Below are 72,089 nucleotides of genomic sequence, written 5' to 3'. Positions count from 1 at the left end.
TATCTCGCATATGCCCGCTCCGTGTCAGCCGGGCATTACAGTCTTTGTATAGATTGAAGCTGGGCAGTATAGCACCCTTGTTTGGTGCTATGAGTTTGTTTCTTTGTCTAGGGGGTGGCTGCTAGTTGGCCGCCAGCCTTAATATGCTTTGTGATTTGGTTTACAGTGTGGAGCATGGGCTCACTTGCTTTTCACTTGCAGTGATATTGTTGTCTTGGGAGATATTGCTTCTTATTATTTGTTTCCTTGTTGCGGGATCTCAACTTGTAATTGTTGTTGTGGTTCCAGGTCTGGTGATCGCTCAGGGTATGGTCTGTTGCGTTCCCTTCTCCTTCCCCTCGGTGCCCCAATCGCCATCTATGTGATTCTCAGCCCAATTCCACGCTTCCTTGGGGTCTGTGAAGTGCACCGTTGTGCCATTATGAAATATTTTGAGTTGGGCAGGGAAGATTAGCCCATATTTGACTCCCATTGATTGCAGACGTTTTTTGAGTGGGTCAAAGGATTGGCACGCTTTCTGCACCTCTTTGGTGAAGTCAGGGAAGAAAGCGATTTTTGATCCGTTGTACATGACTGTCCCTTTCGATCTTGCCAGCTGTAGCACAGTGTCTCTATCCCTGTAGTTTAGGAATCTTGTGATAACTGTGCGCGGCGGTGCACCTGGTGTGACTTTACCGGTTGGTATGCGGTGAGCCCACTCAATGGAGAAAAACCTGGAAAAGGACTCTGCATCATATGTGCTCATAAGAGATTCTTCAAGAAATAGTTACATGCAAGCCCCTTCTGCTTTCTCAGGGAGGCCTAGTATGCAAATGTTGTTTCGCCGGGATCTGCCCTCGCTGTCATCCACTCTTGATTCCAGGGTTTTGATCCATGCTAGGATGCTGGACATATGGCGGTTTACACCTCGTAGGTTGTCTTCAGTTTCCGAGATTTGTGCCTCTGCCTCTCCCGTACGTGAGGTTAGCTTCTGTAGGTCGTGTCTTATTAGGGACACGTCCACACCAATACTGTCCATCTTCTTCACCATCAATGTTCTGGAGCTGGCAATGGCACTCATTATGTCCCTGAGGGAGATATCATCTTCCGTGCAGTCTGCTTCCGTTGGTGGCAGCCGCTCAGGGGAGCGAGACATTGATGTGGTTGCATATTGCTCAATTCTGCTTTGCGTAGAGGTTTTCCTGGCCTTGTCCTTCCCCAATTTGCTTATTTGGTAAGGTGGCACTGGAAGTGAATGCCTTGTTTGGAGGGGGGAGGTGGTGACAGCTTGGATAAGCAGATGTTTCCGGGGTGATGGGGGTAATTACCACTGGGTCTTGATGCACTGTGGCTAGTGATCTTGTGGATCTATGTTAAGTATGTCTCCGATACTCCACTTCTGTCTTGTGAGAGGGGTGACCACAGGCCGCAGGGTTCCGTCTGAGGTTGAGTTGGTTGCGGACGTGCACTTTCGTGTGTTGTGATTGTTGTGGTCACCTTGCTTTGTTCGGGGGTACAGTGCAGTTCCTACTCTGGCTGCAGGGCACACTTGTTGGTTGGTCTCTTGTGGTGGTGGGATTTGGTGGAAGGAGCCGTGTTGGTGAGCCTTCAATGTGCATTGAGTTCCTTCGTGCACCCCACAACCGGGGAGAAGGCAGCTTCTGCTGCTGTAACGTGTTTTCACTGTGAGTTGCAACAGTCTATTTGGGGCAGTTCCGTGCGGTTGTATGTGCAGTCACTTTCCGTGGCGCACTTGCCTGGCATAGGCTATTTGGTGAGGCTTGACTGGCTTTCTATGGATGACACCAGTGGGCCCTTTTAGTATGTGTGCCCTAAGTATTGCAGCGCTTTGGTTGGGCTGGGGTTGGTGCCAGGGTTTCGGGCGCTCTCACCCACCATTAACACCAGTATATGGCTTGGGGAAGATCCATTTCTTGCCACCCGACACCAATGACATGCTTTGTTTGGCTGACTCCTGGGTCAGTAGTACAGTGTCCGCCTTCAGCTGCAGGAGGGTACGGTGGAATTATCAAATCCACCTTAATGTGTGGGTGCGGCAGGGGGGACAAGCAGCATCTCTCGTCTGTGGCACCAGTTCCCAGCCACCCCCCACTCCTTACCACCGTGTTTTCCATCAGATGCAGTGAGGCAGCATCAGTGTCTATGGGTCGCGGGGAACTCAGCAGGCGTCTACGCTGTGTGGAGTGCCCGCGATCTTGCTGAGGGTCTTGGTGGTCTTTGTTGGCCCCCACTGCGTGCCATAGCAGTGCCTCAGAAAGCAGGTCGTGGCAGTTCTTTCACTGTGCTCGGTACCATTGGAAGAGTGCCGGCGGGAGCTGGCTGTATCTCTCCAGCCCCAGGGACCAGTCTCTACGGCGCTCGTCTTCGGGAACCTCCCGCTCCCCTGTGGCGATTATCAGCAGCGGGTGAAACAAGGCGCTCGCGGTCGCCCCTGGGGGTGGGAGCGCCTACGCTGCACTGTGCGTCTGGGCTGGTACGAGGTGGGGGAGTGGGTGATGAGTGTCTCCAGCGGCCTCACAGTCTCTCCGTCAGCATCAGGTTGGGGGTCCTGTGATTTCTGGGCAATCTGCGGTCTTGCAGGTGGTGTCTCTCTTTCTTCTCTCCTCGCTTGGCACCCGCGATTATATGCCGCGGTCTCCACCTACAGCAAATCCACGGCGGCCATCTGGGGAGCTGTACATGGCTTAAAGTCTGCACCTTTCGATCGCCATAAACTCGGAGTCACGCTGCGATTCTGATCCGCTTCTACACGAATCGATGCAGCAAATATTCATGCGTCAGTGAAGTGTTTTTGGGCATTTCACGGTTGCAATTTAAGCAGGATGTGTGCAGGACCTGCCCGGCGGCACGGGAGCGGTGAACGTTTACGTCTCCATCGTTCGGCTGTTGGCCATGCCTCGTGTTTTTCTCATTTAAGGAGCACTGGTAAGTGGTATGTGAGATGGAATCAAGCATACCATGTGCACAGTCACTGGTGATATGTGTCAGACAAGGCTCCCATTCAAATGTGCTCATGGCCTTGTAGTTGGATTCACCCAGCAGCCAGGTACACTATGCTGTTTCATGTCCCCCCCACTTCAAATGTGCTCATGGCCTTGTATTTGGACTCACCCAGCAGCTAGATACACTATGATGTTTCATATCCCCCCACTTCAAATGTGCTCATGACCTTGTAGTTAGACTCACCCAGCAGCCAGGTACACTGTCCACCGTGACATGCCATGTACTGAGGCAGCGTGGAGTTGCACAGCACCATGGAATCATGGGTGGACCAGGAAATCAGGCACAGCAATGGGTGATGAGGAGGCAGGCTTCACACACCATCTGCAGGTACAGTGAATCATATAGTTTTCTGTGGCGCTACACAGCATGCATGGCCACCAGCTCCACATGTGTGCAGTCCAAGGCACCAATGATGTTTGGCATGCCTGCAAAGGCATGGAAGGCTATTTTCATGAGACTGACCTGGTCTGCAGTTTTGGGTAGACTGATGTAGTCTTGGAGGTGGCACAGGAGTGCATCAATGACCTGGAACAGGACACGTGAAAAACAGGGGTACGATGATATCCCATGCAGCTCTCCGACTGTGTGCTGGTATGTGCCTGTAGCAAGGAAGTGTAGCACGGACACTACCTTCAGCAAGGGTGGGTATGGCTGTTCGTATATTCATGAGGCTGATCAGGTCATCATGGTTCAGGTTCACTATATTGATGATGGTGTGCCGGTTTATACGGTACAGGGTGTGGTTCTGCATTTCACTCAGGTTTAATGGAGTGGCCCTTAAATGAGGGATTGGTGGATGTCAGTATGGTGCAACATGCTGGGCAATGGGGTTTTGCTGGGTCATGATTACCCCCCTTCTCCTTGAGTGCCTCTGCTGCATCCTCTGCCTCCCTGCCTCTTCAAGTAATAGTCATGCAGGCATGGCCTCCAGCACCAGTACTGCTACTGCTAGCATTGTGGTGTTGTCAGGGGTGTGGGTTGTGGGAGTGGTCCTTTTGTGCAGTAGCACTGCAAATTTGTACCACCTGTGCTGGTTATTAGCACCTGTGGCATTTTTCTACACACATGAATCTACTTAACGCCTGGTCCACGATGCCGGTATTTCTGGCATCGATTTCATATTCATACCGGCATGTACATGCTGCTAATTGCGTGTCTGTGCTGATAATAATGTACACTTAGTTACACCATGCCGGTATAGCAGGCACGGCTGCAGCGGCTCTCAGCAGATACCGGCAATGGTGTTGCCGGAAGTGTTGGGTCACTTACGGTACTGGTGATACCGGCATCCTGACTCATACTGTGCCTGTTCGGAAAAAGGTGCCATACGGAACTGCCGGCACCGTTGTTTCCGGACCGGCACACTTGTAATGAGGCCCATAGTCTTTCTCATTACGTTGAAATGGTGCAGAGAGTGCTGAGAAAAGAGGTGTGTCCCAGGCCTGGGGAGACCAGCTCCAGCCAATCAGGCAACAGAAATCCAGTAATGATTTGCAGAGGGCAAGGGCCAATGGTAATCCTGCGACCCTGCCAAAATGTAATAGATAGTTGCTTGGGGAAGGAGCAAGCCAGCCACTTGACATGTGAGGATCAATCAAATAATATCTAGAGGTGCCGTTCTTAGGTGATACCACCCCAATCACCGAACCAGGTGGACTCTTAGGTTCTTTGGGGAAGGGTCCCTGTTTGACATCAAAATGAAACAAAATGGGATTGGTGATTCTGGGAATTTTCAAATGTCCTGCATGATCCCTGTCTGTGTAATAAACAACAGCCTTACTTTCCCTTGGCTCAGTCCTTGTTCGTGTACTGGGGGAGTGTTGTTGCACCCTGGGAGCTGAACCTGCAAGCTTGTAGTAACCCCTAGTCCCTCTAGCATACCTTAGCCAACAAGTTGGTAGCAGAGATATGGTTGGCTACCATTCAGCATAAGCTGCCTCTTCCGCCGCAGGACCTGGTGGGCTGCGGGGCACCTCACAGAAAGTGAGCTCTACGGAAGGTGCACCCCCATGCAAAGGCCATCATGAGCCAGCTTGGAAATATCCTCCTGAGGTCTGTGAGGAGCTCAGCAGACCAGATGTTTTACGTGGTTAAGGGTAGCTGGTAGCCGAATAGTATCAGTAGATCACAGAGTGTAAATATTGACTCAGCCACACAGGAACTGAGTGGGGTGGAAAAGTAATGTTGGGTGTGGGGTGGTAACATGTATTGATGAGTATCTTTTGAAGAATTGTCAAGTATTATTTAGTAGTGTTGAGTATTGTAAAGTATAGTAAAGAAAGGAGTGGCGGTAGATGTCATTTTTGTGGTTAGGGAACATTCGGTCTTGAGATCATGGATTATGGCATCCCTGTGTAAAGGCTTAGCAAAGGGAGCTAGCTCAGATTGCCGAAGGTGTTCTTTTGGTTAAGTCTCGCAGAGACATTTTATCTACAAGGCGACGCTGTAGGTACAGATTGATTGGACTGAATGCAACAAATATTGGTATCCCCTGTTAGGAGGCAGGAAGACCACTATGGGTTCATGTTGGGGTTGTGAAAATGTTTGTGTAATTGGACATTAGTACTGTGAGCGTTGTAAGTGATCTCAAGCACTCCCTTATTTACTGAAGTGGTGAAGTCACCCATAGGGCCTTTGCATAGGAGAAGAACAGCACGAGGAGGTACAGAATTTGGTGGTCGCAATTTGGAATCGACAGAGTCAGCTGTTGAGTGGTGGTGAACGGATGGCGCATGCGCAATATTGGTGGGTGTGCCTAAGGTGACAGAGAGTTGTAGAAGGAGAGTGCACGGAGCACACCTTGATAAGAACTAGTATTTATGAAATTAAGAAAACTGAATTGAAAGTATTTTTTGTGCTTGTACGATAACGGAAGTATTGAAAGCCATGGTTTGAGGTCAAGTAAGTATAAATCATTGTATCAGGGGAAGTGCGGGGGGGATGCACCCCTACAGCACCTATGTAAGGCCCTTCCATGATATAAGGACATAATTTGTAAATATTTCACGGAATGGACGACAAGCACAGAAGGTAAATTGACTAAGCCATGGCCATAGTGTGGAAGATTCTCCAAAAATGTGCAACAACCATTACAGGCACACAAACAAGACACGTTTAAGGGGAAGAAGTTGACTAAGCTCATGGCAGTATTTGAACTCTGGAAGATGTTTCAGCAGGACGAGGGGGAAGTAGTGAGGTGTCAATGGATGCTGAGGCAGCAGGAGACACCGGTGCAGCTCCCCCAGTCCCTGCTCCCCCACCTCCTCCTGAACATGAGAAAGAAGGGGCTGCAGCAGGAGCACATCAGTTATGACCTATACAGGAGGGTGCTAAAGGAACCGGAGGGTTGCACAAATCCAATATTTCAACCTCCACCATATAACAAGGAGGAGGAGCAGAAAGGTGTCAGAGAGACAGGCGTTGGGAAAGGAGCACACAGTGAGACCCAGGCGAGCACCAAGGAGGGGCTAGAGGGCATAGCACCAAACTAATGTGTAGGAGGGAAGATACTTCTGAAGTTGGATGGGAAGACAATGGGAGAACCAGCAGGGGCAAGTAAGGAAGTAGTGGGTCATAAGGAGAGCAGTGAAGTGCAAGAATGGGCAGAGATGATGGCAGAAGTAGAAAGGCAAGAGAGGGAAGAAAAGGAATAGCGCAAAAGAGTGCAAAGAGGCATGCAAAGGGAAGGAGAGAAAGAGCAGGAACAGTGAGAGATAAGGAGAAGGAGGGAGCTCAAAGAGTTGCAGAGAGGAAGATGAGGAGAAGCAAGTTTTAGTAATGGAAAGGAGAATGTGGGAAATAGAGTGACTCGCAAGAGAGTGCAAACGCAAGGAGAAAGAGAAGCACGCAATAAGAAACATAAGACTAAAGTGGTGTATGGGCACGGTAGATGACAAGGTGGGAGGAGATAGGCAAATGGATCAAAACCGCTGCACCACACATGACAGGACTGCTACACCCTCGGACAGGACAGACACAGGGTACTCCGGGAGGGGGGACAGCAAGAACTTTATTGACTTTGAGGAGAAGGAAAGCAAAGACACAACCTCAAGGAGTCAAAGCTTTGTGGACTATATTGGCAGTGACGTTGGGTGCCCCGAATCAGACAAGGACATAGGTGGAAATGAGGATGAGTGAAAGTGGTGACATAGGCATCAATAGATGGGGAGAAGTGAAGATATAAGTGTGACATGGGAAATGGGAAATAGAAAGAGACACAGGGAGATCTAGGGTTGACAATGAGAGAGATCATGACAGTCCAGGGATGCATCACGCAGTATGGATGACCTAACCCCATAAGTGCATAGGGTTGGAGACCTTCCCAGACAGAGTAATGGAGAACAAGAAGGAAAGCAAAGACACAACATCAAGGAGTCAAAGCTTTGTGGACTATATTGGCAGTGACGTTGGGTGCCCAGAATCGGACAAGGACATAGGTGGAAATGAGGATGAGGGAAAGTGGTGACACAGGCATCAATAGATGGGGAGAAGTGAAGATATAAGTGTGACATGGGAAATAGAAAGAGACACAGGGAGATCTAGGGGTGACAATGAGAGAGATCATGACAGTCCAGGGATGCATCACGCAGTATGGATGACCTAACCCCATAAGTGCATAGGGTTGGAGACCTTCCCAGACAGAGTAATGGAGAACTGTGAAGGGCATTTACTGACACAAAAGACACAAAGAGATCAGATAGGCAGATCAGGATGACACGAGGAGCGAATGGGGATATTGGTTTACACAGTTGCCCTTACTGGAAAAGGGAGGGGGGGCGACTTCAATACGTACCATCGAAGCATATAGATAAGGAAAACTTGAGGTGTAGGCCACCCTTGTTAACTACTGGTGTGGGGAAATGGATATACGAAAAGGAAAGGATGACTGCGGGACAGAAACTAGCAGTGGGAGACGTAAAGGGGTCACTGGTGGTGTTCCTAGACGTATGGAAAATGGCGGTGTACCCAGGAATAACCACCCAGTACACGGTGCACAATGGTACACCATTTGCCATTTGCAGAGAGGCTGTATGGCAAGCTCTAAGGACACAGTACCCAGACACGTCAGACATTAGTGCCATTAAGGCATGCAGAATGGGAAAAGATGAAGAACCCTTACGTTATATTCAGACTATTCAATGTGGGATAAAACAGTGGCATTATTCTATCATATACTATGCCAAGGGTTGCCAGAACAGGCAACTGAAGAAGCTGATGGGGATGGAATCAAAACCGTGGTTAGAAATACAATTTACAATAGTACACTACTGTGGGTTAATGCAAGAGAACGCAAAGAAAAAGCATGAGGAAAGAAAGCAGGAGGAGCAGGAGGAGGCAAAGTTAGTACAGAAGAAGCTATCTAAATACGCCATAGAGGGGCAGTATTAACAAGCATGGGAGAACAAGGGGCACCACAGACACAGTATGCACCACCGCCAGCTAGAGGTGGGTTCATGGGGTGTGGGGATACGCAACATGGGTTCCGAGGAAGAAGCAGGCCACCAAGGGGATGTGGGTACGAGCGTCAGATGCACCAGAACCAAGGGGAATTTCCATGGGGGGGGTTGTGGATATGGCAGCAAATGCAGCAGGGCTCAGACAGGTTTTATGTGGGGTATCAGAGGCAAATGAGAGAAACACCACAGTGTTGGGTGTGTGGACAGATAGGGCATATCTCAAGGGTATGCAGAAACAGGGGGGACGTACCAAAATTGGGGAAATCAATACCAGCCAGCATATCAAGCAGAACAGAAAGAGTTCTATGCCCAGGACCCGACAGAACAACAAGGACAGGCACTGAATGCATACCTAAGACACAGAAGCCCATAACAAAGGCACCACAAATGCAAGCGCCTATGCAGCTGTATTCGCAGGCTCCAAAGATAACACAGATATAAGGTAACACGCAACATGCATAAATGGCACAGCAAATACCACAGATGCATAACAGCACACAACCAAACAACGGGACAGTGGCACGCACCGACTCCATGACAACGACTCTTATAAGGAAACTAGGGGGTCACTGTAACCATTCTTGGGAAACGGAATATCATGACACCCTCAACAGGACAGGCCACAGACAGGCTTGATGTGTTCCACCCTATTGATTAAACCCATGGAGGAACCACATATAGGGGTGAAGATAGGTGACAAAACCTCTTACTTTCTTGTAGTCCATGGGTGACTAAATCCTGCAGCCAGGAAGGGAAATATAGTATGTCAGGCGTTCTCTGGAGTGACGTAAGTGGTTTATTTCACAGAAGATATTGCACTTTCCATAGGGCAACACGGTTTAGCTTTGCCCCTACTATATTCTCGACAGACACCTGTAAACATACATGGGAGAGATATCATGAGCAGACTTAACATGACCATCTCATTCACTGACAAGGGGATAGTGTGTTCCACACCAGGGATCCACCTTCTAAAGGTGAGAGAGATCATTCAAGCATATTGTGGACGGAAGGTACAGAGTGGGGGTGCGAGTAGATGAGGAGCTGTTTCACTATGGTACTGAAATAATAATAGCATGGCTCCGGGGGATTCAGGGGTAAATGTGGCGCATTCCAAATGAGTACTTATTCAGGCCAGAAGTACCATTAGATGAGAAGGAAGAGACATTAGTGCCACTAGAGGCAGTAATAGTGGGGAATGATTCAATAGTAGTCCATCTGAGAGATGGCACAGGCCGACCCTGGCAAGCAGTGATCGCTGTGGCAGAAGGGTACAGGTTGACTATAGTTACAGACAAAGAACTATTCAAATACAACAGATCAGACCACGAGATGATGTTCAGAATGAGCATCACATATTGGATGAGGACACCTTACAGAGAAGTACCACAGAGAATGGCGATGGTGTTGAAAGCACTGCTGACCTTTCTTGAAGAGGATTTGGCAAAGGTCCCCAGCATCTTATGGCCCACAAGTCCCTATGATGTGGGGCATCGGAAAGGGGTAGGAGAAGTGAAGATAAACTGAAACCAGGAGCCATTTTACCATGAGTTAGGCAGTACTCACTTTCAAGAGAGGCAGACAAAGGCATCTATGAGAATATTGCAGCACTAGTGAAGCAGGGCATCCTAGTGTCATCAGAATCACCATGAAACACGGCTGTGTATCCTTTCATAAAGACGACAGGGGGTCATGGCATTTTTATACAGGACTTGCACCCTCTTAACCACATTGTAGAAGCAGAATTCCCTTTCGTTCAAAAAATCCAACAACAATGTTGTGTAGCATCCCCATGGAAGCTGCCTACTTCACGGTCATAGTTTTGAAGAATGCATTCTTCTCTATACCACTACATCCAGACTCACAGGACTTTACTTCATTTCAATATAGAAATAAGAAGTGGAAACATACAAGACTTATACAAGGGTACTTCGAATCACCTTCCATATTCGATAGGGTACTCCAAATGGACCTAGGCAATGTACAGATGGAAAGCACAAGTTTACAGGATGTAGATGACAAACTGGTTTACAGGAAGACAGAAGAACAGTGTAATAGAAATAACTCAGTAAACATGTTGCCAGTACTAGCAGAAAAAAGTGTACAATGTAGACAAAGCCAAGCTACAAAATTGCCAGACAGACGTGTTGTACATTGGACAGATGATATCACAAAATGGCAGAAGAATAACACCAGAAAGGACAGAAGCAATACGCAGGACAACAAAACCCACAACTGTAAGAATAACGCAGCAGTTCCTAGGACTCTGCAATTACTGCAGGGCATGGGTATTCGACTACAGCACTAACACTAGGCTCTCATTTAGCACACTGAAAAAAGCACAAAGCGGGGAGAAAACATTACAATGGACCACAGAAATGACTGAGGCATTTGACAAGCTAAAGGAAGCAATAAGAACAGCTCCATTGTTAGGGATCCCAGATTATCAAAAGGAAATGTTCCTATTTTCACACTCGGATGGAGTGGTTATGACCGCAATACTGACACAGAAGACAAGCATGGGACACAAGCCCCTAGCCTACTACACTGGGAAATTAGACCCATTCATCTGAACACGGATTGGGTGCAGGCGTATTCGCAGTGGACAAGTCAGTGAGCATTACCATGGGATGCAGCACCTCTCTTTATGTGGAGCATGCTCTCTTTGCAAAAATGGAAAGACCAAAGTGCACATTTACAACACAGAGAGATTCAGGGTACGAGGTGTACAATGAAACTCGGCTCTCAAGATAGTGAGATACAGTCTTGTGAAACCCAACAACCTTTATCGCCAAAGTCTTACAGAAGGGTGACTATGCACACGAATGCACAGCAAACATAGAAGAATGCAGTGACACTCGCAAGGTACAAGAGGACACATTTGAGGGGGGAGACGTACTTTACATTGATTAGTCATCAACCATTGATTCAACGTCTGGGGAAAGGCATACTGGGACAGCAGTTGTGAAGGTGAGAGAGGACAGGACAAGCAAAGTAGTGACAAGCTCATGGTTACCATCACATTATTCAGCACAAGCAGCAGAGGCATAATTGGCATTGGAGCACAGCAGGGATAAGGAAGTTATGATTTATTCGGATTAAGCTTACTTGACATCCACAGTGCATTCTGGGCTCTCACGTTGGATGAGGAGGGGCTTCAGGTGTGCTGATGGGTAGAGCATGCACTCCTATTGGGCAGATTGATTGAAGCAATAGACCTCCCAGAGCAAATATCAGTAGCAATTGCCAAGCAGAAATGAAGGAGGATGCCCCCCTCACCACGGGTAACAAAGCTGCAGATCTAGAAGCAAAACATGCTGCCTATTTTGGGGATATTTTAGAAATGGGGGCATTGTCCCACGTGCACGATTATGCAAGAACTATTATATTAAAGTAAGGGTACATCACATTACAGTGACACAGATTATGGAGCTGCAGGGAGCTGCACCCAGGGAAGAAAAAGAGCTGTGGATAAGGAGGGGATGTACAGTGTCTCTGACAGACACCCTATGGCAGCAAAACAGTTAAGGGAAGGTGTTAATGCCATTCTCAATATTGAACACTGAATTAACACTACTACAATATCCGACCCATACAGGGAAGGAGGTGCTTGCAGCTCATATTGGAGAAACATGGTTCTGTCCTAACTTGGCAGAACCAGTCGCTGAATTCATGACTAATTGTTTTGTGTGTAAAAACTATACTGCAGGTCATACATTGAGGATAGTGAGATGAGCCGTACCTTGCCCAGTGGGTCCATTCCAACACCTGTACATCGACTATGTCGACATGATCTAAGTTTGCCAAGGTAACCGCTACATGATAGTGGTTGTATGTCCATTTTCCCATTGGATCGAGGTCGGTCCTTGTTCCCAGCTTGTCCCCCTTAGCGTGGTGAAATTCCTGGTCCGGGGAGATACTCCCATGATGGAGCATGTGTGAGGTCATGTGGTCTAATAATGGCCCTCACCAATGAGATGCCCAAGCACATCACAGCCTTGTTAGGAATCCAACACAAATTCTATTGTGCCTATCACCCACAAGCAAAAGGAAGGTGTGAGCGCCTCAATGGCTTGCTCTAGGAAGCTATAGATAAAACCAAAAAGACACTGAACAAAAATGTTCTCTATTGCCTTTCATTAGTCTTGTTGGCACTGCACAATAAGCTCAGGTCTGACCACCATTTAACCCCACATAAGGTGGTGACAGGACGGTGCATGCAACTTCCCCTTGTTCTTCCCACTAGGGCAATCAAAGATGCTGAGACTGTGTCTTATGTATTGAGTCAAAAATAAATGTACAAGTGTACAACTTCCTTAATTGCTAGTGCCTCTTTTATTTCTCGCCAGCTGCAAAGACAACAGGAGAGGCCTGAAGCTGGAGAAGAGAGCGACAGCACCAAGACCAACAAGGACTTTCTTAAACAGCCACCTTTGTATTCAGGGGACCAAGTACTTTTACGTAATTTCTTCAGAAAATGGGATGCCCAGCGGTTCACAGGACCACACATTGTTGAACTGATAACTGAATGAGCTGTCAAACTTGTCGGGAAGAACTCTTGGAACCACCTCAGTGACATCAAGCCCTACAAAGTGGTGGCCTCTCCTAGCACCAACATTGACAGGGCCAACAGGGCCAACAATTATCAAACAAACAAAAGAGCAAAACAATAACCTGGAATCAGAACAACCCATCAGAGAACACCCAATGGGTACTCACTCACGGGTACACTGTCTGTTTGTTTTTTTCCTTTCTGCACACATTCATCATGAAAGTGCAACTGTTTTTATTACATTCGTTCCATGATTCCTTGTGATCCTCATCTCAAAACATTCCAATGCCAATTTGTCCAATTTGTTAGAAGATCCAACACTATACTGAGACATCATCCTAATGTGTATTTCTGTGTCTTCATAGCTCTCATAGCATATCTGGCCCAAGTCTATCCACACCTTGAAAGGGGAAATCCCTCAGTCGTTGAAGAACTTTTGAGACCCTATAATAAAAGCTGTGTGGGAATAGCTATTCCTTCTTGCTATGGCCGATTACTTAATTTGTGGGCAACTTATATCTTCAAGCTGCACCAGGATGCAAGCAGCGTAAATCATGGAAATGCTTATTAAAAAGTGCAAATTTTGTCTTGTCTCTTATTTCCAAGTGATGTTTTTGCTTTCATTTTCTAGCAAATATCCCTTGCCTCTAGTGATCTGCTGTATCCCCAACTTCAGCAGGTGGAATGACCATGTCAGCTGGCCAGGGAACCACTGCTAGCCGAGTAAGGCGAGGTAAGCGCAGTGCTAATACAGACATGGGAGGGGTGAACTTATATGTCACTGATACTGCTCGAGTATCTAACAACATGTGGTACAAGCAGATGACCAAAGTAGGTAAAGGAACCACTGGGGAGAGCTGCTATGTATGCTCATGAATCCCCTATACCATGAGTGCCTCCAGAATGTTTATAGCAAGTGAAATACCAGCAGCAAGACCCCAATGCCTTATTTACCTAGCCATGGTTATAAACCCAAGGAAGAGTCCAAGGGAAAACAGCAACATTGATGGATTGGATGTCCAAGGCAACATTTCCCTATGAAGACAGTTATATGAAGACTCTTGACAAGATGAACAATTACTGGCAACTAGACCAGGCCATATAATTCATAACTGACTGCCCACAGAAAGAAGAGACAACAACAATAATAGTGAAGGAATTACCATGCCCGAAGAGGGGGGTCAAAGAAATAGTAGGAGAACCTGGACATTGGGAAAGACCACAGATGCTTGTGTATCACCAATTATACACAGCTGAAGGATGGAAGCAGGGAGTAGTAGGTAGCAAGGCACACACCCTAATACAAGCACCAGTAAATGCAGTACGAGGAGAAAACGACAAGTGCCTGATGGAATGGAATGCAAGCACCAAGTTACTCACCTGGGTGGACAACAAAGCTGGACCAATGCCCATAATACCACTGAAGAAACCAGCATTGTGTTTCCAGAACGATGGAGCAGTGAAGTTTAGAGAAAACATAGAATGCAGGTACACAGAAAAGCATCCAGCAATGAATATTGGGACAGCAGTGTTAATGGATCCAAGGCAAATGAAAGGCTCCTGCCTAACTGGGGAGGAGTGTGCTCGTTGGTATACATCAATATGCTAGCACTGGTGGTGCCACAAAAGGACATCAAGATTGATGACTTCCCTAAATGGAGAACAACAAAAGAGAGAAGAGGTCAGTCGAAGTAGAAGAAAAGGGAAGAAAGTAGTGGTCGGTAGAAGTGAGTAGAGTGAAAAGAGACTATTTATCATCAGCATCAGAAGCATCACTGAACGATGTGCTACCTGGAATGCCCCTCCTCACCCCAGAAACATGACAGCCTGAAGAGTTAAGAATGCACAAAGCATCTCACTATTTGGACTGCCCCCAAGGGGGCTAGTGTCATTTTCAGGCACTAATTGCGCCCGAAAATGGGAATTCATCTGGTGCGTTTACCCTCAGTTATGAGCTGGGGGTAAATATGCCAGACCCATGTTTGGGCCGACCCTTAAATGTGGTGGTAATAGCAATACTGGTACATTTAAGGACTACCGCCCAATTCGTGATGAGGCCCAAAGTCTTTCTCATTACCTTGAGAAGGTGCATACAGTGCTGAGAACAGAGCTGGGTCGCAGGCCTCGGAAGACCAGCTCCAGCCAATCAGGAAACAGAAATCCAGGGGTGGATGGCAGAGGGCAGGGACCAATGGTAATCCTGTGACCCTGCAACAATGTAATAGATAGTTTCTTGGGTAAGGGGCAGGCCAGCCACCTGATGAGGATAAATCAAATGATATCTATAGTTGCTGTGCATAGGTGTAACCACCCCAATAACCCAACCAGGAGGACTCTTAGGTTTTTTGGGGAAGGGACCATTTGTGACATCAAAATGAAACAAAATGGCCAACACAGCCTCAGGAGCGGTGATTCTGGGAATGTTCTAATGTCCTGTATGATCCCTGTCTGTCTGTGTAATGAAAGACATTTCTAACTTTCCCTTGGCTGAGTCATCTGTTCATGTGCTGGGGAAGGGTTGTTGGGGCCTGGGACTTGAACCGGTGAGCTCATAGTAACCCCCAGTTCCTCTGGCATACCTAAGCCAACAGAAGGTATGAGTTACATAGCATGTTCACATCTGCATACACTCTATGGTCTATTCCTAGTTAAATTTGATGCAAACAAAGTTAACGCTGACAGTCATGCATCCTGGAATACAACAGGCTATGGGCACTATACACCCACATCAAGATATGTTCCCTGTACCTCAAAAAAAGCAAACTTTAAAAAGACAACTAATACAAACAGAATCTACAACAGATCTCCCAACAATACTGCTAAAGAAACAACCAACTCCTTCTGCATCAAAAAATACAACTAAAAACTGTCTAGTACAAAGTCAACTGCACAACCATAAGAAAACAAAGACATACATGTCTCTTCTCCAGAAACATCTGAAAGCCCATCAAACAATCCACAAACGGAATTCTTTGGTCCATTTAAATTTAGCAACACAACTGGAGTAAATTGTTCTGCTAATTGAACAATGAATCTTCCCTTTCAATTGCCACCAATTGTTCACAACTTTTACTGAAACAGCGCGGACAAATTATGTTTACAAATGCTTGTCCTTTATAGAAATGCCACAAATAATCCTGACAACACTTACAGTGTCTGAGGTAAAAGGCAAGAACTGCACTAGCAGGAATCAAAAACGTACCATGAATACACAGGTGGATCCACAAGAATTCCTAATGTACTTACTACAAATGATGGAAAAATAAAAACATCCCTATAAATGAAATCTTCCAAATGGCATACACATGGAAATATAGATGCACTCTCTGAAACCATGTTTCACAAGTGCACATCCCTATTGAACGATTTGTAAATGTATATATACCAAATTTTGAATCCATTACATTTCACCAGCTTCTGCAGAATGCAAATAATGACATATTATGCCCTTTTTGCAATTTAGGCAATCGTTCCACCATACAAATGAACTCACATAGCCAATATTTCATACTAATGATTCTAAGGAACAATGCAGATGGTACCAAAAATAACTGTAAGGTTACAGGCTTTACACACGGCCAAGTATCTATTGGAAAGAAATCCTTCATGCCAGCAGGTATAATATACCACACTGGTGCCACAACCACTTCAGGGCACCACACTGCATATGTAAAAAAAAGAAATTGTTGGTTTGAACGTAATGGCAGCTCAGTTACTCCATAAAATAGGTTACCAGCAAATCTAACAAATGCCTACTTAATATTCCTTCAACCAAAATTTTTCACTAAACTGTAGCACAATTAACAGCTAGAATATGCCAACATATTCCTCTTTCTCATCCTGGACCCCAATTTTAACACTACAAAACAAATCTTAGAAACATGCGCACTGTAACTGGAGACAACTTCTACAACTTTTGTGTTGGTGAAGAGTGTCACACCTCTAGCACAAGCCTATACTTTCACAAACAAGCATACAGACATAAACAAACACATCCAATTGTCATACATACATATGGAAAAGCCTATGAAATAGTAGGAGAAACATTATGAAAAAATAAACTTTAATTGAAAAGCCTTCCCACAGAAATGTACAGCCATATTTCCTCATGTCCAGTTAGTTCATCCAGTCTACAAATCATCTTGTAGCTCATAAGCAATGTGTGCCAAGCAATACATTGAAGTAAAAGACAAAAGTAGAATCAAAAATCTGCAAAACATGGACTCCTGTCCAGTGCGCATCCACATCAGAATATGAGGACATTCTTAAGTCTGCATTTAAGGAGCATCCTGTAAAGGCACATTTTGATCACATAACAATGTTAGCAACACGGCATTCTGCAATGTGTACTCATGCATAAATTGTACAGTGTTAAATGTCCAGCTCTACAATTACAAAAACCCATTGACACTCTATTAATTGGAATAGCACACGAGGCCCCACAACAAACAAAGGACATGCAAAGTAAATATGTGGTACTGAAGTAAAACTAGAAAACACAACTAACTTAAAAAGTAGCTACCAACAATTCTTAACCAGTTACCTTCTTGCCAGCACATTCAAAACATAAATAGCAAAGTTTCATACTACATCAACTGAAATTTTACATGAATTATGTGTATTTTGTCATAGAACTTTCTACGAGCAAAGTTCAAAACCAGTTGGAATGTCCTACAAATTTGAATACAATGTGGAATCACAATGGTTCCAATTGGCCTTGAATCTAAAAGCACAACATAAATACAACATAACAGACCCTTTGTTATTATACACATATTGCAGTAATACATTTAAAGAAGACAACATGTCATCTGTCATCTCATATCTTAGAAATACTCCCACTCACAAATACTCTTCACCAACGCAATCTATATGAGAGTATTACAATTGAAATGGTACACCCATCCACAACTATAATAGGATTACAGCCTAATAGAGCCAAATTGCCACCATCAGCATTGCTTAAAGCATTTGTGGAAAGGGAGTATATTTATTATTAGACCTCAAAGACAATGTTGAACCTCTAGGAGTAGGATGTTAGTTACATCAGTCTTTAATTGTACTGGTGATGGGTGTACCAACAAATGATAAAATAAAAAATTGGCAACAACTGGTTTAAGCAAAGTAAAAGAAGCCCTAGAGTATCTGAAAGACAACAAGGAATACTACAAAGATATAATCATAGAGAACAATATAAAATAAACAACAACAATCTATGAAGATATACTACAAAATCGTCCATTTGAATGTGTTTATCTTAGCAATATGAACAACATTCTTGAAAACTACACAATCCATCCATTACACTCAAGAGACACCATTGAAGATACATTAGAAAACATACCATGTGTCAAGCCAAATGGACTCCAAAGAATGTATGGTGAATGAGTTTAGAAGCACACTGCAATACTGTAATGTATCCTGAAGATCCAAGATACCATCAAATAACTGAATACATGTTCCATCCTTTGCTTGAAAGCAAACTAGAAACTCTTTGCTTCTGATTTGCACACACACTAAAAACTAGAACCCACTTTACAAATTTCCCAGCTAGTGAACTACTAAAAATAAAAGACAAAAGTGAAGAATTAGAGTTGTGTATTACAAACATCTTGAAAAATATGCATGGCACAAAAGATGACTGTTTCTTAGTCCATGCTGAGGTCCTCTGACTGCTAAGGAACCTAAGTCCCCACTCATGGTTTATTACACTCAGTTGTGCTCCTAAATATTGTAATGATAGTGATGAGACTCTTTTACAATTTATTGAGAAATGCATTGCCTTTGAAATCCACACAAAAGATATAAATAATTACCTACGATCATAAATCTTACATTTCCAATGACAGAACGGTGGTAAATATCGCTGACTTTCACACAGAAACAAAGGGAAATACTTTACCAAATGTAATTTTGGATTTCCTAGTCTAATTTCTACTAATGGTCAAGTAAGTAGTTCCATGTCTGCTGTTAGACACGTCGTGAAAGTCAAGTCTACAAAAAACACATATAACATTAAAAGTGATGACACCTCTAATTACATCATTGATTACAATCCTATTATTGCATTCATGGGGAATGCTAATTTAGAAATTACAGTTGCACGATATGTCACTGCCTATCTCCCCAAAGTTGAGAAACCTGAGCAATAAGGCTTCTAGGATGACATATCATCTGAATAATCACTTTGAAAAAATGTATCATCTTCAGTTTCAAAATGCTCTCACATAGAGAATTTAGTTCATACAAAGTTGAAGACACTTTAACAGGCACAGCTTTGTAAGGGAAATCTGAAACTATTATCTTATTAAACCTTGATCCAGCTTAAGTCCGAAAAAAAGTACTAAAATCATACCAAGAGATCTAGCCACAGACTTTGCCAAGACATCTGAAAAATCATCTAATTCACTAATACTATCCAACAGAACTACTGCATTGGAAAACATGTATTTGCATCAAATAGCACACAACTACACATACAAAAAAATATATGTCATATCAAAGAAAGCAGATGGCAAACATTCAGTATTAAATTATAAAGGAAGTCTGGTAAGATGTTCAAAACCCATTCTAGTTAACCATGTAAAGCTCTCCTTTAAATGTGCAACCCACAAAGATGTGCATTCTATGGCCCTACTACAATTATTCAACCTTAGAGAAGAAAGGAAGAATTATTGGCTGATCATGATAGATTTGAAGTTGCTTTTGAAGCAAGAGAAAACAACATGACAAATGACACATGTAAACAACAAAAAGACCTGCTAGAAGATGAATGTCACCAAGAAGAAGAGATAGAAATGTAAATTGCTAAATAAACTCCCGAAGGGAGTCAACCATCTCTTGCTTGTAGCCGAGAACCACTCTGAGATCATGCATAACAGTGACCAGAGTAGAAAACACTATCTGAAAACAATCTATCTGAACAAAATGTATCAGTGCTCATATCACAGTTAAATGATGAACAACTCAGCATATACATGCAGGTCACTGAAGTATTTGAACATGGATTGAACCATGATAAGATAAAATACAATTGTAATCATTATAAACCTCTGCTCTTGTATATTAGGGATGAATCCGGCTCTGTGACATCTTAACTAATTGAAAGAATTTGTACATTTTTAAAAGAAGAAAATGAACATCCTTTCAGCTATTGCATCAGCATACACAGGTTTACCTGCTTCAGACGTAGGGGGTGTAAATGTGCACTGAATAAAACTCCTTCCAAAACAAATTGTAATATTACAAATTGTGGGCAGAAACTGCATTCGAAGCACACAACAATTTCGGTAAATTAAAGTTTTTGTAATAGATGGTTTCTAACTTAATTCTGGCTTTGATTCACATCAGAATGCAATAAATCCATAAGAATGAATAAGAAGAACTGTTTTGAGGAAAGCATGTCATTGTGGTTGGTGATTTCTTACAGTTAACACCAGTCAAAGGCCAATTCATATTCCAAACATTAGGTTACAAAGAATGCCATACCACCATTTGCAGCATAAGAAATATTAATCTATGTCATCACTTTGGCTACAGAGAACATTTACAAAATATCCTTAACCTCTTAAGTGCCATTGAGGTTCCCCCCCAGTGCCAATGGCTTTTTTTAAAAATCACGGTATTCGCCGCCCAAACCCGCCAACATTTCCCCCCTAATTAACCCCTTAAGTGCCACCGACGAGCCGGCTCGTCGGTGTCAACTTGGAGCGGTTTTTACCGACGAGCCGGCTTGTCGGTGGCAACTTGGAGCGGTTTTTACCGACGAGCCGGCTTGTCGCTGGCATTTAAAGGGATAAGTAAGCAGTCCCAACATATGCTCAAATTCTGAAGAGCTTAAGAATTTGTGTACTTACTGAACACTCAAAAACATCCTTAAAAAGTATACTTTTAAATTGACTGCATGGACAGAAAACATCAGGCCCTGAACTATGGATCAAGTCATATCACAAAATCAGCAATGCATGTGTTTAATATCAACCCCTGTAAACTGAGCATGATTTAATGACACAGTGCTCAAAAAGGAAAGGCAACCCATAGTCCATATCAGCTGGGTAGACAAATTAGAAGTCCATAGCATGACACTCTCTGTGTCAACAAGCAATGCAACACCTTCATATCCTGGAAAAATCGGTATCAAATACAACTGTATTCGAAAAAGCATTAACTCGCTGCCTAAACTGCAGATGCAACCTTTATGTAGATCAAGGTTTAGTTAATGGAGCAATGGGAACATTGGTTTGCTTACAAAAAAATCAAAATCTAAATAATATCCAATTTGTCCTCTTCAAGTTTTACAAACTTGAAGAAACTAAAATAAACTCCCAGCACTAGAGCATGTTTCCTTCTTTTTATAGATATCTATGTACGCAGAGAAGAGTTACTTCTCTCGCTCTTTCATATGCTGTAACAATTCAGGAATCACATGGTCTAACCATCGACCATGCACTTGTAGACATTGGGAGTCTGATCTTCAAAGAATGTATGAGTTATATAGCACTCTCACATGTCCATACACTTGCAGGTCTATTACTACTAAACTTTGATGCAAGCAAAGTCAAAGCAGACATCCCTTCCATCTTTAATATAACTTTGTGCATTGTACACAATGCAGTGGATCAGTACCAGTACAAGATAAAAAAGGAAACCTTCAAAAAGACAAAAAAGACAAATAGTAGAACATGAAACTTCACTTAACGTCCCCATGATCCCCAATAAAAAATGAAAACAACCAAACAAACACAAATGCACCACATTCAACATTCTCTGGTCCTTTAACATTTTTGAACATAACTGGAGTGAATTATGATGCAAATGTAGTAATCAATATACTATTTCAATCGTCACCACGTGTAGGCATTTACTTGCATGGCTCAGAACAGCTATGTTTACAACCCCTCCTACAACACAGAAATACTAATAACAATCCTAGCTCTATCTACACCATGTCAGGTGTAGGAAGGTAGAAAACCACTGTGCAAGAATTGCTAAATTCACCATAAATACACAGACGGATGTCCACAAGATCCTCATGTACTTACTAAAAGGACTAGAAATAGCATCCCTGTAAATTAAATCCTACAAATTACATACACTTGGAAACATATATGCAGTCTCTGCAACCGTGTGACACAATGCCATTTTCCAAATCAACGATTTGTTTATTTATCTGTAACAAATTGTGACACAATACCATTTCAACTAACTCTTTGAAATGCAAATCATGGCATGTTTTTCTCATTTTTCAATTCAGACAATCTTTAAACAATAAAAATAGAAACACATGATATGTTGTGATAGTTTATTTATATAGCGCCTATACACAATGTGTTTCAAAGCGCTTCAAGGCAAGGGAAGGAACAAGGGAAAATATAATCTGAGGACCACTCCTCCAGCCATGCCCCGCCATACTGCCACCAGCACCAATATGCCCAGCAAAGGCCCACCCACACACTTCAGTGCCAGATACCACAATACTGAAAAACACAAACTAAAAGAACCTGTAATTCCCACCACACACACCTCAGATCTCCCAAGCACTGTGCTCAAAGGGGTGCTAATAAACACAACATCATTGGTAGAACATGCCACAGAGATCGCTGATATGATTCTGAGCAACAACCTAGACTTTCTCGCCATCACCGAGACTTGGTTGCATGTTGCAGCAGGACCCATATTCATGCTAGCGGTACCAGATGAATACAAGATCCTAAGACAGGCTAGACAGTAGATAAGAGGCGGAGGCATAGCCATCATCACCAAATTTACCCTTTCTATGTGATTGGATCCACCTCACGACCTCCAATCGTGCGAAACCTTTTCAATCAAACTAAAACTGGCTAACTCACAGTCCCTCACCATCCACCTGCTCTATAGACCCCCCGGTCCCATAGGAACATTCGAGGAAGATATCTACACCATATTATCTAACAACCTCAAAAACACATCACAAGTACTACTTTTAGGCGACTTCAACCTGGGCTTCAACGACCCACTAGACAAACATGCAGCTTCTATTGCTAACATCCTGTTAGAACTCGGCCTGACCCAAAGAATCAACACGCCTAGACATCATAAAGGGAGAATATTACATTTGGGTAGCAGATCATAACTGCCATGCGAATATTTCATCTGTTTCCCCTCTAGTTTGGACTGACCACTTCCTTCTTTCATTCACCCTCTCCACCAGCAGACCCCTGCCTTCAGCCGCCCCCATTGCCCCACCCACTCTCACAGGAACAAAAAACAGATCACAGTGGAAAGACTCATCCCTATCATTCTCCCAACCCTTAACGCACTCCCAGACAATACAGACCCTGAAACACTGGTCGAAGAGTATTATAAAATTATGTCATCCTCTCTAGATTCCATCGCCCCCTCAAAATGAGACCAAGCAAGCCTAAAAACCATCTGAATAAGTGGTACACACCACACCTAAAAAACCTACGCCAAGTAAAGAGAAACAATGAGGCCTTGTGGAGACTACTTCCCTTTGAAGCCAACAGGTCAAAACTAGTTAAGATCTCATCCCTTTATAAAAAAGAAATCTGCCTAGTAAAACGTAAATCCTATGACAACCGCATCTCTCTCCAACATGAAGGAATTATTCACTATACAAAAAGAACTTGAGACCCCTATCCAGGTGCCTGACACCTGTTCTAAAGATAGAAATTGGTGACCAGACATCCAACATGCACTTGTTAATAAAATAACCACTCTCCAAAACAAAATATCCAACAAAAAAGCTTCTCTAAAAACTTCACCCCCTGACGCTCCCCCACATATCTCTGACCACCAACCGGCCCGTTTCTTCTTCTCTAAAACTTCCATCATCGAGGTAGAGAAGATCATCCTATCACTTAAACCATCAAATTGTCAAGGAGACATCTGTCCTGCCCAACTCATCAAGGATGCAGCAAGGGATTTAGCTCCCTTTATATCGAAGCTTATCAATGCTTCATTTGCGACTGACACCATTCTCACTAACCTAAAACAATCATGGGTGTTCCCATTGTTAAAAAAAACACCCTAGACCCCCTGACACCAACTTATTATAGGCCAATCACTACAGATCCCTTCCTCCTAAAAATATTCGACAAAGTAGCCTACACCCAAATTCAGAAATACCTGGAATCACAGCACCTTTTAAGAGCACACCAATCTGGCTTCCGCCCCCAACATGGAACGGAAACTGCCCTCATTGACTTGAAGGCCCAAGTCGATGAGCTAAGGGATAGAGGGCAATCAGCCCTACTACTTCTCCTCTACCTCTCAGCTGCATTCAACCTTGTGGATCACAAGGTCTTATGCAGCCATCTCGACTCAGCAGCACATTTCTCAAAAGAGGCAGTAACCTGGATTGAGTCTTTTCTTAGCAACAGAACCATGAGGGTCTTCTCTCCGTCAGCAGCAGCAGACCCAAACCCTATAACCTGCAGAGCGCCACAGGGGTCCTGTGTTTCACCCACTCTTTACAATATATTCACTAAGCCCTTTTTTGATGATCTGGACCATCTTGGTATCACCTACACTAACCATCCAGATGATACCCAGATTCTCCTCCCACTTTCAGGGGATTACGGCAAGGATTTGGCCTTGGTGAATGGAGTGTACCTCATCATTCAGGCATGGATGGCTACACACGGTCTATGCCTGAATGATGATAAAACGGAACTCATCATCCTGGGCACCCCATCCAACCTTAAAAAACTAGACACTGAATGCTCCTCCTTCATAATTGACGGCAACCTCATTAAAGTGGTCAAGGAGGTAAAAACTTTGGGATTCCACCTCGACTCCACCTTGTCCTTCACCAAACAAGTCAACACACTGGCCTCCTCCACAGTGTATGCCTGTAAACTTATTAGAACTGGCAAATCCTTTCTTTCCAATAATAGCTGCATCATCCTGGCTAGAACCTTGATTTTGTCCAGGTTAGATTACTGCAACACACTTTAATTACGTTCCAACAATTCTATCATTAGAAAAATCCAAACCCTCCAAAATAATGCCCTTAGAGCGGCCTTTGAAAAAGCCAGAAGAGAGCCCATTTTGGAGATTAGGCATCAAAACAATTGGCTTTCAACTAACGACAAAATCCAGCTATTATCCACAAATCACTGAACAATGCATGTCCCAGTTACCTCGCCAACAGATTCCACAGGAGGACCTCCACCAGACCGTCCAGATCAGCTAACCTAAATTGCCTTTCTACCCCCAGATTTAAATTATCCAAGGTAGGAGGCAGCAGCTTTCCTGTCAAAGCAGCCCAGCTTTGGAACGCCCTGCCTCCTTCACTCCAAGAAGACCAATCTTACCTGAATTTTAGATCAAACACTATAACCTGGCTTAAATCCGTAGACATGCACAATTCACACATCCAAATAGGATTGCCCTCTAATGTGTCCGTCTGGAAGATTATAATTTACTGTAACTGCTGTAACATATGGACTTATCCACTCTGCCTCTCTGTTATTATCCACCCAAGTACCGTGCCCAGTAATTTTACAACTTAAGTCTTTGTAAATTTTATTGTATCTTTGTCAATCATATTGTATGTTTGTAAATATTATTGTATCTTTGTGAATGTACGGTATCTTTGCAATTTGTAACCTAAACTGTGCATCTTATTGTAAATGCTGCGCCCTGATACCTCAGGGTCTGGTGTGCAATACAAATAAATAAATAAACAAACAAACAAACAATGACATTCTTACAGGCCATGAACAGTAAGGATGTGAAATTAACTATCATACTTCACCTAATGACATTTCAGATAGTCCAAGGGCTAAAACATAGATAAGGAAGGGAGGGGGAGAGTGGGAAGGAAATGGTAACAGACAGGTGACTACCATACTAGGCCTGACAACATTTCTGGTAGAGCCAGAGAAACCAAAAGGTGAGGGAGAGGGATGCAGAAAGGGAGGGAAGGAACAAAACAAGAGACTATCGTACTAGGCCTGACCACATTTCAGATAGTGCTGGATGGGGGTTGACAAGTAAGGGGGGAGGAGACTGGCGAGGTTGCTATCATACTAGGTCCAGGGACACTAGATAGAGTAAGTGCATAGAAGAAAGTAAGGGGAAGAGCGGAGGAGATAGGAAAAGGCAGAAAGGGAGAGGAGGAGAGAACAGAGAGTAAGCAGTCAAAAAGAGTGGAGAAGCGGTATCCAGTTAATATGTCGAAAAGAAAATTTCGAATGCAAAAAATGTGGAAAAAAATATGCCGGAAATGTTTTTTTCAAATGTGTTTTTTTATGTATATGTTTTTTTAGGTTTAGCTAATAGAAATACATTGTAAATTTAAAAAAACAGGGGGCCGGGGGACCCCCCATTAAAAAAAAAAGAAAAGAACAAAATAATTTTTTCGGCATTTTTTTCCGACATTATTGCATTCGAAAATATGTAATTTCGACATATTAACTATAAACCAGGAGAAGCACGTGGGGAGAGCGAATACAATTGCAGAAGTCAGTAGTAACACATAATGTTGCAAGCCTGGATACAAGATGAAAATGAGAACAGCATGATTCAGGGCCACCATGAGAAAGGATGCCGCACTGTGAATCAATGAAGTACAGAAAAGTCAGATCCAGCATTGGCCATAAAACGGTGATGGTGAAACCAGAATGTATCAGGACAGACTCCTGCAGAAGTGGGCTGGAGGGTGGGGAGGGGGAGCAGGGTAGAAAAATCAAGCAAAACAGGCAACACCTGTGTGTGAGAAGGGGGAGCACAATGGAACATCATGGGGGGACTAGAGGGGTGCAGATGGCCTGTGGGGACAGAGGGAGTAAACACATCTTGGTGCATGCTTACCTGCTGTCTGAGCAGGGGTTCGGGCCCTGGATCCTCCTGGTCCAACCAGTTCCAAACAGGAATTGCCATTTTCTTTGTCTGCCCTTCGCTTTGGACGCCTGGGCCAGAAATGCCCTTGATCAAAGAGTTAAGAGCAGGAAGGAAGAGGTAGGGCTAATAAGGTGGGTGGTGCTTAGGCCAGGTGACCTAGATCCACTTGCACCTGCTCCCCATCTGCAAAGGAAAAGAGGCTGGAGGGCTCCTTAAGTAGAAAAAAGAGCAGCAACCAGGAAGGCGCCACGTGGGCGGGGCTTGCTAAATGGCGAAAAAGAACGGCAACCAGGAAGTCACCAGGTGGGCGGGACTTAGGCCAGGTGTCCAAGATCCACTTGCACCTCCTCCACACCTGTAAAGGAAAATAGGCTGGAGGGCTCCTTAAGTAAAGAAAAAGAGCGGCAGCCAGGAAGGCACCAGGTGTGCGGGGCTTGCTAAGTGGGGAAAAATGGCTGAGATTTTATATTAATTTTTATATTAATGCTTTTAAGATACAACACAGAAGGAACACACTTCCAACATGCACAAGTCTCTCATGGCAGAAAAACAATCACCACAGTACTCATAATATACGATGCTAGTGCCACAAACAATTCCGGACAATATACTGCATATGTCAAACAAAGAAGTGGTTGGTTTGAATGTAACAACACTTTCATTACACAAAAAGTACAAAATGCTTACTTAATATTCCTTAAACCAAAATGCAATCATTAAATTATACTTCAAATTATATTTGCAATAATGTTAGAGATAGAAAAGGGCAATGGGAATCTACAACACCAAGAAACAATCAAAATTATGCATTAAATATAGCATTGCAACTTATACTTGCGAAATATCTTTCTTAAATGACAGGTTATGCCATCAGGTATATAACTTCTTTAAACAGTACAAAACATATATAGCGTTTGTTATACAAAATGTACTAACACTCATACTAACTTCTTCTCAATCCACACCATTTTATTCTCATGACCCAATGATTAGAAACATTTTAACAGAACAACAGTGTACTGCACACAAAGGTTGTGAACATATTATTGCTAATACTTTGTCATTTCTAACATAATGGGTAAACATTTTATGGCCTCCTATAAAACCTAAACCAAGCACTCTGATTTATGCCATTGCCTCTATTGTTCCAACCTCCATGTCCTACAAGCAATTCTTCTATAGGTAGTAGTGACCCACAAAGAAGAATAACAACCTTTACTGCTGCCATGATTGTAGATGCTTCTAAAAACTCTTTGTTCTCTTTAGGTGCAGAATCTGTTTGAAAAGGAATTGAACTAATTAATAGAACCACTTGGTACAGTATCCACAGTCACTTCCCTTTCCACAAAGGTTGCAGACTGGAAAAAGCAGAACATATTCAGTGGAATTAGTAACTAGAAAGGGTAGTAATCACTTGCGCAGCAACACAGATTCAATGTGCACTTTCACACTACTCTACCATTATAGGTACCATTATCAAACAATGTACTGAAACTGAAAGTAAACTATGTTTTTTTCAGTACATCTCACATTTTTTTCCCATGACCCAATGATTATAAATATGTTATGAAGTACACATCACACAAATGCCGTACAAAGCATAGTACATACAAACCTGTGAGGGTGAAGGGTAAAACAATGGGTAATGCATTTATAAATGTTAATTTATATACATTAGCCACATCATACTAAATTTATTTTCTTTTCTTTCCAGATGAATAACACATTCTATGACTTATCCCAATGGTCAACCCAAAAGAAACTTACAGACATGCTCACTATACACAATCTATACAGAATGGCATTCAAATATTTTGCAAACCACACTAGCCATCTCAAAGTACACATTGCCCATTCAGCACACCATTCCCAGTGCCAACATTAACACCGTACACAGACTATATTGCAAACCCATCAATCCTGTTAAAGTACACATTGTGCCTTGCAACAGGCCAGGCCTACGACTGACGTCGGTTCCACTTATCATTCCTCATGGCCATGGCTAGTGGCCAGATTGTTTGTGCCATTTCTACAGGTCTCATCAACTACCAATGTCTAGCCCACATATCATCTTTCATGGCGATGGCCAGTGGCTGCATTGTTCAGGCCTTCAAACAGGCCAGGCCTGCTGCCAACATTAATCCCACATATCATCCCTAATGGCCATGAGCAGAGGCCACAGCCGAAAAGCCCAACAGACCCACTGACCCACATCCCAAATGACCAACTCAGCACCACCTTCCTATACCCCTGAACCATCTGGCTACTGACACTATTAATCTCAAACTAAACACTGGTCATTGCAACAGACTTGGCCCACTGCCAACCTCAATCCCACATATCTTCCCTCATGGCCATGGCCAGAGGCCAGTTTGTTTGTGCTCTTGCAACAGGCCAGGACCACTCCCAATGTCAATCCCACATATTATCCCAATAGCCATGAACAGTGGCCAGATTGCTCGAATCTCAAACTACATATGGGCCCGTGCCAATGTCAATCCCAGATATCATCCCATAAAACACAGCCCAACATACATAAAATGAATTGATCAATGTATATTAGATAAACCACTTCAAGTATGGCATCAGACTCCCACACTAGTTGACAAAAAATAATCCTAGATCCAGACGACCGAGCCAACTACCGGGCCATTACAAACCTCCCATGTATTGGCAAAATCTCAGAAAAATGTCTTGCTACACAAATACTCGCCAGAAAAAACAACTCCACCTCCTAAATGACTTTCAATCAGGGTTCAGTCCCAAGTGTAGCATCGAGACAGCCAACATCCAGATGGTGGATAATGCCATCCAAATCTTAGATAAGGGCGACTCATGCCTTCTCGTCCACCTTGTCCTCTTGGCTGCATTTGACACTATTGAGCACTGCATCCTTCTTTCCCTCCTTGCTGACAGGATGGGATTCTCTGGCACTGTCCTGAATTGATTTACCTCATACCTCTCAGGCAGACAGCAGGGTGTTTAAATGAACTTGATGCATTCTAACTGACTCCATGAATCTGGTGTAATCCCCACAAGGTTCCATCCTCTCACCAATCCTTTTTAAACTTTACATAGTACATTTGGTCACTCTTTGGGCACCCTCCTCAAAGATCGCAATATAGCCATCCACAAATATGCAGATGATACTCAGTTGTACATGAGATTATAGCACACATGACATAATTCGTCACCACAATTACTTAGCCATCACCCTGTGGGATACAACGACCAGCCCTGCAGAATTCCCCTACTTCACCAATCTGCACTTCAGGAGTTACCAGCAAAATGGCTGCACTGGCACTGTTGAACGCTATTGCCTTGCCTGAAAAACTGTGTTTTGCAGTCACCAAAATAATGTCTGTGCTGTCTTTGCCAAGCACCTATGGGGAAAGATGAAACAGGTCACACACCGAGAAAGACTGCCAGTGTGTTTCCTGATGTGCACCAAAGAAGAGAATTGAAAAGCACCGCTGCTTTGCTGTTAGCTCAGAATTTCCCATTGAAAAAGGAAATATTTTACATTTAAAATGATGCCGCCCTGATGCCCTTTTTCATCTGTTCAACAATGCAGAGTCCTGATCCAGTGAGACCCAACTATGCCCAGCCATATTCAGGTTGCGCCACATCAAAAGAAAGCATTTTTCAATGAATGACAGGCTGTGTCAGGAAAAATCTGTGAAATCACAAACAACTTTACTCCCAGCCGTACGGAAAAACGCTTAACTTTTCACTACAAAATATGCCAGATAAACTCTGCAAAAGAAACCCTAGCTCTCTGTGCATCTGTCAGTTTCAAGGGATCTTTATTTTGACAGATGCTTGTGCATTGGAAACATGACTGGGGCTTTGGAAAGATTCAGAAAATTGATGTAAGAAGGCCGCATTTGAAAGTGACATCCCAGCAGAATTAACCATGTGTAAAAATTGTTGCTTTTTGCAAACAGGAAAAATGTCTGTTTTAAAAGTGTAATGTTGAATAAGGCCCACTCCCTGCCTAGAAATGTAAGGGGGGGGGTTGTTTGAAATCTAATATAATGTTTTATTCCAACAGCCTTACTTTTGGCTCAGAAAATAAAATGTATTTGCTGTACTGGGGAAGCCACGGAACAGCTTTTGCTGCTTGGCTTTAAAGGACATTTCCATGCTGGCAACAGGAGGGGCCTTCCCCCAAAAGGGGCCACCCCTTGGAAACTCTGAATGGACCAAGAGGAAGCATATCACACGCTCAACCGACTTTGTGTCTGGGCTCTAGCCTCTTACAATGGATTCTGGGACACATACGTGTGAAATTCCAAGTAACACCTCCCCTCAACATTAAACTGGGAGCCTCAAAGGCTACTCCAGAGCAACATTTGGATGTAAGTTCTTATATGGGAGACAAAAGCTAGCCCATGAGGCTCAAAAGACTATTTATTAATACACTTTTAAGATGTTTATCTCTGCAATCGGACCACGCAGGAGGGTAAAAGTTTAACAGTTTCATTGTAATTTTTGTGGCTTTAAAACAAGACATTGTGGCTGTCCATAGCATGTTGGGGACAGAAATGGCAGAAAATTGGATACTCTGAGGAAAGTGTATATGGTGCCACTTTGAAATCAATACTAACATGCCTTATGATAATGTTTACACATGTATAAAGTTATTGAATTTTAGGTAAAATATTTCTCACTGAAAATGACAAAAAAATATTAGACGGACGAAACAAAGTCTTACAAACTTAGCAGTTGGACTGTCATGCTCTGTGTAAAATATGTAATCTGCCTATGTAAGTTGCAAGAGTGCCACAACTGTAAAAAGGTGCAATTTATGCGAAAACTGCTTTTTTGGCAAAATTAACTGTGGGAGGGCCTGAGCATAGTAAACACACACCAGAAAAACTGATGCCATGTCCTTGAAGTCGAACCAGCTGACAGGAAGGTGGTAACAATCACCCCTGACCAAATCAGTTGTTAGAGGCATGCCCAGCCTAAGCCTGCCCCACCGTATAATCCTGTGATGTCATCCACTTTATAAGAAGAGGGGGAGCTCACAGAGACAGGACACACTCTTCTGAATTTTCCAGCTCCTGTGCATCCTGCGTGTCCAGACATTCCAGATTCACCCTGCATATTCCAGACCCCACTGCCAGAAAAGTGGTAGTTGATCCAGGCCTTCCATTTTAGGCAGAACCACCCTTCACCACTAAACCCCATAACAAAATCACACTAACTCAGGGAGGAAAGGGGAAAATCTGTGGTACCCTTTTGGAGAAGTATCCTGTGGCCAGCCCGACTTTTTGCCCCACTACCGGCATGCTTTTGTACTGTGACCAAACAGACCCAGTTGTTTTCTGCTAGGAGAGCCCCGCGGTGACCAGTGACCAGATATTGCCTTGAGTCCAGAAACCCGGTTGGCTGTCCCAAATCCCAAACTCCAGCACTGATTGAGAGTATCTCCCCATCCCATAACAACACATAGCCTACCCTATCTTGATACCTTGTCTTGGTTCCACCCTCTAAGTAATCCCATCCATACCCTGATAGCTTGTTTATTAGTCTGAATTCTCTGGGCATCCTGTCCTTGATTTTCTAGTGTTAGCGCAATTCTTCCATTCATTTCTGTCTTGCATAAGTCCTTAGTCACATTTTGAATCATTTAATTAATTTCCACATAAAGAGACACGCGACGTGAAGGGGGTTAAGACGGCAGCTTAACCTGTTTCATGGGCAGCGCTATCTTCTTGCTAATCTAGTTTAAGTAAAACTTGTCCTGTCTTTCCAAACCAATATTCTCTGTTAACTGCCTTACACTGCAGGGGGAAATCTTAACTCTGGTGCTATCTACCCGAACAGTAAAATTGCTCCTATTCCTCTGTGCTTTGGATATGTTCTAGTAGAAGGCCAACCAAGTGTATTTCATTAGTTTACATTGTAAGTATCGCCCCATTAGTGATTGATGCCCAAGATTAAAATTATTTGATTTTCTTTGAATTTAAAATAAATAAATAGTGTATTCCCACCAACTGGCCTGGTTCATGGTCCATTGTGGCCCGGGGTATTTGTAAAAGGGAGTGTGAGACGGGTTGGGTGCTAGCTCAATCTGAATTCTAGGAAATAAAGAAAAAGCATTCTAATTGAGCGTTACATCCTAGGCTAAGGGCAAGGGTCCTGGTCCGGTGTTTTATGCCCGATTAGAATCCTTAACAATCCACTCCTGGATGTTGAATACCTACATCAAACTAAATGCACCCAAGACTGAATATGTCATTGTCGGTCTGCCTACTAAGAAACAACTTGTCCAACAATGGCTCAATAATGTGTGCCCAGAAGGATTTTATCCACAAATCTCAGGCTCAGCAAAATCCTTAGGAGTCGCCATTGACAGCAGCCTGTCTTTCCAGAAACACATAGCTAAGAAGGCCCACATAGCCTGGCTCAGAATCTCAACCCTTCATAAAATCAAACCCTTCACCCTGCCGCAGCACTTCTGGACTGTAGTGCAGGCCCTTGTGGTCTTGCACATCGATGGGGGAAATTGCCTCATGACACGTTCCCAGCTGCTCACTTGGATCTCCTAAAAGCAGTCTGCCATGCTGCAACACATCTTATTACAGGAGCATGGAAATGCAACCGAATTACCCCCATCCTACGCAAACTACATTGGCTTCCAATCCAAGCCAGGATATTGTTCAAAACTATATGTATCATCTACAAAGCAGTCACGATTTGATGACCAGCATACCTGGTGGCTAAGATCCACATATCTGGTAGCACACGCTGCTTGCACGGCAATCCAACCAAAGGGCTTGAATCACAACTCGTTCGCAAAGTGAGGACCTGCAAACAATCCTTCTCTTTTCATGCATCCACAACCTGAAAATCGACACTGGGGTTGGCTTGAAATTCCCAGACAATACTTCAATTTCACAACGGCTCTTTCAACAACACCTGACCAAGGACTAATTCTAATGGATGCATATACCGATGCATAGACCTCACAGTACTGCGCCACTGTTAATAGATGGAAGACCAAATGCTGGCTACCCACACTCTTCACAGCGCTCCACCACTGTCAAGCTGGTACACATTTTAAACAATAAAAATGAATAAATAAAAATTAATAATATTAATGTGGTGGTGTCTGCAGACAGTAAAATAGCCTTGGACGTAAAGTTCATTTTTTTCTTCCAAAAACACATATATACTTTGCCTTTACACTGTGAGAAACTTGAGGGTATTCTCCGAAGTAAACCTTGCAAAGACTTATTCAGGTGGCAAGGGGAGGGCTGGCGCTATCAGATCCCAACCCTAGGGGTGGACTAGTGAGGGAGACTCATTACTATACCGAAGAAAGGGATAAGGAAGACGAGATCACCCAGGCTTTTATGGGCTGTCTTTTTTTTGTGTTTTGAATCCCAACTGTTTACATAACAAGATATATCTTTTTTTAAACTGAATAGATTCTTTTACAAGTATTCATAAGAACAGAAATATATATAAAATACATAAGTAATTAAGAGTATAACTGTTCATTTACATTTGGTGCACATTTAAAAATATAAGTTCTAAAAAAAGGAGTGGATAGGCAGGAAAAGCTTAAAAAAACAAGAAGGAAGAGAAAAAAACGCTAAGGAGAAACATAGAAGCAGATATTTCGGGACCTGTTCCCTTTTATACACCAGGTTTGAATATTCCTTGTTCAGGATCTAGCTAGCCATTTCTTCTGATGTTTTCCCCCCGTCATATTGAAACAGCTTTCTGTTTACTTTGGCTTGATTGGTTACCAACTCCTCACTTGATGAGGCAATTTCGCTTAATAGTTGGCTCATCTCAAACTTCAATGTATTAATTGAGGTTCCCGAAGTACGTTTGTTTTTTGTCCCAGTTTTCATACAAGAGTCCAAGGGAGGATTCAGGAGTTTTGCGTAGCTCATTATTTTCCTCCATGTTGCAATGGTGGCAAGAGAGATCAACCTAAGCTCGGGCCTTATCACTGCATTTGGTACTGATTTTGCCAACCTCAATGTCTCTTTCCACAGTTTACCTGTGATTCTGTTTAAGTGTTTTCCTAGGTCGTTTAGGGTACTATCCAGCCCATACCAGATCGTCGGCTCCACTTGCATTAGGTAAAACCTAATGAGGGGAGTCAACGAAAATGCGCATAGCTGCACGCATACAAACCTCATTTTTGCGAGCAGCGGCCCAAATTTACTGTTCAGATACTTTATCCCTCCCTCTAGGGATGTGGAGTTTACAACTTCATATCCCAAGTAGGTCAGGGCAGATACTGGCTCCAATGGCTCATCTCCCACTTGCCATTTCTTTATTTTTGGGTTTCTGCTCATTGAGAATACACACAATCTAGATTTCGTTCCATTTACCTTAAGGTTGTTCTCTACTGCGTATACATGGAACAGTGACAGTTTCTGTTGTAACCCCAGGGGGGTAAGATCGAACAGCACTACATCATCAGCAAAAGCTATCCAGTCAAGTGTTGCTGATCCTAATATGACTGGATTAGTGCCCCCCCTCTCAGATCTTTGCTACAACTGTCATATACAAGTTATACAAGGTGGGAGCCACGACGCATCCCTGTCGCAACCCAACATGTGTCCGAACAAGGTCCATCATGGCCCCCCTTGTCAAGCCTCACCCTCCCCAAGGTATTTGTGTGTAACAGAGCCAGCATTTTTACCAGGGCAACAGAAACCCCTGCTTGTTTTTGCCCACTATCTACCACGACTAACAGTGTCAAATGCACTAGTCCTGTCGATTGAGGCCATGCATACCGTACCAATAGACTTTTTTTTACTGCTGCTCTCATGTAAGCCAGGGTAAATGCATTAAAAGGGGTTCCCATTCCTGCTCGGAAACTATTTGGGAGTCCACTAAGAGATGTATTTTGCTTATCTCTCTTGTGAGGAATCTTAACAATTGGGTTCCATAGATCTTACTCATGGAGTCTAATAGTGTGATGGGCCTAACATTGGGCTCATTTTACCCAGTTTCTTGTAAATTGGAACAATTGTTGATTGTTTCCACGTCTCTGGGATATCTCCCTGAAAGTAGACATGTTGGTACAAGTTCCACATCGGCATCACTCATATCTCTGCGTTCTCTTTGATGACCACTGGAGGGATGTTGTCAGGGCCTGGGGCCCTAGAGGACTTAGATCTTTTTATTATCCTGCTTGCTACCTAGATCTATTGGGGGTTTGTTTTTTGGGGCTACATACTTTTCTTTTAAAAATGTTGGGCTCTATCAACTTCACCTCACTTTCATCCAATAAATGTCCTTTTTGAGAATCCAACATCCCGTCCCTCTGATTATTATTTCATGCACTCCCAACCTGCTCAGATAAAATATTACAGTTCCCACAGTACTCCTTGTTTATTTCACAATCCCAGCTATTATCATTTGCCCCGCAGACCCTACCAATCCCATCCCTCAGATTGTCACTTTCTGAATTCCCAGTCGAAAGTGAACAACAATTACAATTCCCACAAACCCTCCTATTCATTTTGAAAACCCTAAAAGACCCACCCTTCCAAAATCACCTACCCCCTAGAACAAAGACTACAATTCCTTATAACACCTCTTCCCCATCCCATCCTGTAGGACACTCTGACACTCCAACCCCTCCCCTTTCCAACACGAACACTGTCTAACCCCATGAAAGACAGCAGACTAATAAAACTGTTTTCCCGGCATGTCCAGCCACAAGGATCAGGCAGAGTCATGCAGTCGATCTAAATCACACACACCTGACAGCCCTTTCCTTTTCCCACAGGGTATAACAGGTGGAGAAAGAGAGCACACTATGAGCAAGGCAGACTGCATGAGACAGCTATCCAGACCCGGCAGTTCAAGAGAACGAGAAAGGCGTCAAAGATTGAGAGGTTGACGAGGAGAGACACAACCTTGCCCTTCCCGACAAAACCCAGTGAAACCTCTGCATAAGGAATCTTAGGACCGAGGGCAATAGCCCAAGTGTCCTGCAGCAGAGATCAATGGTACACAGAGCCTGTCGACGCTGATAAACTGGAGTGAGGGAGACTCCTGCTTTCACGGTACAGGCCTTGACTGCAGTTAAGAGGAAAGCCAAGCAGTTCATCACAGCCAGTTAGTCGAAGGGGAACCGATAAGAACTGGGCTATGATGAATGAAAGTCGCAAAGTGGCAGAGTGAGGAAAGTTCAAAGAACTGTAAAATTGTAAAGGGGAGACCAGCTGCACAAGGGGACCATACCACGTAGGTGCTGCTCAGAGAAACTTAGATTGATCCCCATCTGAGTGAAACTACAGATACCAGAAGGCTGTAGGAGAGCCGCCATGATAGGCCAAAGAGGTCATACAGGAGGTCAAGCAAAATCCCCATACAGTCGAAAGCCTTTGACCTTAGAACTATAACGAAAGCAAGGGAAATGAATCCCACCACATGAGAAAACAAGGGAAGTGAATCCCACCCCATGAGAAAGCAAGGCAAGTGAATCCTGTGAACTTTGAAAGTGAATGTGAATGTGAGATTGGCAAGAGTGAACCCAACCGAGGGATGCTGAAGAAGAGGGGGCAAAGTATAAAGTCCCAAGAAACAGTGTGTTGACAAAAGTAAATCCGGCTGAGGGATATCCCCTGGAACTCTTTAAAAATACATCAAAATTTGTGACGAGAAAAGTCAAACTGAAGCCAGTGGAGGGAGACTGAAAACAAAGAGGGGTCTGCATCCAGAAGAGGGGAACCCCGGGGTGAAGCCATCACCCGAGAGATATATATGTTAGGAAAGATGTCATATTATAGGTAATTTTCCTTCCATGTGGCAACCCCCAAACTTTTTGCTGTTGTTTTACACCCCCTGATCTAGACTTTGCCAGAGAAGCGCAGCCTTCCGCTGCACTCCTGTGGGCTTTCGCTCCATTCTTACGGGGAAACTGACATGCCCTTAAGACAGTCAGTACCGGGAAACATCGTTTTCCATAGTTCTTTTCTCATGTTGCAGCTTTCGCACAACACGGCACAAGAGTGCACCGTAACTTATATTACCGCGCTCTTGGTTCTCTAGTCATTCTACAGACCCTAGTAGCTCTTGATGGATTTATAACGAACTGTCCAAGTATGTCACGGACGGGACTGGTGGCAGTGATCATTTCTTTGTGTTTTGAACTCCCTTTTGCCCTGTTAACCGCGCTTCTCGCGTTTGGCCAAAATGGGTGGCCTGGCTTCCAAAATGGCCAGACCACGAAGTTCTTTGTCCTGTCCACTGACTGTCTTGCCCCTTCTCCTTCCCCATTTCGAGCCAACCCGGGGCCATCCTTATTTGGGCATGTGCATTCCCGCGAAACACAGATGCTTTCGCAGACTTCTACAGGCCTGTTGTGAGCCTCCAGGATGTGGGCTGGGATGTCTGGTCCCAATACACATTCTGGGTGCCAGAGAGTCTAGTGTGTCTTGAATGCCTGGGACCACTGTGGTCCGTGATAGGTCCACGTATGGTGTGAGTGTTTTGTGAGCAGATCTCCCATTGGGTCCTCTCCGTTTTGGCGCGAAGGGAACCCTGGACAAGAGGAGGCTGCAAACACCACTACCATGTCGATCTCCTGAGTTCTCACGAACAAAGGATAAAGGGGCCAAGTATCCTGCAACTAAGAAGCTGAGTCGAGGAATCGCTGGTGGCCCGCTGAAGGTTTGGCACCCTGCACTGCTGTCGTCCTGTGAGACCCCTCTGCCTCTGATCGAACGAGAAGGCCTGTACTGGCGCTTCGACCCTCTAGAATAGTGGGAACAACTAGTCTCGGCATCTTCACCAACTCCTGTACGTAAGCCTTCGGAAGCGTCCCTGGGCCATCCAGCAGACTGACCAGCCTACACAGGAACCTTGCTCTGTTATCGCCGTCTGGCTGCTGCTGAAATCCGAGCCCTCGACACTCTCACACGCTTCGTACACTTGGCGTTCCCAGGTCTGAAGTGAGAAGTGTATATTGGGCCTGGAATACCATCGGCTGCCGAGTTGCCCTGCTGAGGTAACCATCTGTGCGTGTTCGCTGCGTTTCGGACACCCTCGACCCTGACTTCTGCTGCCACGGAATCTACACGGCGCCGTGATGTCCCTCTGATCGCATCTGAACCTGCCAGCGAAGAAACTAACTCGGAGAAGCCTGGGTCTGCCTGCATCGGGGACCGGTGAGTAGTCAATACCCTGAACCAGACTCCCTCCTGCAGAAGCCTGTGGCTTTCCCCCGCTGTTGAAAAGCAGCACCCCTTTCTCAGTACTAGCTCCCTGCTTCTGCCCACAAGTGGAGGCTGCGCTTGAGTAGCAGAGGTCTGTTCGCCATCGTTTGTTCACCTCTCTGAACTGCCTGATTTCCCTGAAGAGACACTCCTTGGCCCGTTGGCACCCACGTGTGCAGGTACTTTTGAGCACAAGGCTCCACTCTTCGTAGGGCTCGGACCTCCTTCTAGTTAGATGGCCTCTGATGTCGAACTGGGTCTAACGATTACTTGCACTGCCTGTTTTCCTCCCCATCTAGGTGGTCTACATATTTAGTGCTTCTAACTCTTTAGACCCCTTGGTCTTGTATATTTATTATATTGATTGTGATGTGTTGGTTTAACTGAGTTTTATCGTGATTCTTTACTATGGTCGATGTTACAAAGGCCTTGTAATAAATGTGTCTATATTTTTAATATAACACCTGCCTGGAGTAATTTGTAATCGTCCTTGCTTTGGTGCTCATTGCGGGCTTTCAGTCACCCTCACCCCTCTTGAGAGAGACCTAGTCTTGACCGCCGCCATCGCTACCCTGATTGGTCTGGCTTGTCCAGAGGTTACCCTGTTCCAAGAAACTAGGCTGGCCTTCTGAACCTCTGCCCCTCCAGGACAGAGTTCAGAAATCCATCTTAATAATATAGACCAGGACTTTGTGTTTGTTAGTTGTTTTGTGAACCTATCAGATCCTCAGAAACAGGAGAGGCAACCACCGAAGGCCTTGATTTTGATAGGGACTGTTTTGGTATCAAAGCCCGGAAGAGGGAGATCCAGGGGGTGGAAAACTATCACCCGACACCACGAGGAACAAGGGTCAGTGCCCAGAAGAGGGGGGCCCAGGGGTGAAGAATCCTCACCCTAAGTGAAACCAAGAAACAAACATTCATTTTGTTGAAGGAACCTTTGTTTTGTTTCTTGAATACGTCAGGTCCTCGAAGGCAAGAGACTTTCAAGTGAAACAAGACTTACCCATCGATGGCCCTGATTGCTGCAAGTGGAACTGACATCTCTTGCTGGGGAAGCTTGAGACTGTACTGTGCTCCAAGATCCCATCTTACTCTGTGCTCAAAACGTGGGGAAGGGAGATCCAAGCTACTGCATCCTGACATATTATTTGAGAACACTTCTTTCTTTTCTTGAAAACTATCCCACACCCTCTTTTGTATTAGTTGTAAGATTTGGCAATAGGTTTCTTAGTATAGGCCCTTTTTCATTTGACACAAAACCACTAGGACTGCCTTATTTTTGATTTTATGTTCGTCGCTTGCTCCCATCTTAAATTTAGGTTTAGATTAGGCATTTTTCCAACCTGTACACAGTTTAATAAACACCCTTGAACTGTGATCACTTGTGTCTGTCTTTACTGTTGCAACCATGAGTTCCTTACAACACCCACCACTGACCCCTCAGGGATTCTTCATTACCAACACAAACCTTAACTTTTATTTCCCAGATTTACCTACCACAGTGACCGCAGACAAACTACATGGAAAGCGGACCCAACCTGATAACCATTTCAAGATATTTTGATTATTATTATTTTTTATTTCTTATTACACGCAACTCGCCCTCCAGGCCTTATTTTGTACAAAAAAGACAGACAGACAGAGAGACAGACACAAAAAAAGGAGACATCAGGCAGAGAAAAATAGTAATGAGTCCAGGAAATCATGACAGTACATCAGGTAACTTTCGATCATTAGAGTTAAAAAATGTGTCTTTATCGCCTTCTTAAAACACTGCACATTTGGGAAGGTGCAAAGAGATGATGCTAGGTTAATCCACAGATGCTGGGCACAAACATTAAAACTTGTTCCACTTTTTTTTTTTTTGGTTTCAAACAGGGATGCTGCAGCTTATTCTCTCCATTAGATTTTGATGATCTAGGTACCGGAGCATCATGCAAGCTTTCAGTAAGATAGCCTGGGGATTTCCCAGCTTGCTACTTATACGCAAGTGTGAGAATTTTATGTGAGATCCTGTGGTGAATAGTCACCAAATAAAGTATTCTTCTGGCTCCCATTACATGATCCATACTGCTCAGTCCACTGATGCACCTCACCCGTTACTTGGTTGACGACTCGCCTTCCTTTACCAATGTGCAGATGTTATACTGCTCTCTGATTGGTCCAGAGAAATACATGGCCACTGATTCAGAAGTGAGTTTGCGGACCGGACCCTGCCATCACTATTTTTATTTACAAAAAAACACTGGACAGTTTAACACCACATTACTAAAAGTATGCTTTTGGGACCAGGCCACTGCTTCTCATGCAAGTTTTGTGTGAATCCCTACAGTGGTTTAGGCTGCCGCCATGAGCACATTTGTTTTCCCTTTCAAGTAAATATTGATTCATAGGTTTTGGGACCATTCCTACAACTTTGCCCCCCCCCCTCGATTAAATCACACTTAACATTTGAAAGAAATTCTGCCAGGTCTATATTTGTTTTTCAAAGTTTCGTGCAGATTTGTCTAAGTTATAAGACATCGAAAAACTGCACTTCCTATGGGAACGCCAATGCAACCATAACTGCAGGGTCGTTTTTGCAGACCCTGTAACTAATATACATAGTTCAGAAGTCACCATGCTATAGTTAAGTTGAATATCGAGCTACATAGGAAACCCGGAAAATGAATTGCTAATAACTTTTGACTCGCATGATGGATTTGGCTGATAATTTGCATGCCAAAATAAAAAGGTTATTAAGAAAGTTAAACAACACTGTTTCAGCCTAGTCCATGCATTTTTCCATAGAGAAAAAGTTCTAATTTTGCTCCAGTGCACAGCCAAAATCACTTGACGGAATTGGATCCAGTACAAAACATCTTGTGCATGAAGCGTTGACGTGATTTCCGGGGGCCAGTGTGGAGGGTCTGGGGTTATGTCATCCAATAGTTTTAAAAATATATTATGGAGAAGGGGGTGACCCGTCTCTCTAAAATTATAGCTATATCTCCCATGGTGCTTTGGAGTAGAGCGGCTTGCAGGATTTTTATAATTGAAAAAGCAGCAATGTTTTCAACTTCTATTGCTAATAACCTTTGACTTGCTGAATGGATTTGGATGAAATTCACAGAACAAAGTTTGTCAAGGGCCCTCCCAGGCTGCAAATGTTGGTAACAATAAGTTATAAAATATGTTATTAAATGAAAAAGTTATTCATAAAAAAATGACACAGTTTTCAGGTCATTCATTTTCTCATTGAGAAAAAGTGCAATTTTTGTACAGCCTTAGCGTGAAAACTTCTTGGCAGGTTTGGACCAAATAAGAAACAATTTGGGCAAAAAGCATTGACTTAATTTCCTTGACTGGTTAGGGGTAAATCCATCAAGTCATTTAAAAAAAATATTTGACAGAGAATGGGGTGACCCCTGCACCTGTATCTTAAAACCAATACATCAGTTTTGGTGCTTTGACGCAGAGGCTGAGAGAGGCTAATAACTTTTGACTTGCTGGATGGATTTGGATGAAATTTTCTAAACCTAGAGATTGTCAAGGACCCCACCCCCCCACCAAACTGTACATTGTAAGAAAATGTGTCCAAAAAAAGAAGAGAAAAAAGATTAAAATGCAGTTTTCAGCCTACTCCCATTTGTCTTCCCATAGAGGAAAAAGTTCAGTTTTTGAACAGCCGTACCGTGAAAACCGTTTGGCAGATACGGACTAAATAAGAGACAATTTGGCCAAAAAGCGTTGACTTTACTTGCTTGACTGGTTTGGGGTAAATCCATCCAGTAGTTCTTAAATATTCGACAGAGAATGGGGTGCCCTCTGCTCCTTAAAACCTTTATATCGGTCTTATTGCATCCAATAGTTGATAAAATATTTGACGGAGAAGTTGGTGCCCCTTCTCCCAAAACTATAGCTATATATGTGTCCCACAATGCATCAGTGAGGCTTTTCAGAAATGAAAAATCCACAATTTTGTGTTGCTGAATGCGAGAGGTAACTACAGTTAGCCAGAAAAACTTGGCAACTTGCCTAAAATACTGGGCTTACCAAAGCATGAACTCTGTGTGCTTTGTGGAGGACAAATCGTAAAATGTATGAACTTTAAGTGCTGTTTGAAATGTACTTACTCTAAGCTTCCTTATTGTGTGTAACTGGTCTGGAAACAGCGCCTTGATGCCCTTGGGCCCAGGTGCTTTACAAATGTATAACATAAAATAAATAAATAAATAAATAAAAGAGAAGTGGATAAAATGCCATTTAGAGGAGAAAAAAATAGGAAATTACATCAGGCTAGAGGTGGAGAGGCAAAAGTGTGCCCCATGTGAAATTGGGACCTGGGAGGTCTGGGGACCAAGTTCAGAGCTATAAAGTTTTTGCATAACCGGGGTTATCCGGCAGAATAACCACAGTTATGATAGAAAACTAGATCAGGAATGAAAGTGCATCAGACAAAATGACTAGTGTTCGGCGAATGGAAGAGAAATGTTATGATATGGTATGATAGGGTATTTAAAACACACTTAATACCCAGAGGTTTCTAAGCGCGGACTAGGGGATTGAACCTGTAGTGTTCTGTGTAGTCTTGCTTCGAAGGTGAGCACGTTGCCCCTGAGCTACCCTCCCAGGAGAAAAATAACTTTACGTGAGTGATGGGGAGCCTGGCATGAGGAAAGGGGCTTTTGGTGAGTGCCTGAGAGGGCCGGCAAGAGTATGGGATTTTGTGTGCTTTTGACGGATACCTGCAGTTATTTGTGTGTGTTTACAGATAACCATGAGTACATTGATAACTGTGGTTATGGTGAACACGTTTATTATTATTTGTTTTAAAGAGAGAGTTAAAAATTGAGTTTAAAAGAAAAAAGGGGAACTTTTACAACTACAGTAAGGTGGGTGGTAATGGGTATGGCCGAAGACTACAACTACTGGTTTACTTTATGGGACCGAATTTTGCAACATTGAAAGTGGCTGAAGGCCATGGCTAGTGGGCCCCAACAAAATCTAGTGGGCAACATGTCAAGGGGCCACGGCGGAAAGGCCATGGCTAGTATGACCAAAAGAAACCTAGAGGTGTGACCAAGGCAGAAGGCCCTAGCTAGTGAGCCTGGAAGACATGAATAGTGGGTCAAAAATAAATATATTGGCGTTCATGTTATAGTGGACATGGCCAGAGGCCATGACTAGTGGCCCATAAAAAACTATGGTATAACAAAACCCTTAAAATTGACTGAAAATAACCTTAGATAATGTGCGGTTAAGTTGTGCATCTTTAACACAACAAAACCCTTGACATTCAGTGGATGTTGGAAGTCATGACCAGCTTAACTCGGATAAGGGATTCACAGTGAGAAACAAAATGGCAGTGTGGGGGACATGGCATTATGGGGGAAATCAACGGGAGTGCGCTGAGTTAAGCTGGACATGACTTCCCACATCCACTGAATTTCAAGGGTTTTCTTGTGTTAAATCTGCGCAACTTAACTGCAGGTTAAATAAGGTTATTTCAGTGAATATATATACATATAAATGTATATTGAAAGAAGGGGGTGAGGGCCGCACTCTGGTTCTCAACTTGGTGTACCTTCCACATTCCAGTTGATCTACTCCTCCAAGCGCTTTCATGCCTCTTGCAATCTTCAGGGAGGCAGTCTGTTCAGGTGTTGCTAGTTAGTACCAATTGTGGCCAAAGGGAATTCCGGTTGCTGTAGTCAATGCAGTTAGCCAGGAACCAACTCACCCTCCAATTACAGTGTAAATCCCACAATGGGGAGGGGGGAAAATCAGCAGTGTGGCATCCTACATAGGGGCATGTGTCACCCCGGTGCTGCCACCTCTGGAGCCCGGGACTCCCAAAGTTTTTATTGGAAGAAGGGGGGTGAGGGGCACACTCTGGTTCCTAGCTTAGTGTATCTTCCATGGTCCAGTTGATCTTCTCCTCCAAGCGCTTTCATGCCTCTTGCAATCTTCAGGGAGGCAGCCTGTTCAGGTATTGCTCGTTAGTACCAATTGTGGCCTCAGGGAATTCTGGTTGCTGTAGTCAATGCAGTTAGCCAGGAACCAACTCACCCTCCAATTACACAGTGTAAATATCACAATGGGGAGGGGGGAAAACCAGCAGTGTGGCATCCTACATAGGGGCATGTGTCGCCCCGGTGGTGCCACCTCTGGAGCCCCAAAACATTTTATTGAAAGAAGGGGGGTGAGGGAGCGCACTCTGGTTCCCAGCTTGGTGTACCTTCCACAGTCCAGTTGAACTTCTCCTCCAAGCGCTTTCATGCCTCTAGCAATCTTCAGGGAGGAGGTTTGTTCAGGTGTTGCTGGTTAGTACCAATTGTGGCTGGTATGCCCAAAAGAAACCTAGAGGTGTGACCAAGGCCGAAGGCCCTAGCTAGTGAGCCTGGAAGACATGAATAGTGGGTCAAAAATAAATATATTGGACAACATGTTATAGTGGACATGGCCGAAGGCCATGGCTAGTGGTCCATAAAAAACTATGGTATAACAAAACCCTTAAAAAGAATTTAAGGGTTTAAGTTAAGAATTTTTAAAAAAAGAAGAAAAAAAAAAGACAAAACCCTTAAAATTTACTGAGAAAAACCTTAGATAATGCGTGGTTAAGTTGTGTAGATTTAACAAAACAAAAGCCCTGACATTCAGTGGATGTGGGAAGTCATGACCAGCTTAACTCGGAGAAGAGATTCACAATGAGAAACAAAATGGTAGTATGGGGAACATGGCATTATGGGGGAAATCAATGGGAGTGCTTTGAGTTAAGCTGGACATGACTTCCCACATCCACTGAATTTCATGGATTTTGTTGTATTAAATCTGCACAACTTAACTGCAGGTTAACTAAGGTTATTTCAGTGAATTTATATACATATAAATGTATATACTTTAAAAAGATGTTGTTGGTAATATCTTGACAAGGTAATCAATAATCAATACATCACCATTAATTGTATGGCATTATTTGTAATATTTGTCATGCAAACACAAATGTGTGCAACGTTTCATTCTCATATTTAAATTTGTGAAATTGAAAATATTTTATTTTGCACTACATCAGATATTGGGCATGACCTGAACGCTTTACAGTGTCTTGACAAAAATAAAAACACTACGTTGTTGGCATTGTTTATTTATGTAATATCTATAAAATGGCTACAAATGCCACGATATTCTGGTGTTTAGTGTATGTTTTTCCTGCCCTTTTCAGCCTACCTATATGTGTCTTCATTAACATTTTCATAATCATTTCCATTATTCTCACAATGCCCATTATTTAATCTAAATACCATTTGTATGAATAACACAATGCAGCACCCGCTTTGATAAATTAAGCTTCTATTTGCTAATAAACAGGCAGGCCGCTCTCTCATTTTTAATGAGGTATTGAATTTTAGCATATTGATTTGTTTTTGGACAAACCATTTGTTGTGTCGCGCTTTTCATGTTAATATAATGTTTAAGAAATGTCTCTATGTGTTGGAAAGAAAGGGTGAGTTCAAAATGTTGGTGTCTGTCAATTCTGCCATTTAGTTGAGGCACCGAAACAGTTTCCTGTGATGGTTGGCTAGCCCCTCATTAATTTTAATCAATGACCTCTTGTTTCTTTTAATTAGTAACTATGTAAAACGGTGTATTTGCATCAACCTTCCCTTTACCTTCCTGGACCGTGTTGTATACGGATCGTACATATATTACATTTGTATGGATTCTGCGTGCAGTTTCACACAGTTGGTGATGCCTTCATTATTGTTTAAGAGCACTGTAACCACTGAAGTCCCATTAACACCTTATCAACAAATATGTAAGTTATATATTTATGTTTTAAGTTTTTGGAGTGTTATTCTAATTTCAGAGGTGATGAAGTAAGCGATATAAATACGTCATGTCATAGCAAAATGTCCTATTCTCATTTTATCCTGTGTACATTCTGGAGGCCAGTTTTTTGGAAGCATCTGCAGTAAAACATACATGCCAGTGCATATACCATTCCTTACTTTACTCCACACCACACCTAAAAACGTGAATATTAGCATGTCCTACACCCATGATAGAAATGTGATTGTTAGCATGTACCACATTTAGATGGAAATGTGATTGTTGGCATGTGTAACACCTAGATGGAATCTTAGATATTGGCCTGCGCCGCACCTGGTTGGGATTGTGAATATCAGCATGTGCCACACTTAGATGGAATCTTAGAAACTAGGCTGTATTGCATCTAGATAGAAATGTGAATGTTAGCATGTCCCACACCCATGATAGAAATGTGATTGTTAGCTTGAATCACATTTAGATGGAAATGTGATTGTTGGCATGTGTCACACCTAGATGGAATCTTAGACTTTAGCTTGCGCTGCATCTAGTTAGGATCGTGACTATCAGCATGTGCCACACCTAGATGGAACCTTAGGCACTAGGCTGCATTGTATCTAGATAGAAATGTGAATGTTAGCATGCCCCACACCTAAAACGTCAATATTAGCATGTCCCACACTCATGATAGAAATGTGATTGTTAGCATGTACCACATTTAGATGGAAATGTGATTGTTGGCATGCGTCACACCTAGATGGAATCTTCGACATTGGCCTGCGCCGCACCTAGTAAGGATCGTGAATATCAGCATGTGCCACACTTAGATGGAATCTTAGATACTAAGCTGCGTCGCATCACCCATGATAGAAATGTGATTGTTAGCATGTACCACATTTAGATGGAAATGTGATTGTTGGCATGTGTCACACCTAGATGGAATCTTAGACATTAGCTTGCACCGCATCTAGTTAGGATTGTGAATATCAGCATGTGCCACCCTTAGATGGAACTTTAGACACTAGACTGTGTTGCATCTAGATAGAAATGTGAATGTTAGCATGCCCCACACCTAAAACGTGAATATTAGCATGTCCCACACTCATGATGGAAATGTGATTGTTAGCATGTACCACATTTAGATGGAAATGTGATTGTTGGCATGTGTCACACCTAGATGGAATCTTAGACATTGGCCCGCGCCACACCTGGTTGGGATCGTGAATATCAGCATGTGCCACACTTAGATCGAATCTTAGACACTAAGCTGTGTCACATCTAGATATAAATGTGAATGTTAGCATGTCCCACACCCATGATAGAAATGTGATTGTTAGCATCTACCACATTTAGATGGAAATGTGATTGATGGCATGTGACACACCTAGATGGAATCTTAGACATTGGCCTGCGCCGCACCTGGTTGGGATCGTGAATAACAGCATGTACCACACTTAGATGGAATCTTAGATACCAAACTGCGTCGCATCTAAATATAAATGTGAATGTTAGCATGTTCCACACCCATGATAGAAATGTGATTGTTAGGATGCCCATATTTAGATGGAAAGGTGATTGTTGGCATGTCCCACACCCATGATAGAAATGTGATTGTTAGCTTGTACTTTATAGTATAAAAGAAAACAGCTCAAATTAGCATTTAACGGAAGAGAAACGGTGTGGCATACAAAAACGAAATTAGAAAAAATACTTATTTTTTCTAATGATATAGTTTTTGTATGCCACACCGTTTCTCTTCTGTGAAATGTTAATTTGAGCTGTTTTCTTTTAACTATAAAATATGGTCATGGTATCCCCAGACAGTGAAAACAGTAGGTCTATGCAACGGACCTTCTTGTGGGGTTTGTTTTTTGCTGGTTTTTGACCTCATTTGTATTGCTATTATTAGCTTGTGAACAAAAGAAGGGGGGCGGGAGGCACTAACACATCAGTAATTAAATAAACAATAACTAATTCAATGTCAACATAAGTATTCAATTTACATAAACTTCAGGTGCAAAGGGGCAAATGCCACGAGGCCACTCGGGGCTGAGTAGAGACTACAGAAACAGAATCGTGTATCACCACACGGTAGCCCCATATGCACTCCTATGGGAAAATCTCCCTGGTCACACTCAGAGGACTATCTATCCTACAGTCCCTAGGACGGAATGCAGACGGGAGTATAGCCTTAAACTTTTTAAAATTGTTTTGAGAAACCAATGTTTTGTACCAGCACTTAATCTGTATAGCTCTCGAGAAGAGAGCAGGCGTGTTTACATGGTAAATTTGAAATCTTTAAAGAAAAGTGGTAAGAGAGCAGATGCTCAAACGTACATACAAATTCAAATGAGGGTATGCGTATGCATCAGATAGATTTATTAATGCTGCAGAAGAGTATAACAAGTAAAGTACAATAATGAGTTCAAGTGCTATTCAGCACTAATCAACAACATCTATATAACACACTTTCTAATTTTTCTTCAAACAATAACAAAGACGATCGCTTCTTGCGAGTTTTCAAAACAGGAGAAGAGGGCTTCTCAAAGAAATTCACAGTGGCTAGTGTTTACAACATTCACACTAGAACTGTTTTTAAGTAAAACCTCAAAGTCCATCAGGACTATTCCAAATAGCACACTTGAATTCAAACAGTTGCCAACGCGTTTCGGATTACAACAGAATCCATCTTCAGGGCTATAGTTGCTATTTGTTCCAGTTCTTCCAAATATATCACAATTCAGGTCTATAAAAGTAACAGAAACCATGATCACTAAATGTTTACCACACCTAAAACGTGAATATTAGCATGTCCCACACTCATGATAGAAATGTGATTGTTAGCATGTACCACATTTAGATGGAAATGTGATTGTTGGCATGTGTCACACCTAGATGGAATCTTCGACATTGGCCTGCGCCGCACCTACTAAGCATCGTGAATATCAGCATATGCCACACTTAGATGGAATTTTAGACACTAGGCGTTGCATCTAGATAAAAATATGAATGTTAGCATGTGCCACACTTAGATAGAAATGTGAATGTTAGCTATGCCAACTAACCAACCCATTAATAATTTCACCCCTCTGCATCCACCTCTCAAACTCTAAACAAACACAACCACAAGCGTATAAACACAACAATCCACTCAAACTTCACTAAACTGAAAGAACAAAACAAACCACGCATAGACTTGCACAACAGTACACGACAGCTACCGACCGGAAAACACCCCAAGTCCAGCCGACGGAGTTACCGGGTTGAGACGGCCAACAGCACATCACTGCTCTCTTGCACTTTTCCAGCTCATTCCCACTAACTCACCCCCCCTTCCTTTTTTTTTCCAGAGCCGCCATAGCACCAGGGGACCACTCTGATGGTGATAATGTGCGGTACAAATATCCTTTAACATTAACATTAAAACATTTTCTTAAAGGTTATAATAACAAAGAGTTTGGTGAGAACCTTTGTCACAGTGGCGCTTGGACAGTGAGTTTTTACTGGATATTACTATCTAACTGTAAGAATTTCAGAAGCGTCTTGTCATTTTATATTGTGGTGATTTTATTTGTACAGTTCAGCTGACATGTGTTTTGACCCAACACGGCTATTTTTCAAGGCTGTGGTTGGTATTCAAGTTGTCTCGTGATGTGCTTTGTCGGTTATGAACAAACACCCGAGTGGTGAGAACATAGGTAAGTGATTTTGAGCTGACCAGTGTGCATAGTGTCAGGTTGGGTAGTTAGTGAAATGTGTATCATGTTACGCCAATAATGTGCAGTAGCATTTGTTTTTTAGAGCATGGCATACATGATGATTTAAATTCAATGATGTCCGTGATTACCAATATAGTTGACAATCTGTATAGTGAGTTGAAATCAAACATCAAAGTAGGTTTTACAGGTTTGGTTAATGTAGACATAGTTAGACACATGGTTATCACAATGAAAGTAATTCATATCAATGACGCGAAGCACCAAGGAGACAAGAGAAGAAAAGGACATGGGGCAAGTATGGTTAGATGCTGAAAGTATGGTTACCAGGCCATGTGTGTCCATGGAAATTGTGCTGCATGAGGGTAATTGTCCTTACTGTGTGTTAATTGTGAGAAAACACAATGGGTGTTTCTTTGAAGCTCTATAATAGAATCCCTTGTTGATTAACAACTTGTACAGCAAGCATAAATGATAGGTTATGTACCAATACTGCCAAGTTGGTACTGTGATTTCAACGAGAAAAGCAAGCTTCCTAATAGCATGCATGTAGGGTTGTTAGGCTTCATGTGGTGGCATGTGGGCATGACTACAAGCCAAGCAGCAGTGTGGTGGGGGTGACTTACTTTTTGTGAAAAAAAATGGGTGTCACAACGCTGGCTTATATGTGTGTAGCGAGTTTGTGGAGGACAAAAGGCAGCTAGTGAAGGGCCAGATGCAAGTTAGTATAATGGATGACTTGCATTGAGTGAGCAACCAGCAGCTGAGTGGTGTCGATGGTTTGGAGGTTTGGGACGGTGTTTGTAGGCGGGTGGCTGGCCGTCTGGGCAATGCAGAGAGTTTAGTGGTGAGTTTGGTGGTATAAATAAATGTAAGGAACATCGTTTAAGGATGGTGAATGATAAAGGCCAAGTGGCTGGTCTAATACAGTCTAAAACTGGACGTGTTGGACACTCAGTTGGCCAAAAACATTGCGCAATTAGAAATCATGTTAAGGTGACCAAACATCTGAAGCAGATTGTCATGATGCCTACCTCCAAGGAGCCAGGTCCGACCCAGCGACCCCAGAGGCAGGCATCATTTCCCCCAGGGGAGTGCCAGCGGGCCCAAGCTGGGGCCCTTTGGACGCAGTCCTGGCGCCTTAGGCGCCAGGCTCATGTTGGACCTCTGTCCTGGCGCCTTAGGCGCCAGGCTCATAAAGCTAGACATGTGTTCAAGTGTTTTAATGTGCACTTACCTGATGCAGACCATGCTGCCACATCCAGGCCCTCTTGAGGCCTGAATGGAACTACTTTACCTGTGGGACTACTTTCCACCCGGGTGTGGTCGGGGAAGGATACATACCTGATCGGAGGAAGGATACACACTTGGGACTTCTTCCAAAGCTATTTAAACCACACCCGATCAGCAACTCACGCTTTGCGTTGTTCTGCTCCTCGCAGCTGGACGCTCACCGTGTCAGCTTCTGCATCTGGACTTCAGCCACGCCTGTCAGCATCCTGGGTCACCTGCAAAGGGAGACAAGAGACCTTACCAGCTAAATCTGCACCACGGAGACATCACCGACGATCCTGAAAGGGAAGACATTATTTTTAAAAGCATTTCGTTACGATCGCTGCAGCGCTGCATTTCACTCACCTTTCCTGGGTTCCTCCATCTTCAGCAGCGATCATCCGGATACACAGCCACTTCCCAGAGCCTAGAGAAAAAGACAAGAATAAGAGGTGAGAGAAGGAAGGGAATAAGACTTACCTGTTGGGTCATTCCCATTTCATTTCGGGTCTTGCCGCTTCCAGGCATTTTCCGGACCCCGGCCCCTATGGGGAAAAAAGACAAAGACATTGAATGAGCGTATGCAAAGGCAGTTCTCGAGCGCTCATCCAGAACTAACCTGCCATTTACTGGAACTGGAACTGCACGTTTCACTTCGGGTCGGTGCCATATCTCCGGCATTCCGAACCCCGGCCCCTAAGGGGAAAAAAAGACATAAGCATTAGCGCTTGCTGCAAAAAGACAATGAACATTATTATTAAGCTTGGACTTTTGAACTTGCAACAGAACTTTTACAGAGCCTTACCTGAATAGTCAAGCTTACCTGAACTCCCATCAATCCTCAATCCAGTGAAGTAACTGGGTTTCAACGCGCCCCTGCATCAGAAGCAGGATGGAGAGCTCATCCTTCCTGACCCTAAGGTGAGACTTCACGGGGAATCGTGGAAGGGTATCGAGGAGGGTTGGAAGTGAGTGGGAGGCTTGAGCATAACTCAGTCAGTAGGTAATACTCCCTTTTCACGCACAGGGGAATATTCCTGCGAGCCGGAGAAGCAGGAGTAGAGGGCCCTTCCTGTCCATCTTCAGAGTCCTGCGCTTCACCATTGAAGAAGCATCAGCACTCGAAGCCAGACCTGCGCCTCTGTGGGAATCAGGTGAGCGTTACACAGATAATTTGCTATGAGGGAATATGGTCGGGGGAAATGATGCATCAGGTGAAAATGCTTGGAAACAATCCGTCACTTTAGCCGTTAAAGAGCAAAAGAGGTGTTTTTGACTAGCTTCTGTTTGATTTTTTAGAAACTAACCATCTGAATGATGGAACACTTCAGTATTGGAATCTTAAATATCGCAGGCTCATAGAGCTTCACAGATCAGCCTTTTTGCAGAACAGACATTGACTGGTCTGACCCTGCTGCTAGTAAGATTGAATGTTTTCTTTTTTTTATTTTGTTGTCAGGAGACTGCCAGTGAATGGAAGTTGAGTAAACTGTGGAGTTGTGAGAACAATTAACTGTAACATGATAGCTGGGAGACAAGAATTACTGGTAAGTCTATGATCACAAGAGGAATTATGCTTGCTATCCATCCTGCAGAATTGGACCATTTCTTTGTACCTGGGTAGGATGTGCTCTAGGAAGAGATTTCCTGAGTCACTTTTCAGCCTACATCTTGAGCTATGGGTGGCTTTGAAATCTGTGGCACAGCTGTGGCCTGGGGCCTGCTGATGCTGCATCCTCAGGACAGCTTCAAAAATATGGTGAGAGGGGCATTCCTCTATTCTCACATTACATTCTCGGTTTGTAGGGAACATTACCTGAAAGCTGCACAGTAGACCTATCTCCCTCACTGGAATGTTGGGCCCTTTTGTCTAGTTATTCCTTACAGGTCCAGTCAGTCTTCTTGCAGGTCTACATTACAGGCCAGGTAATCCGAACACGATGGAGCACTGAAAGCCTAGAGACGGGTGAAACATACATCAAAGACTTCCAGAAAAGGCAAAAAGGAGTTGGTGATCAGCTTGGATAGAAAGTGCAACTTGTGGGGCAAAGGCATGCCACCTGGAAGGATGTTTATCTTTGCTTGTTCTTCCGAACACAAGGCACAATGCATAATTGTACTTACTTCATATAGTTATAAGTGAGAGGAAGGATCCAGAATAATGTGTGTGTCTTTAATATACAGGTGTGAATTAGTAAATAATTCTCATTCCTTCCAACTAGTGTATATATTATTGACTAAGTCAATCTAGAGATCTAGAATCTAAGCAAGTATCTAAAATGTGGCTGATATTGGTGCATGAGTCACCGTCTATCATTTTGACACTAGATGACTTGTCATTCGAAAATGGAATTCATATGAATGATCTGTTCACAGTGCATGAAGGTTTCTGGTACTGGACCCAGTTTCAATGTGGGATGTATTAACCCACTTATGCTCTGCCCTGGACATCCCTGTGTTATGGTGGTGGCAGAATTATCAAAATGGCCGCAAAACCCCTGTGCGCACCAAAACCTATGGAAATCGTGCTTTACAACACGAAGAGATGGCTGCAAAATCTACCATGCAAGTTGTCAGTGGTGGAACAGAGAGCGCACTAACATGTCACTGGGCTGCCCATCGAGTGAAAATGGAGCACAGAGGGGAAAGCGGTGATTAGGTTAGGGGAGGAGAATTTGGGGCTACAGGGGAAGTGGACAATGGACATCCTCTGGCTGAAAGGAAATGCGAAGTGTGAAGAGTCATAAATGGCCGGGCCCAGAAGGAACTGGGAGGAGACTGCTTCTGAGCTTCCAGGAGAAGAAGGAGGCGTAGACAAGCCACAATTTGTTGCTTAACAAAGTCCAAAAGCATAGTTTTAAAAGACTGATAAATGACTGTGTAAAATTGTGAAAAATATGTAAACAACATATTTTTGGTGGCACATTTTAAGAGGCGCCAGAACTCTGTGAGATATTCTGGGCAGTAACAGCGGAAAATATGGTTTTACACCAAATGTATTCATGCCAAAAGCATGAAATTCCATACACTTATGCCCATATTCGATGCACACATTTGTACACATTTTCTGATAAACTGGATATTGTGTTACCGACAAAAAGGGCATAATTCTGTCAAAAGTAGACACAAGATCCTACAGCGACAAGGTTTGGAGGAGTAGATGCTACACAAAATATGTAAACTGTATATATTATTGTTATAGAGATTGCACACATGTAAATATGTATTGTACAAAAGTTGATTTTGTGTCCAAGGGACAAGGGGAGGATTCTCTGACTCATAAACTCATACCATCAAGGTGACACCCTATTTCTCTCCTCCTATCAAGGTAGAGAAGAGATTCTAGCCAATCGCCTGCCTAGGGGGCGCGCTTAGGATAAACCAACACACACACCCTTTATCATAAGTATAAATAGAGACAGCTCAGGACTGGAAAAGACACATAGATTCCCCCACTAACCAATTGCTGACGGAGCACCCTGCTAGAGAACATCAATCTTTCTTGCTCCAGACTCCAGGAACTTGACAAGCAGAAAGGCTCATTGCATAGCTGAACCATTTTCAGCTAGGCCTTAAGATTCCAGAACCCACCCCAGAAACCTAAGGGGAACCAAAGGAACAGCTGGGCTGTGCTGTAACTGCTTTCCTGCTAAAGGAATTATTACCAGAACTAAAGGATCCGATCCAGTTGTGCTGTGCTGTGACTAGAACATTGCAGACCCGATCCACTCCTTGCCGTGCTGTGATCAGACCCAGTCTAGTCCGGTGTGCCCAGCAGAATCCCTGAGCAGAATCCCTGAGAAGAACTCTTGACGGACCAGAATTCCTGATAGTTCTGCTCAAAACCTATATAGTGAGTATCTATAGAATAGAACTGTGTCACTAGCATATGTACCTATCTTAGTCCAATCCCTATATTTAAATCCATCCTATCTTGTCTTCAGAACCTGCATTGTTAGAAATCTTTTTGAATTGCCTGAACTCTCTATCTTATCCCTACCATCTTCCTTTTGTACTAGTATTGTTAAAAATATCTTTGCACTGATATGTTGTATGTTAAGAAGGCAAGCTCCTTGGCAGGCGGTCACCCTGATCCATGGGCTGTGCTTCCGTGTGGTATTTGCTTCTTCATAGTTATCCCCTAGTGTAAAGAAATCCTGTTTGCCTTTTGAAAGCGCATCCCTGTTTTCCCATTCTTGCGCCTATCTCAGAAAAACGACCTCCACTAAAACATCCATAACTTTCCCAAACAAAATTTCAGCTTCTGCTTGTAGCTAACATCCTCAGCTGTCCATATAATCAAAAACCACATTCCAAATCCATATAGTTCTCCCGTGCACTGAAACGTTTGCCGCAAATTTCGTATTAGGGAAATTCTGTCACGTGTAAAACAGCTTTTGATTGATTCTGACCTTAGTTTTAAGATTGCACATTGCTTATTAGTATTAAATCATTGCTAGTGTTTGCCTGTAACTATCTAAAGCGGCTCCCATAAGAATTTTAACCATTTTAGCAAATGTAAACTATATTTAGTGTTTTACCCATCCCATTCTCAAAATAACTTTAAAACCATTTTGACAGCTTGCAAATCAATTCCGTTTTTCTCTTGTGTTTGCTGGGGGGAAATTGGGATTGACATTTTGTTTGAATTCTGCATTCCTGGATACCTGCTCTCTCTCCTCCTATCTCTTTACATTGCCTGTTGGGGGGTTGAGGGGTGTGCAGGGGGAAACAGTAACCACACTGCTATCTGTTCTGGACACACACACAAAAGTATTATTTCTGTGCTGAATTGTTCTGCTCACTATTACTCCTTGTGATTAAAGAGATTGCTTAGTGTTACATCACCCCATTGGTGATTATTGTATACCCATTTAACATAGTGCGATTATATTGTGAATACATAAATAAATATTTTAACTTTGCAAACCAGCCTGATTCCTGGTTCAGTGTGACTGGGGGGTTCCACGAGAGGGGCGTGATATGAGTGGTACATCGTTCAGAATACTAGAACTTTTAGACACAAAATAAATAAGGATTTCAGTTGTGCATTACATGCTAGGCGTTGATTTAGGTGAAGTGTCGGATTGAAATCACTTACAGGTTGGGGGTAGTCACGAGATCCTGAATTAGACATATCCCTTGTGACAGTCTTATACAGTGTGCTAACTGATTGGGTACATAAACCCTGTTGGGCTACCACTCTGTGCTACAGTGTAAAAATACTCTTCAATAGAAACACTCTAAGGAGTTTGGCCTGTTTTGCAAAAATAAAATAATCCCTGTAAATCAGAAGGAAATTCATATTTCCGGAATGGCGACCCCAGTGGAAATTAATATGGCAAAAGAACACCTACTGCACAAATTATTTGTCAGGGGTGAATGGACAGAGCAGGATGAGAATGTCTGGCTGCAGGAAATCAAGCAACAAGCCACTGCCACAGAATTAGATATATTCCAGGATCAGGGTCCATTACACCAGGCACTCAGTGAATTGTACATGGCTCCAAGGGTAAAAGAAGAGCAATGTAAAATAGCCAAAGTAGCTACAGATCTGTACCTCCACATTGGAGAAATACATGAGAAATATGCCTAAAACCTAGATCTGGCAAAAAGGCAAGTACAATCACTAGAAAAAAAACCAAACTGATCTGGACTCTGCACAGCAAAGGCTACAAAAGAGCCACAAATCAGATAATGAAACCAGACAGTACCTGATAAAAGTAAAAGGAGATCTGTATATCCTGCAGCAAGAGAAGGTAGAACAAGACACCAAATTATGGGCGCTGCAAAAACAGTGCCAAGAAAGGTTGGACTCTCTACTACAGATACAACAAAGGCTGGAGAAGCAATTGAACTATAATAGGGCCTGCACAAGGCAGTTAGTCACCCTGGAAAATCAGATTGGTGAGATAAAAGACAAAAATAATAAATCAATTCTCAAAGATCTTGAATCTCAAACAGAATTTGATGAAGAGTGCCAGAAAGCTTGTGCATTCAAAAAACAAAGGGACGACCTGGCTGCACATAGGGGTACTCTAATTCAGGAAAGGGACACCTTAAGCCAGGAAGTCAGTTATTTAAAAACCAAGATCGAAGGAAATCACCTGGCCCTTCACGGACTGGGTGAGGTCAAAAAGGACTACGAAAAACTGTTAGAGCATGCCAGGAGGGTGGAAGATGCTCTAGCAAAGAATGATCAGGCTGGGAAGGATTAGACTCAGGAGGAGACCCTCCTGCAGCAGAAATTGGCCCAATACTCAAAAATTGGACAGGAAGCACAGAGAGACAATGAGGATCTCTGTGAGAAAAATTACAGACTCTCTGTGAGAAAAATTACAGGCTCCAGAGACAGGTGGCCATGCAGGAACAATTAATAGAGACCGGTAAGGCCTTAATAGAAGAGCAAAAGGGTCAGATTCTTGCATGGCAACAGGGAGTAGGGGCTGAAAGAGATGAGGTCCGCTGGGAGAGGGAAACCCCTGAGCATCTCAGGAACCCTAGTACCAGAGGCTTTCATCTCTTCAACTCCATGAACTCATTCACACCCATGTCCACTGGCTCACACGAGCAAAGGACTATGGGGATGGTAGACTTCAACCCAAGGGGAAATATAGGGCCAATAGATCAGCGCCTCCCAGAAATGGATGGGCGGGCATCTATGTATGGGTTTCCAAGTGCTAGGGCCATCTTCTCTGATCAGGGAGACTCCAATGAGGGAAGAATCAGAGAAATGTATCCTCAGAAATATCACTTATCCAGAGATCAGACAGTAATATTTAGTGGGGAATTCCATGAGGGTAGGCCCACTAAGGACATACTAAAAACATCTTCCCAGCTAGGACAGGGAAGTGGGGTGCTCAGCCAATCCTGGGAGCAAGGAAGAGTCAGAAGACTCTTCTGAGCACCACAGGACCCAGGAAACTAGGCCCCCACATTCTGCCAGCCATTCCCAAGCTCGCAGAATCCGGGAGAGCTTTGAAGACCAGACAGCCACCTCTGGTAGCAGTGCCTCTGTGTCAGAGGATGAGTGGACCAGAGTGACCCAAACTAAAAAAGCCAACATAGTCAAGAGGGCCTTGATCAAGGATCCCCTGAAAAAAATAAAAGCCATTATGAGCGTCATTACGCTCTACCACAAGAATGCTAAATACTTGGTTTGGGAGCACCTTGATCTATTTGAACAGATGATGGAAACTTTCCATCTGAAGGACAGCCAAAGCTGTATTCAATATGTAAAGTGGACATTTTCTTCTGAGTACTCCAGCTTCTTTGCGGGGCTGGAGGATCAGAATCATTCCAGATAGTCCACCTATAGGGCGGCCATCCTGAGACATTTTTCCATTCACAGGAACCCCCAAGAAGCCTGCAAGGCAGCCTATAACTTACAATGCGGGGAAGACCAGGCCCCACAAGAATTTGTCCAGGAGTTGAAACGTGCTTTTGCGCAGACCACTAGAAGGGTACGCACTGACAGTAAAGAATTTGTAAACACCTTCTTTCATGCTCTCCCTAAGTATATTATGACCCAGCTAGTGAGAGACTTTCACGAGAAAAGATCTCTAGAGTGGGTCATTGAACAAGCAACGTGCATCTATGAGGTGCAGAAGCCGTTGGAAAATAAAAATAGCAGAAAAAGCCCCAAGACAACCAACACCCCAGCTGCTGCTAAAGTGGCAGAGGTGAAGGCTGCCCCCATTTTAGATCTGGAGATGGGGTGCCTAAAAACCTTCCCGCACAAAATCCCAACAACCTCAAACCCAGAAGGCCCTCCAGCCATTCAAAAACAGGGAGCCAGGGAGGCAACGCCACAAATGGGACCCCTAACTCCCCAGACTACATCAGCCCACGCTAGAAGGGAAATAAACCCATCCTGGGTTATGTGTGGACTCCTCCAGCCCAAGGGGGTGGGGGATCCAACCAGACAGCGGGAAACCCAGGGAACTTCCCTCCTCACTTCCCCCAAGAGGGCAGTAATACCCAAATGCCGGACCAAATTTTTTTCCCAGGTACCTGCCAAATTCCAACCCCCAAAACAATCCATCCTTCTTTCCCCACTTTCCTGAGCCGAGACAGCCCAATCCAAGAGAGGGGAGGCCAAGTTTGGAGGGGTACCCAAAATTTCCAAAACTGGGGTATTTTGTTAGAAGGGATAGCTACTCTTCCTGGGATCAACCCAGAGGAGACATGAGGACCACGTACCAGCCAGAGCAGGTGTCCCAACTAGAGCGCCAGGTCCAGAACATGGTACAGGATCTGGGTTGCATGCTGAGGGCTAAACAGAACCCCCAGATGAGCATGGCAGCCCAGAATGCCTCAAATCCAGGATCTGGTGCTCCAGAGCAATGACAGGGGAAGAACCCTGACATCCCACCGACTCCTAGGGAGGAGGTACAAGGGGAAGGTGGGTGTAAGGCCTTGGAGGAAAGCTTCCTTCCCCACTTGTGAAAAGCCCCTTGAAACCCAGGAACCGGAACCAAAATCTACTGCCCCTGAAAGTCTGCCACCCAAGGAGCAGAGGGGGGTAAGAGAAATAAAGAGACCAAAAAGACCGTTTTGAGGAGGAGGTACAAATCTTCCAGTTTGAAGGAGAGGGATCCTCAGAGGATCCTGGGAAATGGATCTTCTCCTTCAGGGATGGGGGAACTCCGCCCAAAGAAAAATGGGTCCCAAAGGATCTAAATCCAGACTGGGTAGATGTGGGTACCGAGTTGAAACCACCCATCATCAGTACTCAGAATGACCAGCACATAAATCCCCTGGTTCAAACCCATCCTGGTGACTGCCTCCAAAAAGGGGGGGGCAGCCCAGAATCAGAAGCAGGGGAACCCAAAACTTCCCCCATATCTATCTGTCACCTTATTCTTGCAGATGCCCAAGAGCCCAAACAGAATCCTGCTCGAATCACTTCTCTATCAGTGTCCAAAGCAAAGAAACTAACCCACCAGTTGGCCAAAAATGTGCATTTCCTCTGCCCCCTTGAGGAAAAGGAGGGAAGATTCTATGCCCCGGTCCAAATACAGGGGCAATGTACAATTTTGCCACTGGTGGACACTGGATCCCGAGCTACCCTTCTGTCAAAAAGGGCCTTTCATCAACTGAATTCGGGAAGGGGGGAGAAATACCAAATTCCTCTCACCCCTCTTCCTGGACAACTTCAGAACTTTGACGAGAAGGAAATTCCCGTCGAGGGGACTGCGGATTTGGACATTAAAATTGGGCGATCCAATTTGAAGCAACCGGTCATAGTTGTGACTCCAGAGGGCACCCCTTGTTTACTAAGGAATGACATCCTGCGTAGGTTGTCTCCCCTCATAGATTGTGTAAACAAGGTCCTCTGGACCCAGACTAACCGACCAATAAAATTAAAACAGAGTGTCAACCATGTTAGTTTAAACAGCAGATGCCACATGGTTGCACAAAAACCTGACCAAATAGAATTTCACTTCCAGAATAATCAAATCCCAGACGTGACAGCAATTGCAGTAGGACAACAAACTAGTGATGGGGAGTCGTCTCTATTTCTGAAAATCAACCTCCCTTCCAGTCTAAGGTGGCATTCCACACTGGAAGGAAACACTCTGAAATTATTTACAAGTTCACAATCAGAAAACCCCTCTCCTATAGTCCAAAAAGATGAGAAATCAGCTCAAAGCTTGGCTGATATTCAGAAAATTGGAGAGCAGTTGTTCCTCCCTATTCAGTTAAATGAAGGGAAGGACTCTGTTCCTGCCCGAGTGTGTGTGAACAAGAGTAAGAGCTTCATCAGCAAAGCAATGTTCCTCAAACTCCCAAAAGATCCAGCCATTCCCACATTTAAACTGATAGACAAATGGGAAATGCACCTGGAAACGCCCAATTCCAAACATCTCCTGCCTAGCAGGTGTATGCTCAAAATGTCCATAGGCAACAAGAGCATAGTCCATAATTGTTGGGTCGTGCGAGATGTCCCTGCTGCATTTTATTTAGGCAGTGACATTCTCAATCGTTTTGCCATTAGTTTGGACCTAATAAACTTCAAAGCTTGGTCCCAATTAGCGGGTAAACCCATGGACTTTGATGACCCAGAGAAAGCATTTTGGTCTGTACAACTGCTGCCATATGCAGTTGAAATTCAGATTGGAGAGGAATTCACCATCCCAGAACAGACCCGACAATTCTCACTGGAAGTGAGAAAAATAAAAAGAGGACAGAACTGAAAAATCCTGACGCCTATGTCCATCTGAATGCTCATTTCCAACAGCAAGGGTTGGGGGTAAACCCAACACCACTAGTCAACATAGAACAATACACCATTCCAATATAGGTGGATAACAGTGACCTAAAGAGTATCACTCTGGCCGCAGGCACCATTATTGGAATGGCGGTTGATGACCGACATTTTTCCATAGATTTAGGTAATGAACTGTTAGGACCAATCCCCAAGGACTGTTTTGACAGTGATAGTGACGATCATGCAACACCAGACAGGATCTTCAACCAGCATGGGGGGAATTTCCTGGTGTACACTTTCGGCCCTTATTGTAAGGAAGATGTGACCTGTGACTTCAGGAGGGATGAAGTGATCTTTCAAGTCCGCGAGCACTGCCTTCCCCACCTGAAGCCATCAGTCTAAATCAGCACTTTGACCTGGGACTTCTCCACCCAGCTGGAGGAGGCCGCTGAGATAGCCAAACCAGAAGTCTTTCCAGGCTTCAGGCAGATGGTTTAAGAGAGAGTCAACCTAGCTGATGCCTGTGAGACTCTAGAGCAAAAGCAAAAATTGAAACAAGTTATCTTAGATTTTCAAGATCTCTTTGCGGTTGACTCATATGACTATGGTCGCACCGACATCCACACAACAACAATTCCCACGGACCCTCGCATGACTCCAGTGTTTGTGAAGCAATATCGCTTCCCTCTCGCATCAATGGAGTCCCTTACTGAAATAATTAAGAACCTTGAGTCCCGTGGGATAATTCGTCCAGTCCACAGCACCTTCAATGGCCAGTGGAGACTCTGTGCTGACCTAAGGGATCTCAACAAAGGGGTCCATACTTCCCAATGGCCTCTTCCCTACATTGACCAAGGGCTGGCCCAGATGTAGGGGTCAAAGATATTCACTGCCATTGACCTGACCAATGGGCTGGACTGTACCTGTCAGTAGGGAGGACCAATACAAGCTGGCCTTTACCTTCGCGCGGCAGCAATACACTTGGACCCGGACTCCTTTCAGATAAATCAACTCCGGCAATGAATTCAACATTTTTCTAGACAAGACCATGCCCGACTTGGGTGAAAGGGGTAACCTGTCCTATGTAGATGATGTTTTAGTCAAAAGCTCAACTGTGGAGGAACACATAGCGGAGATCTGTTATTTCCTGACACAGTTGAGGGCTGCCGGAGCAAAACTCTTCTTTCAAAAGGCACAGTGGTGCAGAACCCGTGTCAATTTCTTGGGGCATGGGATAACTCCTCAGGGTCTCTGTCCCCAGGAAAAGAAAGTGGAAGCACTCCAGAAATTAAAAGACCCCACAACTCTGCGGGAACTAAGGAGCCTCCTTGGATTAACTAATTACAGTAGAAAGTTCATTGAAGATTATGTAGAGATCACAAGACCCCTGATCCATCTTTTGAAGAGGAGGGTCAAGTGGGAGTGGGGTCCAGAACAAGCCGAGGCTTTAATGCAACTGAAAAGAAGCCTCTCACAAGTACCTTGCTTAGCTTACCTTGTCAAAAACAAGGAGTTCTTCTTGGAGACAGGGTTCTCAAATACATGCTTGACTGCAGTATTATATAAAAAGCATGACAAGGTCAATAAAGTAATCTCCTATGCGAGTAAGACTTTATGCTCCATGGAGGAAATATTCAACGATTGTGAGAAGGCACTCCTGGAAACAGTGTGGGCATTGAAGAACTACGATCCGTTTATCTAGGGGGAACACATCATAGTGGAGTCTCCACACCATCCTCTGCAATATCTCCAAAGTGACAGAATCCGGGCCGGAAATGTGAGTAATTCCCGAATTACTTCCGGGATTCTGTCAATGCAAGGCTTTTCTGTGGAGGTCAGATATGGCCAAAACAAGAAGAGTCCCCTCGCGCAAGGTCTGGCTGACTTGCATGATCGTGCCAGAGAAAACTGTCTTGAGGACGAAAGTCTTAAAATCAAGGACAACATGGAGGCATACCTTAATTCCCCACACAAAGTCTATAAAGAAGACCATTGTGAGGGAATGCCCACTGTCTATGTGGATGGGTGCTCCTACCATGTTGAAAACAACGGGGAAAAGGAACTTGTGGCCGGCATAGAGAATGCATGGGTGAATGATGCCCCAGAACCCTCCGCTGGGTACAAAATCTGTCACCAAAGTAGTCAAGTGGCAGAGTTGCAAAAAGAACATAACTACTGAAAAATGACTCTCTCTCATCCTCCCTACCCTCAATAATGCCTCAATAATGCCTCGGACTCCTGCTCAGACCCCACTATCTTAGCCAACATCTACAATCAATCAATTCTTTCAGCCACAAACTCTATCGCCCCATTTAAACTCAGAAGACCAAAACAACACGCGCACCTTAACTCGTGGTTTACACCACAGCCTAGAGTGCTACGCAAAGAGAAACGTAGTGCAGAGGCACACTCGAAAAGTCACCCCTCTGACACCCACAAGGACAGCCTCTTATTAGCCACCTTCAACTACAAAGAAGCTCTACTCCAGGCCAAAAAAGATTCTTTTAACAACTGTATCACATCAGCACAATCAAATACGAAGGAATTATTCAAAATTCTTAAGGAACTCGAGACACCTGCAGCCCCCCGATTCCTGTCCTAAAGACAGCAACTGGTGCACGAATATTCAGACAGCATTCCTAGGCAAAATTGCCACCCTCCAAACTAAAATTAGAGATAAGCAAAAGTCTTTACAGCTGAACCAACCTTTGTTCTCATGTACATCTAGCACCCAACAACCAGCTAACCCAGCTGTTAAACCATTCGCCTTCTCCCCCCTTACCACCCATGAAGTAGAAGGAATCATAAACAACCTCAAACCTTCCAACTGCCAAGGCGACCCTTGCCCAGCTCCTATCATTAAGGAAGCCTCGCACCACCTTGCCCCTTTCATCACATCCTTCATAAATGCCTCCTTCGAAATGGGCACTGTCCTGACAATCTTAAGGATGCCTGGGTTATCCCTCTACTTAAAAAAACGTCCCTCGAACCCAACATCCCAACCAACTTCCGTCCTATCACTATGGTCCCATTCCTGCTTAAGATTCTTGATCGCGCAGCTTACCTGCAGATTCAAGACTACCTTGAGTCCAACAATCTCCTGGGGCTAAAACAATCAGGCTTCCGCCCCAAACACGGCACCGAAACAGCCCTGATTGATCTGAAAACTCAGATGGAGACACTAAAGGACAATGGAAAGCTAGAGGTACTCCTACTCCTCGACCCCTCTGCAGCATTTGATTTGGTCAATCATCAAATACTCTGCCAACATCTTAAATCCGCTGCCTACTTCTCTGACTCTGAATGCCTGGATCCACTCGTTCCTCAGCAACCGATCCATGCGGGTCTTAGCTCCCTCAGCATTGGCAGACCCCGATCCTATTCTCTGCAGCGTCCCCCAAGGCTCTTGTGTATCGCCTACATTATACAATGTTTTCACCAAGCCTCTTTTCGATGTGCTTGACTACCTGGGTGTATCCTACACTAATTACGCAGATGACACCCAGATACTCATTTCCATTACTGGTGACTACACAGTCGATACCAAATCCTTGAATGATGTCTACTTGGTCATCCAGGCCTGGATGGCGCAACATGAACTCTGCCTTAACGACGATAAGACGGAGCTCTTACTACTAGGATCCACCTATCGTCTTAACAAACTCGACCATACCTACAAGGCCTTCACTATTGACGGCAACGTCAACAGGGTCTCTAAAGACACCAAAACTTTAGGCGTTTATCTGGACTCCACCCTCTCCATGAACAGACAAACAAATGCGGTTAGATCGGCCTCGGCCTATACATGCAAACTTATCACCGCCTGCAGACCATTTTTGAACCTTCACAACTGCACTACTTTGGCTAGAACACTCATCATGTCCAAAATCCACTACTGTAGCGCCCTCTACCTAGAGACTAATCAGTCCAACATCAATAAACTCCAAACTATTCAAGACAATGCAATAAGGGCAGCTCTCAATATCCCCAGACGGTCCCATATTTCCATCATCAGATCTGACCTACATTGGCTCCCGGTAAAACAGAATTGCCCTGAAAACATTAGCCTTGACGCACAAATGCCTGAATAACAACGCACCTCCATACCTGTCTTCACGTCTCACATTTCACTCCTCATCCCGCCCCACCAGATCAGCCCAAGTTCATAGCCTAACCCTGCCCAGATTTAAACTGCAAAAAGCGGGTGGTGCGAGCTTCCCTGTTCTAGCTCCCAAATTGTGGAACTCTCTGCCAAGCCACTTAAGAACTGAACCTGCGTTACTAACCTTCAAGAACAATGCCAAAGCTTCGCTGTTCACACAGAAATCATAAGGTTTCTCACGCCAGCCTGACTCTCTACCCACAACTATCTCTATGTACATTTCCCACTCTGTAACCATCATAACTTGTAAATTTGTATATGCATAATTTGTAAAAATTGTCTATTTGGTACCATGTGCATACTTTGTTGTAACCTTCACTATGATTATGCGCCCGGTTGCCCACGGGCCTGGTGCGCTTTACAAATAAACTAACTTCAAACTTCAAACTTCAAACTGTGCATTAAGCCATCCTCACTGCTGTCCAACACCAACTCCACGAACTGGTCATAATCACAGATTTGGATTATGTAGTGAACGGATTCCTGGAGCACCTGGTTAATTGGAAAACCAGAGGCATGCTATGTGCTAATAATAAACCATTGAAACATGGACAATTAATCCAAAGTATTGATGATCTGGTCACCTCGAATGGTATGACCATCTACTGGAAAAAGATCAAGGGTCATTCTAAAGTAGAGGGACAGACAAAACTGGTAATGACCGAGCTGATCAAGTGGCCAAAACCGGAGCTATCCAAGGGGATCTATTTGAGATTGAGTCCCTGTTGGGGGAAATCCTGGTCACTGCTATCACTAGGTCCCAGACAAATGCTCACAATGAACTCTCAACTGCACAATAGAGTAAGGAGACCCCTGATGCTGATTTGATTATGGCTCAAAAAGGGGATCCAATAATTGGTAAGTTTTATCAACACATTGAGGACCCTGAGAACTTTCCCCTGATGGACACCGATTACATTGGGAAAGAGGACCTCAGAGTGTTGATGAAATGTCCAAAAATGTTCATAATCCAAGACGGTTTGTTGGTAAGGAGATCCATAGCTGGCCATGACTAGTGGGTGGTCCCTACCTCATTTCAAAGCCTGATACTAAGTCACACCCATTATGCGGCCACAGCCGGTCATCAGGGGTTTCATACAACACTAGAAATCTTGAGAGATGTTGCATACTGGCCACACATGGGGCAGGACCTCGACCAATAGTTGAAGGGGTGTCTTGTGTGTGCACAATTTCAGCTAACATCACACACACACACCATGCTCCCCTCCAAAAGAGGGGGATGACACTGCCTTGGTCAGATTTACAAGTCGATTTTATCAGGCCCGTGATTCGCTCCTGTAGGGGGAACAAGTACATGTTGACCGTGACATGCTTGTTCACTAAATTGGTGGAATGTCTCCCGACCCCAAATTGCAAGGCAGAACCAGCTGCTGCCCTGATGATCAACCACATCTTTTTGTGTTTTGGACTACCTCAAAGGATTGAGTCAGACCAAGGTAGCCACTTCACTAGCGAAGTGATGACAAAGATGTGGGAGATACTTGGGGTCAAAAGAAAACTACACATTGCCTACCTGCCAGTCTCTAGTGGTGGAGTTGAGAGATACAACAAGGCAATTGTGAGCATATTAAAAAAGTTTGTGGCAGATTCTGGGCCAAGTTGGAACATTCGATTACCTCTTGTCCTGATGGCCATCAGATCAACCCCTTCTTCTGCAACAAAAATGTCACTGTTTGAACTGATGACTGGACGAAGGATGGTGCTTCCCCAGCATCTGCTCTACGGAACCCAAGAGCAGACCGTGATAAATGCCTCCACAACTCTTGAGTATGTTGAGAATCTGAGAAAACTGCTTCAACATGCTTTTGCTATGCTCAGCGGAATCTAGAAAGATCAGCAGACAGTATGAAGACCCACTATCACCTTAAGACAACTAAAAAAGAATACCAAGTAGGAGACCGGGTCTATTTGTACAATTTCCAAAGGAACCACGCCAAACAGCGCAAATTTCTTCCTAGTTGGTGGGGTCCTTTTGAAATTGTAGACAAAATCTCACCAGTTGCCTACAAAATCTGCATCCTGAAAGGCAGTTTGGCAGAAGGGGAAGATAAGTGGGTCCACATCAACCAGCTGAAGTGTTGCCACCCTAGGCATACTCTGCGGCAACTAGAGGATCCATCTGGAAATCCAGAGGGGGACATTCCGGATCCCTAGAAAATTCCAACTGTAAAATCATTCCACCTGTTAAAATCAATAGTAATTATAGGCGGGAAAGATTGTCAATTGTATGTCAAATGTATGCATCTGCCCCACTACATGAATATTGGTGGGGAAATATCCGTAACCTTACTCTGTTCTGTCATCATAGTACTGAAACCATGGATTCTAAGCACCAAGGAGGACCACGCGGGGACAGGGAGGAAAGACCCAAGGGGCCCGGAGTATCGCTCCATACTCCCATCCGGAACCGGTGAGGAGAACCTGTCGATCCAGCACTGATGGGAGAAGCAAACAAATTTTTCCACTTGGACCAAAAAGAAAGAATGAACATCCCAATCTCCCGACTTCCCCTTGATGGCCGGTAAAATTCAAGTCGTGAGGGGGGGCTTTGTGGGATGTACCTGTGTCTGCCTGCATGGCAGATGTCAGAAGCCTGCATTAAAACTGTAAACTTCTATGACTGAAATCTAATCTCTGAAAACTAAGTGACCTGTTATTAAGAGTAACCTAGGTTGTAACTATTTAATCCCATGGTTTAGAATCTGGAATAAGTGTTCTAGCTGCAAGAAAAAATGTAACAGAATGACACTGAAATTAAGCCTGCCCAAAAGCAATCAAACCAGTCCAATCAAACCAGTCCAACAGCTTCCCTCACGGTGGCCAGGCATCTCCCTTCTACTTCACTCCACCAGGAAATCACACCTCTGTGATGATTAGATTAGGGGTGGAGAATTTGGGGCTGCAGGGGAAGGGGACAATGGACATCCTGTGGCTGAAGGGAAAGCGAATTCTGAAGAGTCATAAATGGCCGGGCTCAGAAGGAACTGGGAGGAGACTGCTTTTGAGCTGCCAGGAGAAGAAGGAGGTGGAGACAGACCACAATTTGTTACTTAAAAAAGGCCAAAAGCACATTTTCAAAAGACTGATAAATTATGTGTAAAATTGTGAAAAATATGTAAACAACAGATTTGTGAATCTAATTTTTGTTGGCACGTTTTAAGAGGCGCCAGAACTCTATGAAATGTTCTGGGAAGTAACAGCGGAAAATATGGTTTTACACCAAATGTATTTATGCCAAAAGCATGAAACTCTAAACACTTATGCCCATATTCAATGCGCAAATTTGTACATATTTCTGATAAACTGGATATTGTGTACCGGACAAAAAGGTCAATATTCTGTTGAAAGCAGACACAAGATCCTACAGCGACAAGGTTTGGAGGAGTAGATGCTACACAAAATATGTAAACTGTATATATGATTGTTATAGAGATTGCACACATGTAAATATGTATTGTACCAAAGGTTGATTTTGTGTCCAAGGGACAAGGGGAGGATTCTCTGACTCATAAACTCACACCATCAAGGTGACACCCTATCTCTCTCCTCCTATGAAGGTAGAGAAGAGATTCTAGCCAATCGCCTGCCTAAGGGACGCGCTTAGGATAAACCAGCACACACCCCCTTTATCATAAGCATACATACAGACAGCTCAGGGCTGTTAAAGACACACAGATTCCCCCACTAACCGATTGCTGGCAGAGCACCCTGCTAGAGAACCATCCATCTTCCTTAATCCAGACTGCAGAAACTTGGCAAGCAGAATGGCTCATTACATAGCTGAACCATATTCAGTTGGGCCTTAAGATTCCAGAACCCACCCCAGAAACCTAAGGGGAACCAAGAAACAGCGGGGCTGTACTGTAACTGCTTTCCTGCTAAAAGAATTATTACCAGAACCAAAAGATCCAATCCAGTTGTGCTGTGACCAGAACCATTGCAGACCCGAACCACTCCTTGCCGTGCTGTGAACAGACCCAGTCTAGTCTGGTGTGCCCAGCAGAATCCCTGTGCAGAATCCATGAGCAGAATCCCTGAGCAGAACTCTTGATGGACCAGAATTCCTTACGGTTCTGCTCAAAACCTATATAGTGAGTATCTATAGAATAGAACTGTGTCACTCGCATATGTACCTGGCTTAGTCCAATCCCTATGTTTAAATCCATCCTATCCTGTCTTCAGAACCTGCATTGTTAGAAATCATTTGAATTGCCTGAACTCTCTATCTTATCCCTACCATCTTCCTTTTGTACTAGTATTGTTAAAAATATCTTTGCGCTGATATATTGCATCTGAAGAAGGCAAGCTCCTCGGCAGGCGGTCGCCATGATCCAGTGGCTGTGCTTCTGTGTGGTATTTGCTTCTTCATAGTCATCCACCAGTGTAAAGAAATCCTGTTTGTCTTTTAAAAGCGCATCCCTGTTTTCCCATTCTTGCGCCTATCTCAGAAAAACAACCTCCACTAAAACGTCCATAACTTTCTCACTTTTTGCTAGAAATGAAATTTCAACTTCTGCTTGTAGCTAACATCCTCAGTTTTCCATAGAACCAAGAAAACCACATTCCAAATCCATATAGTTCTCCTGCAATCGCGATTACCGCCGCTGAAAAGTTTGCCGCAAATTTCATTTTAGGGAAATTCTGTCACGTTTAAAACTGCTTTTGATTGCTTCTCACCTTAGTTTTAAGATTTCACATTGCTTATTAGTATTAAATCATTGCTAGTGTTTGCCTGTAACTATCTAAAGCGGCTCACATAAGAATTTAAAGCATTTTAGCAAATTTAAACCATATTTAGTGTTTTACCCATCCCATTCTCAAGAAAACTTTAAAACCATTTTGATAGCTTGCCAATCAATTCTGTTTTTCTCTTGTGTTTGCTTGGGGGAAATTGGGATTGACATTTTGCTTGAATTCTGCATTCCTGAATACCTGCTCTCTCTCCTCCTATCTCTTTACATTGCCTGTTGGGGGGTTGGGGAGTGTGCAGGGGGAAATAGTAACTACATTGCTAGTTGATTTGAACACACACACACAAAACCATTATTTATGTGCTGGATTGTTCTGCTCACTATTACTCCTTGTGATTAAAGAGATTGCTTAGTGTACATCACCCCTTTGGTGATTAGTGTATACCCATTAAACATAGTGTGGTTATATTGTGAATACATAAATAAATATTTTAGCCTGATTCCTGGTTCAGTGTGACCGGGGCGGGGGGGGGTTCCAAGAGAGGGGCGTGATATGAGTGGTACATCGTTCTGAATAAAAGAACTTCTAGACACAAAATAAATAAGGATTTCAGTTGTGCATTACACGCTAGGCGTTGACTTAGGTGAAGTGCCCGATTGAAATCACTTACATCATACCAGTTCAGGAATACTTTGTTCCTGTAGTCTTGGCGGCTCAGGGTTTATAACACTCATTTGGCAAGCAACCAGCCAAGGGAGCTATGGGTTTGATCCTCCACCAATGGTTATATATGGTCCTGAGAAGTCTTCTAGTTCTTGCTAGGCTGGAGAAGATTGTATGCAGTGGCTTTAAGTGACTGCACTTGCTTTTTGCGGCCAGACCAAATGTTATAAAGTTGTGACTAGCAACCTCAGAAATCTTTTGATGGTACAGAATGTGCTCCATGTCTGCCACTGAGTATATCATCTATTATGGGCCAATACAAACCCTAGTTGCAGGCAAAATTGTTTCATTACTTCGGTAGATATAACACAGTTATTTTAATTAATAGAATGTAAGTGACTGTGCCATGGCAATGTTACACAGAGTTGGTAATACAGCAGAGAGATGAGCAAGCCAGTCAGAGGGGAAGAGCA

This window comes from Ambystoma mexicanum, chromosome 7q, assembly GCF_040938575.1.
Source record: "Ambystoma mexicanum isolate Mex_15411 chromosome 7q, UKY_AmexF1_1, whole genome shotgun sequence".
NCBI lineage: Eukaryota > Metazoa > Chordata > Amphibia > Caudata > Ambystomatidae > Ambystoma > Ambystoma mexicanum.
The sequence above is the reverse complement of the archived record's forward strand: the minus strand, read 5'-3'. Positions refer to the sequence as shown.